This window comes from Dermacentor variabilis, chromosome 10, assembly GCF_050947875.1.
Source record: "Dermacentor variabilis isolate Ectoservices chromosome 10, ASM5094787v1, whole genome shotgun sequence".
NCBI lineage: Eukaryota > Metazoa > Arthropoda > Arachnida > Ixodida > Ixodidae > Dermacentor > Dermacentor variabilis.
The window spans coordinates 18,989,548-19,048,414 of record NC_134577.1 but is presented as its reverse complement, the minus strand read 5'-3'; the positions used below and the strand labels follow the sequence as shown (position 1 = coordinate 19,048,414).

Here is a 58,867-nt window from a genome sequence, read left to right as displayed (position 1 = left end):
TGAAATGTCCGAGTGGACCTGATACTAATATTTACAGGTGTCATGGCTGGTAAATTTAGGCTTTTGTTATGAAGGGTGCAATGTTTAAAGCTTTCCGACTACACCAATTTCTGATAGGTATTTGAACAATAAATCCAAAACCCTCCGCTGTTTTGAAAGGCCGGGCATTGGAAGATTAGATTGATCCACTAGACCGGTAAAGGATTTGATTATAGAATGGCGATTGCTATATCTCTTCTGCTACCACAGAATCGAATTTTCGCTTGAGATGTCTTTGTGACTGCCTCCGAAAAAACTTACGCCTTCAAAATGGCAATGAAAGGAGGTTTCCTTCCTTCCTTCCTTCCTTCATTCATTCATTCATTCATTCATTCATTCATTCATTCATTCATTCGTTCATTCATTCATTCATTCATTCACTCACTTACTAACTTGCCTTTCAGTTAAATTCAAGTAAACTACCGTCCCGTAAAATCAGAATAAAATTCTGAGAGCTTTGGCCCATTGTAGGTGCATCTTTCATGCAACTATCTTCAAGCGTCTTTCCCACAAGGCAAGACTCGCTCGGATTAACAATCCAACATTTTACTTGCAGCCCATTTGTGTTCTAATGTTCTTCACTTTTTTAAGAATGTGCTGTGGTACGCCCTGCAGGAAAATGTGCGCAGTGGATTGACAGGGGCTTGAAAAAAGTCGCACCAGTGATCTTTTTTTTTCTCTCTATACCTTATCAAGTGCTTGCCTTACTTTGGACACGTACCACGCTCGCCTGACGAGGTTTCGTCGAACATTGAACTAAGGTCAACAGCTTCAACAAATGACCCTTATAAAGTCAGAAGTATTAGTGTCGCACTTTCAAGGGATCCAAGACCCACTTGAGACGCGGGACGCACTTTATCAGTTTACCGTAACGAATGTCCACTTTTGAAGCCAAATCGCAACTTTTGGGACGCCGATTTCCGGCCACTTCGTGTGAACAAACGCATGTGGCAAACATGTTGGACATGAAAGTGTCGCTTTTGGGGCTCTTCCTCCGAGAAAGTATAACTGCGAATGCTTGTTTCCGCCACCGCAAACCATCACCCCAGATGTAGAACCATCAGACCTAAAAATAGGCTGATTATGATGATGATAATGATGACGACGACTACTAGAGAAGCATCGCAAGTATATCCATACTTTTGCGATGATGCCAAAATACAATCTTTCCAGCATTTGCTAGGTATGTTTTCATGTAGTGATAGAAAACCTATACATGACTCACAATACGTGCGCGCTCTTCCATAATGTTTCTACCTTCGCTTTAGGGAACGGGTGTCCTGTCTCGCGCTTTGGCACTAACTGCTGTCAAACATAAAGCACGATCAGCATTTGGCAGGTTGGAGTAGTACATGCGTAAACTTACTTGCTATATCGTTTCGCTCATTCGCGTTTCATTCCTCACCGAAATAGCCAAGGCGTGCGAAATAGCTAGCCTCAACAAGCACGATACCAAGTCCGGCTGAGGGGCCGGAAAAAGTACTTCCCCTTGATTTACAATCGCACGTGTGCCTTAAATGCGCGTCATTCAGCAGATCGGACATACGTGCGTGAAAGAGAGCACGAATAGCAACCCGTTGAGGATATGCATGCCTTTTACTGCCGCATTCAAATGTTTGGTTCCCGAGGAGTCGTGATTCTTGATTCTTCCTGCCGGTCGGCCGTCTTTGATGGCGGTACAGGTGCACATTAATATCGCGGCTGCAAGTTTCAGTAACATGATATACAAGCTTACAGGAATAGGCAGTTCGTTTTATCGTCTATCCTCCCAAAGCTACGCGCACCCCCAGTTATCTTTGACAATCTCATGGGTAACCCTTTCGATTTGCGCGCGTCAATGTTATTTACGTGCACTAAGGTAAATGGGGCTAATTATTAGGCAAACAGAACACGCTTGGAGGGTGCTATCATCGTATGCGGCGCCGTCACTTGTACCAATTATACCAACAAAATGGTCCCGTTTATATTGACAAGCACTGTGACACAAATTATTAACGTACTACCATCCTTCGAATTTCCCATTCGTGTTACTGCTGTATTTTTGTTGAAAGATGCAGGAGCAATATTTCAAAGTGGCCTTGCTGGATATTTACCAAATATCGTCCACCTGATTCACCTTGCATATCACTTTACAGCACGATGCTGTAAATAGCACTCACAGGAAAGGCTGCCAAATCCCTACCCTCATTGATAACCCTCAAATTCATGACGCTGAAATACATCTCTTTCACCATGCAACTTCTCGTGCAAAAAAAAAAAAAACAAGTGCGCCCTTTATTAAAGTGAGCAACGCACAACTCCTTTCCTGTTGCTCCTCACTGATTATTGTGCGCGGCTTGATTTATTCGGGCGAGAGCACAGCGAAATCTCGGCGACCGCGAAACGTTTTTTCATTAATATTTTTCTTTTTATGGTGAGAAGCTTTAAAGGCGACAGAAAGAAAAAAGTTTATTTCTTGTACAGCTTTGTCGAGATCATTATTATATATAGGTATGGGCAAATCAGTTAAGCGGAAGCCTTCAAGTTGGAACAAGTTACAATGAAGGGCGGATTTCTCAAAGGCAATAAAGGGAAAGTTTCTGAGAATCCATATTCTGTTTACTGTGTAGCTTCGTGATAGAGTCGGCTGGTTAACAGTTTCCGCTGTAATATTTACGTAGACATATACAGTTGATGACACTGACTTTGCGGTGGCGAGATGCGTTGCGTGGTCTCTTGAGTGCATAAGAACTGGGAGGCCCGGACCAGATCGTTGGTCGTGTGTCGCGTGAAGCCTTAGTTTAAAATTTAAAGAAAACCATTCCTTGCATGTCTCTGGTGTAGGAAGCTTTCCTCGAACAGCTACATAAAATGCGGACAGAGAGGTCGAAAGCTCTTCAACTTCCGGAAAAGTAACACGGGGTAAAAAGCCGATGCAGAGTAGGGTAACTAAACAAATTTTGCAAAATATTTGAAAAGAGTCTCAGAAGCATTAGAGCATATTGGCGCAAAGCTTCGTTGTGTTTTCAACAAAATTTGCACTGCAGTTTTAGAAATTGCAAAAAAGTGGAAACGTTGCAAGTAATAGGCCCAACATTTCACAGTATCGTGTATGCTTTGTATCTACGTGCTGAGGCAGTAAACGACTGCAAGGGCCGGAATCCAAAGAAGGCCGAGCTTCATAGGAAGAAGAAGAAGGTATGGAGTTATCAAGCTGGTATACATCAAAGGATGTATGGCCGCAACGTTAAGACAAGGCGACCTGGGGAAGACAACTCCCCTTCTCGAAACGTCGGGCTTCCGCGACATTCCCTTGCTACATATCGCTGTTCATAACTCCAAGAACCAGTGGCTATCACTGGAGTCGCCGAGTTTTCCCTCCATGTCGACGTAATGTAAGCACCGCGGTCCCTGCAGGAAGCACCGGGCCAGGAAAGGTTGAAAGGCGCGCTCTCGACAGCCGCCCCGCCCACCGACCGCGTTGTGCGCCGACTCTCGCAGCCTTTCTCTCGTTTCCTATCGTATTCGCATACGACCTCGACCAACTGGCCAGCCACGGCGTCCTCGCTGCGCGAGCTGACCGCCAGATCGCCGCCAAAGGAACGCAACATCCGCCGAGTCGCGTGCTATACACGCGCGATAATCCGCCGCCGTGGTCACGCCGCCAGCCCTCCAGCCGCAATGCGGCTTTGGCTTCGTGTCTTCAGAAAAGGGGGGGGGGGGGGGGGGGGGGATCGCGGTTTCCGATCCGAGTATAGAGCGCGGCACAATGGGGTAACGAACCGCGTTCGGCCACAAAAGGCCGCACGTGGGTCGTACACCGCCGGGGACAAATGCGGGCATTAGGGACAAACGTTGCGATTCCTGGAAAGACCAAGAAAAAGCGAAATCGTTTGTTTGTGTGCCGAGCGAGATTGGACTGCGATGCTCATTTTGCGAGGGGAAATGTCGGATGGAACCATACGCGATTTCTGAAAAGGAAAATTTGAGCCAACGACTGCGCGCTATCTTGGCTGAATGTTTTGAGCTTTCTAACGATTACATTTGGGCAGAGTGTGTGCGCGTGCATTGTGCAGCTGGAATCAGAACGAGTTTTTACTGATCACAATGGGCTGTGTGTGTGTGTGTGTGTGTGTGTGTGTGTGTGTGTGTGTGTGTGTGTGTGGTGTGTGTGAGAGAGAGAGAGAGAGAGAGAGAGAGAGAGAGAGAGAGAGAGAGAGAGAGAGAGAGAGAGAGAGAGAGAGAGAGGCAGGCCGGGGGGTTGGCCTTGTCAATTTGAGGGTGACGTGGACAATGACGAAGTTTTGACTGGTCTCCCCACTAACCAAATGCCCTTCGTTTGTGTCCTCGCTGCCTTTCGTAGCAAGCTGGTGTGATTTTGGGGATCCGATGCTGTCGTGATCTTACCTTGTCTTTAGCGAAAGGCTACGCTGTTCTACGCTCCGTCATGCTATTTGGTGACATGAATTAGTGCCACCTTCTTTCATACTTCGGCAGCCACTTCTTTTTTCATCGTTGCCATGGAAGTACTACGCGAACTGCACTTATACACCGACCAATCTTTTAACTCTGATTACTCAAGGCACACGCAAAGTACGCAAGAAACTCTTATTCGTATGGTGAAGTTAAAACAAACTCAAACAAATTCAAACAATCAATATTGTCTTAGTGTACAACGCACTGCTTCCATCGAATAATGATGGAAGCACTACGCCGGGTAATAGTTATTCCAGCGATAGAATAGCGGTTACCAAGTAATCAGAATAATAAAGAAGACTCACATATAATAACTTCCACATTGAGTCCATCGTTTGCGATACGTTCATACGTATACATACACGATGCCTTGTCGTTTCCGTAAAACACGGTCTTTTTTTTCTGATCTCGACTATCACGTTCAGCAAATTGCAGGTCGACTCAAAAAGGCCTGTAATGAGTTGCAACTCCTTGCACCTGTTGCCTGTCAAGCTGTTTACACTAATGGCTTGTATTTCGTGTTTCTTTGATCTGCTAGGCGACTTTGCATGAGATGACTGTGCATGAGAACATCTGTGGGTGAAAATCAGCGAAAAAAAAAAAGACAACCAAACACCCTGCCTTTCATTATTATTTGTCTTCTATCTTTATTGCTTCGGTACTTCCAGTCCGCATTCTAGGTTTTAGGCAGTATAGGGGGCGACACAGAACGCTAACAGCGAAATAGACTGAAAAAAAAAATGTTGTGCAGAAAGCATCGACGATGATTATCAGTATAAGCGAATATCCCGAACGAACGTTTTCCTTGCCGAGCGCTCGACTACCGCATCTAAACCTTCAGACACATCAAAGCTTACACGCAATGGCACGCTAGCTGGCGTTCAGCTATGCCAACGTGTCCCGCCACTCCGTCCTGCGAAAGCACGCGCCTTTCGCACCGGCGCCTTAACGCAAGACCGACCACCAACTGCCGACCCCCAACCATGAAAGTGGACGAAAGAGGCAAAGTAAGCTATTCGCTTTGTAATAAAAGATCGCGCGCATAAGCCAAGCCATGAGATGGAGATCAGTCGTACAATCTGTACAAGTAAGGAAACAAAGAAACGACATAGAACAACGTATACTAACAAATTTCATACGATATCATCATTGCCTTCTATTATTCCCTTCTTTCCCCTTCTCCTTTGCCTTCTACTTCATTCTTTTCTAGCATTCAGTTTTTCTTCCTTAGTCCCTCCCTTTCCTTCTTTCATTTTTCATTCATTCTTGGGCCCATTACCTGAAGCTGCTTTTCCGTGCTTCTCAATTATTATTTGCTTTCCAGTCGCTCATCTTTTGGTCATGCTCCACTGGCATCTTTTTCCATCACATCTTTAGTTCCCTCGTCGTCATATCCTTCGTTCTTCGCGTCCGGGATTATTAAATGTAGCGTTTGCCTGCTGCGCAAGTCCGCGTTGGACACGCGGTCGGAGACGGCACAGCTCGGGCTAGAGAACGCCCCCCGATATCACGTGACCACTCGGCAACACCTGGGGAGTGATCGGCGAATGGCGGCTGAACGCAGCGCCGGCACTCGGTGCTCCCCCCCCCCCCCCCCCCCACACACACTTTCGCGACTGGGAGCAGAACACCGTCCCGCAGAACGCGGCACGTCGCCGAAGACGTCACTCAGTCGCCAATGGGCCGCGGAGGCTCTGCGCGCGCGGTTTGTCGAACCTGCGTAGTCATGCAGTCACCGAACCGCCGACCTCGCCCACTCCTGGCGCGATTATCGTGGCTGTGACTTCGAAGACATCACTGCCACGTTACGTTTCTTCTCCTATTTCCCATCCAACGTGCTTCAACGTGCGTTTGTTTATACCGTGTGCGACAGCGTGCCGGGCTGGCCTAAGTGCCGATGGTCTGTGTTCCGCGGGGCTCCCGTTAATTCGACTTCTGCGGGGTTTGCTGTGCGCCAATAAGCGGCGTCGAGGTACGTGCGCCTCCTGAGAGCTTGCTTCGGGGAACTGCCGCATCTTCACTATTCACAGCTTCATTCCTCGCCGTGCCAGTAACTTCGACAGAAGTGCGCGCAGTTTTTACCTTCACTGCTGTCATCACGACCTTCAATCGCGGGCCTTGTCTTGAGGTCCCTCCAGGACTGTGTATTGTTTGTCGTTTAGATACCACAGGCGCTGCTACATTTGCTGTTGAAGTATTGTTTCGTCGATTACGTGGCTCGACTGGTTGTCAAACCTGGTTTCGAAGACATCGCAACCTGCTCTCAGCATCTTCACGGCAACACCAGTGAGACCGAGGTTAAGCCTACGTCACGTTCCCGAATTATGGCACAAATAGGTTGTGACGTGTGAAGCGTAGGCCGCATGACGCCTCGGACGTGAGTGTGACGTGAAATTCGTGACGATAAGTGATACCGTGCTCACGATCTGGGACGATCTCCGCGCTCGCGTCATTTCTCAAGCTTGTGACGTCGGCATAGGCGCGGAGCGCTTGTGCGCGCTTTCGTCGTGATGCCGTGGACTACGTGATTGTTTTGAGTGTGTCTCGCGAGAGGCAGCGAAGGCTTCCAAGCGTGGATAAAGACGACGCAGTGAAGGATCGTTGGATATGGAAGGAATCTGGATGGTGGCGGCGCTTTTTGCAGCGTCTTGCGTGCCAACAGCGTCAGCGGGATTTACTTTCCCAGCTTCGGTGAGTGTGTGCGCTTTCCGAGCAAGATGGCTATTCCTCGTTCTTGAGAAGCACTGAAAGAATGGTACGGCTCTCGTATAAATTTCTGGTACAACAGCGAACTTAAACGATTACCGACTAAGAACGCGTTGCCGTTAAGTTGGGGTCGATGAAAACACCTCACCAATGCTATAGCAGTTTAGATTACGAATGAGAGCCTCCTAGTTGATCTTTTATTCGTGAAATCGTCCATGAGACATCGTATTGGCTACTTCGTTCCAAGAAAGTGGAATAAATGTTCAAATTTTATGGAGGTGAATATTCAATATGCGCTTAACTTAAGAATGCATGACCCATTACTGTCATTCTACAGCACGTCGCAGAAAACGCACAACAAATTACACGCATGTGACGCAGGTCTTTATGAGTACTGTTGTGTTTTGCCTGCTTCGTGGAAAAAAGAACATAGTATTCTATTGATTGCACAGCTCGGCGTATTCGTAGACTTGACCTTCTTGGCCAAATAAAGTGTACAGACTGCTCGCAGACAGATAACTTTAAGATATAAAATTCCTAATATCTAATTGCATTCTGTCGACTTCTAATAGCCTACGTTACTTTATTTTTTAATCTGTTAATATCACTCGACGAAAGTGCAATGCTGTAAATCCAGAGGCTGTTTACAGACATACTGTAGCCATCCTAGCAAAACTTCCCACACATAGTAGATATTACCACATGTCCAAGATCAGTTGCGTCGTTTAAGCGCAATTTTGTAAGTGGACACCTAAGGATGCATTCAAAGTATAAAACTATTTTCACATTCTTAAGAAATTCTTGAATCAGTGCGCCGAAAACGTTCCAACTTTTCTTTGTACTTTCGCACTAGTATACTTGAAATTCAACAGTAAATAGTGCTGTATGAAATAACCATTATCGAACCTCTAAATTTTGGTTCTTGACTTTTTTTCTCTCTCGACAGGAAAATTCTTTTGAAGAGAGTAACTGTTGCGAACCGACGTTCATAATAAATACAAGGTCGACCCAAATACGTCGCGAAACTGCGGGCGAACAGCGCTACATAACAAATAGTCATAACAAGGATGGTTATGGGAACAGCGATTCAAGCTCGACTATGTGAGGAGGGAACAAACATTGGGAAAGAAAACGCGTTTTTTTTTTATTAACGCGAGATGAGTCATTCAACGAAAATGTAATTAATAAATATTATGCACGCGTGGCGAGTAAATAAAAGAAGTATATTTCATTTCATCATTATCAACGAATTACTTTTTTCAGCACCCACTCTAAGAGGATGCAGAAAGGCGCGCTCGTAAAGTTCACCTGTTACGAAACGCCCCCCCCCCCCCCCCCTCACACGTTGTGTTCTTTTGCTTGTCGACATGCATCTGAATTTGGTGGCACGGGTAGTCTCATCGTTTCTTTACCCGTGTAGTCAAAAGTAGCGAGTTACGACCGCCAGATAATTGTTTACTTCAGCTGTTTTCGTGCGGCTGCGATAGCCGACGAGCTTGACGTCCGATGACGGGACCAGCACACTACACCCAAAGCTTTCTTCGGCCTCCAACGAAACTATGTTCGGCGCAGGGGTGCAATTGCGACACCCGCACGGCTGACCTTTTGCTGCAGCGCTTTCCGCGCTGAAAGATCAAAACGCCCGTCAAGTCGAATGGCGGGGCATTTGAAAATACAGCTGGAATGGCAGACCACCGAAACATATTTCGCGCCTTTGAGAACAAAATGACGTCACTTCTGTTTTAATGGATACGGCGTCACTTTATTTTTTCTTCCACCGGAGTGTTCCCTCGTCACACGGATGGCGCTAAACCCCTCGAACCACCGTTGAACCGCGATGTCTTGAACGTATGGGCTTCTATTGATGCTTGGCTACCAGGTATACTTGCTTATACGCCAGTGCGTGCGTTCTCTTTCATCCGTAGAAGCCTGTTCGCGCTCCATATAAAAATTTGATATGACACGTGTACATGATGTTTCAGTTTCGTGACTATATGAAAACCTGGTTTTCTCCTTGGTAGTACAGCCTAACCAATATAATTATGTCGCTTCTATCTTCCGACCTTACAGCAACGCAAGGTGGCAGACGGACTATTCGATGACGAAAGCATCCCAGGTAGGCACAATGCCGGTTCTATGTACGCAAATACTTTGAAGAGAGCATTTAGAGCGAATACAGTTTGCTATGTAGCAATGCATGGGTAACTAAAGCGAGGTTGTAGTTTGGTACACACGCACAATGATTTTTAAACACCGGGAGCGTAGCTACACGATGGTGGTCTTTTCAAGTCAACCATACACTTGTTTTCTTTATGTAGTAGGCTTCAACGGCAAAACCATACACTTGTTTTTTTTTATGTAGTAGGCTTCAACGGAACTGTTCGCGTGGGCTGAAGAGATGATGCGCCTAAGCTACATTTCTAGGGATACTAATTTACTCATCATTACAGCATGGACACTCGCATTTTTCATTCTGCTTTATCAGACGTCGAGTACAGAGATCAACTTCTCCAGCATTCGAAGCAGGAAAACACGAAACCCAGTTCAAGTTGGTGATCGGTCACGCCAACATAACAGGACTGTGTAGTAATATTTATATCATGATTGTAGTGCTGTACCGCGCTCTGCGCATATGTTCACACTGGTTGCAAACACCTTCGATCTTTCCAGTAATGGCATAAGGGCTTCCTGAATACATGCTTGACTGCTGTCATTTGTCCACGCTATCTTCATTACTTGCGGTTTCGAATAGTATCCGACCCGGTCGTTTGACGCACAGCGATATTTTTTTTTCACTTTCGCAGACGAAGCTCTGTACTATGAAACCATCCAGCCGACGGTAAAGTCGGGAAGAGGGAACCAGCAAGTTGATCACAGTGAGTTAACACTGCCGCAACTTTTTTTTTCTTCTCGACAAAGGACTCAAGGGAAACGAAAGAGCTTGACTAGACAAGCCTCCGCTTTGCTGCCCTACTCGAGGTATGGGGTACAGGTTTCCACGTCAGCTTACGATCACATCAAGGCTTAGGCAATCTGGTAACCTATGGGAAATGTAACACATTAGTGGGATCAATCGGGAGTGTGCGAAATACTGGAAATAGGCTTCTCCGCACTATTATCTTGCCCAGCACAAGATGGCCGGCTTCCCGCTCACGGCATTATCAAGGGTTGCTTACAAACAGCCACCAAGGCGGAGATGGTGGCAGAGATGACGGCACTGGCTGTTGCGATACAGTTTCATTTCCACTTCTATAGCAACGTCCTCCATCTTGGAGCCTTACACAGTGCAAGAACAAGGAATGTCGCCGTCTTTCCTGTGAACCTATCTCTTGTTTTAAAATCCGCCATCTTGTGTGGATCACAGGAAATTAAGTGAAGTTTATTCAAAGCCTAGCAGTTGTGCAGTACACTTTAGGAGACCAGCAAAAGGCAAAATGCCTGACGAGGACAATCCCTCTGTTGATGAAAATGCACTTGCTGGTTTCGCATATCCCCTATTTACATCTACGATGAGCAAAACGAGAACAAGGTGAAAGCAGAAGCCAACATTTCGAGAAGTAGACTTGTCTTCTTCAAGGTCTTCAAGGCCGCCATGAAGAAAAGTCCACTTGTCGAAACGTTGGCTTTTGCTTTTACCTTGTTCTCGTTTTGATCATCCCCTTGAATTTCCATCTCCCGCCTTCCCAGTGTTTTCCTATTTGCAGCTAGAAATGTACTGATGACGATTTTGCATCAATCACAGCAAGTTTGCTGGCTTCCTGTTTCAAAAGTATAATTTTTATCGGTGCCACTTCGTGGCGCCCGTGGTTTGATGTAATTTTCACTCCTGTAGATTTACACCCTGCTATATTTGTTACTTTCGCAGGCAAGGATTCTTTCTATGAAACCATCAAGCCAGCGGGAAAATCCGGCAAAGACAGGCAGCACTTCATCCACAGTAAGTTCGTCCGAGCAATTTTGTCCACTGCATAACAATTACCTAGCGCCCTGCTTTCTTACCGCACCCTGGCGAAGGCAGGTAGAACCACAGAAAGCAGTAAGCGTTAGTGTAGATTCTTAAACCGAAGAAGAAGGCGCAAAGAAAACATGTACACGCGAGAAACGACTAGGACAACACAAACCATGACTGTCAACAAAGGTCGCTCTGTCACTGGAAAGAAGGGAAACACAGAAAGGTGCAATGCATGCTATGGCGAAGGCAGCGCCGACCTGGCAATTGCAGGAAGCACGTGTTGACTCTCTAAATGTGTCGGTTCAGGCCTGACAGTGCTTTGTGAAGCAAAGCCGAAGTCTGCGTACGCATGTGTTGCCGCAACTATTCATCTGGTCCCCCTCGATCATAAGGCGCGCTTCTTGATTGCCGTCTCTTAATTGAAGTTCATTGTATTTTGTTTGAATGTATTTGTTAGTTTTCTTTGTATTATGTCACCCCTGCTTGGTCTATAGACTGCTGTAAGTTCTAAATAAACAAAATAGATATATACTCAAATTTGGCAGTATAAGTGCATTTGAGATGGTACAATGAAAAGTTAGACAGCGTTCTGTCGGTCAACTGTCGTTTTTGCTCACTCAATCTCTGATTGGGGTAAAAACCTGTTTGCTCTACGTAAAAAGTGATTGCAACTAAAAAGGAATTTGATCAACTACTCCGATATGGCATCCTAAAAGCTTGCTACTGGGTATTACATATCATTGGGCAAGTATTCCTTTTCTTGCGTTCAGCCATGTTCTTTCTCTGCACGATTTGGAATGTCTTTTCTAACTTGTTCCCAGCTCTGGAAACATATGAGAAGGTCGACGTTATTCCGTTTATCTGTCTGTTAAACTCCATCCGCGTCGCCTATCCACGTCGCTTTCTAATGAGGCAACGTCGCTAGTCGAGTTTTACATGTTTGGTACTTAGATCGATTCACAGCGGTTAACGGTAATGACACGTGTCAAAGTAAAGGGCTCCGAAATTATTTTGCCAGCGCGAGGTTCTTTAACGTGCACAAGGAAAACTCCACCTATGCGGGCGTGTCGTTACAGGAAATTGATCAGCAAGCGGGGGGTGCGTTCACAATCTGACAAAGAGCTAGAAGGTTTCGGTACTGCCGTATGCGCGTAAATAACGGTAAATGCGCATTTTACATATGTATTCAAGATGTTATCTGTTAACCGCCACGATTGTACGGAAGCTTCATAAAGGACACACGACAGCACATTGCTTCAGGATCGAGTTAACGAAACGAAAGGCGTGATAACAAGAACCTAGCAATAAGCTCGCCATTACAAAGCCAACGCATTGATTGGCTAAACGATAACCTAGTTGTATACACGGGTCGTTCACCCAGTGATAACTGCGCGCGTTCTAACATTGGGAACGATTCGATCCCCTTCGTTTCGAGGCGGCTGGACGGTACGCAAGCCAAGCCGAACAGTTTTTGCTTCTGTCACAACGTCTCGCGACGGCGTTGCGTTATAAACAGTCCAGGCGACGACGCTCCGCAAACATCTGCGGACCGATGTAGCTAGCAGAACGCGGTTCGTGTATTTCGGACCACCTGCACAGGTAAGCATCCGAAAGCGCCTCGTGGGTCGTGTTTTACGAGTGTGAGCGTGTTCGATGCTTGCGACGTGAAACGATACCGCATTGGAGTCCGTTGTTAAATTATTGCAGGAAGTTATAGCACTCATTTTGATGTTCTATAGTGAGCCAGGACGTGAGTTACGCCAAAGCTTCCGTTGCCACGCAGACACACGCAAACACAACCACACACACACAAGGCAAACTCGCAAGGTGGAGAGAAGTGATTAATAAAGGTAAAATGAGACATCCACCCAGTCGTAGCAATCATACTTCGAGGAACCCGTACGGGTTTCCTTTGTAGCAATTGCTACGATTGGGTGGAGGCCTCATTTTCTTTTTATTAAGGTTGAAGTTGTGCCGTTCCAAAGTGCGATACAAATTGGCAACAAAAGCTGAACACTAGGGTTATTCCCGTAGGGCTTGTTTGAACAGAGCGAACGCATGTTCAAACGTTTTACTAGAGGGCTTAGGAGTAGCCCAGCGGACGCAGAACGCAAGAGCAACACAGGCCTGTGCCGTGTGTGCGTGTTTGTTTGTTTGTTTGTTTGTTTGTTTGTTTGTTTGTTTGTTTGTTTGTTTGTTTGTTTGTTTGTTTGTTTGTTTGAATGGGTGAACGAGTGCACGCGCGTGCGCTCTGGGCCATTCTTTGACGACGAATTGGCGGTCATGCGTTGGTTGGAAGTTACCGCACAAATACTGCAACCTGAGGGAGGGAAAGCGACGATATAATGTCCTAGTTTGTGCGAATAGCCCGATAATGTTTTTTTTTGTGACGTTGAATTTTACAGTGAGTTTTGTGCTATATTTGGCCTTGGGATACGACATAAAACAAAATTGTTTTCTTGTTTCAGGCAGCTCTGCTGCTGATAGGCTGAGCTATGCGACGGAGCAGACTTTTGAGCTTACACGTGATCTTTTAAGTGAACTTCTTCACGAACACGGACTGCACTGTGGCGCAGCATAAGACAATGAAGACAGAAGCGCTGTTTCTCTAGGGTCGCATCGCTTAAGAAATAAACATACATTTTACGGTCACCTCTTGTATATCTTACAAGCACCTATTCTTACTCTCATAGTTTATTTATTTATTTCTTCCTTTCCTTCTTTCCCGCTAAGTTTCTTTATTTATTTATTCATATTTAAGACGCCTTGCAGAACGCTCTCTGCCTTCCTAATCGACTGTGTCCATTTCCGCCTTCAATAAGAGACAAATTGCGATAGGCTAGACAATAGGATGACGTTTGAATGGGATGAATGGGATAAACTTAAGGACGAATGGTGTAGACTTAAGCCCACGAACGCTTCTGCATGACGATCCCAAAGAAATTAGGCTGCTATGTGCTGCAAGTCGAAATCACAATCTCGAGCTCGCCGTTTAAAGGCCGGAGTCCCTGCGGTTCGGTGGCGGTTAGTGATCGAGTCACTAGGAAAATTCTTAGATACTGTCACGGGGAGATTTATCCCTAGCTACAAACATACATTATTCAAGCGGATATTGCCGGTTCCTGAGACAGTGCTTTGAAGTAAATGTCTAAAAAAATTGTTAAGTATTAAGCTTGCTAAATTGTTCCTTGAGTGTAGCTTACGTGTTCCCTTTTATGTAGGTGCCAATTGTACATCTTCGCTTACTCATCCTTTTTTTTTTTTACCAAATGCAGCACTCTTCATGAGGCCCGCGCCGACACTTCCACCGCCTCTGTGGAGACCACCACATCACAGGGACGCGGTGATCCTGCCCTACATTCCTCTTATAGGAGGGTACAACCGCGCTCGCGCCCCCTGGAGGCAACCGGGACCTCTGAGCCGTGGCTTTCCGCCTCAGCAGGGCGTGGGCGCACTGAGTGGACTGCACGACGGCGATGCCCTGAATGATGAGCCTGACGCAACCAATTCCCACGTGCCTTCGTTGTGGCCAGGCACGTATGTTGTCCCGTTTGCGCTTCATTCGCTCAGTTATTATACACCACCTTGGTTTTCAAAATGTAACTCCCCGCAAACTTCTAGTTATTATTATTATTATTTGTTTTGAACACATATGCACATATACACATATACACAGTAACAGGAAAGGGAAAGCTAGGAGCAGGCTGGCAACTGCCACCGGAAGGGGCACAACGCCTACGTACTCTTCTGAAGGGAGGTGACAGCAACACAGAAATGGAAGATAGGAAGGAAGGGAGGAAAGACTTTTTCCCTCTGAGATCATTCGGTAATTTTAGATGTCGAATAAGACATTCGGCTGACAGAAGCAGTAGGCCTGGGTGTTTCGTTCAGACGAAGGCCCGACATTGCTACCTCTTCAATGAAAGAGCCTATGCGTGGTTGTGTTCACATGTAGCTGATTGCTTGCCTGAGCACTGAGGGCTCAAGCATGTGAATAAGCAAGGGTGGCGGGAGAATTTTACTTTGTATAATGGTATAACGTTGCTTAAGTCGTGAGAGAGGAGAGGCGCCTTCCTACCATACACTTATATAGCAAGACAAATGCGAACATAGCGGCTCCTAACGCACGGAATGAAGTTTGGATGTAGTTATCAGTCTTGCCATACACGCATTGATTTTCAGAGCCTTTATAGTTTCGAGGACGCAGTCTAGTGAACGACGGTTTCCAGTTTCCACGTAGGAAAGAGGTAGGCATAAGGTGGTATTACACGGACTATAAATGCAAGAAAAGTGCTAATTTTGACAATATGTAGGGTATCTCCTCATGCATTGGCTCGTCCCTGCTTTTCCTTTTCTTTTTTTTTGTCACGCAATTGTCTTTCCTGTCAATGTCGCTTAATTCTTGAACAATGGGGCGCTCCTCACAACGCATCACTTTCTTTCCAGAAGATTAGAGACGCGGCTACTACACCGTTCGCACGCGGAAGCTCTCGCACTATTAGACGCGATGCTATATTCAACCTTGCTACAGCTTAGAATCGAATAGCTGCAGTAATGCATCGAAACTACGCGATTCTTAAACCACGATAACCTGAAATTTACCTTACGCAGATCCGAACAGGGTTCACCCGATGTCCAGTAGCTTCGAATGGCCCTTGCCACACTTTAGCCGGCTGCACTGGACGCCAGTACTGACCAACCTGTGGAACTCTCACCCAAGTTCCGGCACGGGCCACGTCGACAGGCCGGTCGTCATACATAAAAGGAAGATTGTGAAGCTCAAACCCAAGCCTGTAACAAAGTCGACGCGTAGGCCCGAAGCCGAGCCTGAAGATAAGCCCGAACCCAAGCTTGCGGAAACAACCCCCGCGCATGCTACGGAAAACCCCATTGAAAACCCCACAGCATGGACTCTGGACGTTCCCTTCGAGTGGCCGCTAAACAAGCCCACTACGGAGACGACTATGGAGCTTGAAATCAACCCAGCGGCGGGGCCCGTCCCGGAGCCGCACGAGAACCCTGTAGGAATCGCTACGGACCAGGCGGGCGACGGTGAACCATCAGATGGCTCCGTTACGTCGGTCGGGTCAGGGCAACCCGAGAACGCCAACGTTCTTCCTGTCTCCTCGGGCTCGATTATCAGCACCTTCAAGTTTCCCGGACCACCCTCCGTAGAGGCGACGGGCTCGAAGCCTGAACGTAAAGGAACCACGCTACCTCATTCTGTGCCGGGAGAACACGCGCACGCTCCTGCTGAGAAAGAAAAAACATCTGCACCCGAGACGACAAAAAAGGATCATCATCATCATCCGCCTCCCGTCACCACTTCCGGCCAGCGCCCTGAGAAGGAAATGTCCGACACCGAAGTAATGAAAGGTGAGCTTCTCTGACCTTCCATAAACTTATATTGGACAAGGCAAAGAAGAAAAACTAAATAAACTGATTGAGTACACAGAAATATGGAGACGAAGTTATGAACAGTCGACGAACAAGGAAAGCTGTCAGGTCCCAAGATTTCGACATGGAAACTTTTGGTTGGCAAGGGTCTGTACTGACTTAGATAACTTTCTTTGTTGCAACATTGGCTCCTGGTGGAAACCTTCTATTGGTCACCCACTGAAAAATGCAAGACAGAAGCACAACTTTGTAGCAATACCAATCTAGCAGAAAGAAGCCAAATGGTAGATAGTTTTCAGGCCCCCTTGGTCATTAACGATTCAAATATGGCAAAATGAGCTGTGTAGAAACCCGCAAGGCGGAGGATGATTTACGCAATGAAAGGCAGGCATTCACAGGACAGTACCATTTACAAAAAAAAATTACACACTGGTGTTCCTGGACTATAGTGGGAATGAATTATGGCATGAAGCTTATAGATACAGGTCATATATAAAAGAAATAGTTCTCAGTCGTACAGTGAAGGACGAAGCGGTGACAATTGTAACCAACGTACAGCAGAAAACTCAGACCTGTCGTCCATGCAGGATGGGATCCGTGTTATTGATTCAGCTACAATCTTTAGCAAATGCATTTCATAGGAGACTACAGGAACTGCTGCATCGGCTTGAACGCCTCAATATACATACATAAACAGGGTTTTACATTCGTGCACAAAAAAATAGAATATATTTGGAGAAAATGCAGAGATGTTGGTCCGAGCTAGAATGTTCCGCCCTGCTACTCTGCACAGGCGATGAAGGAACGGGGACAAAAAAGAGCGATGAAAGGTGACGAGCCTGTAGACGCACCAATATGTGAGGTGATTATTCTATACATTATCCTACAAACGTCTTCTGGAGCGCCGCTCTTAGACGCCCATTCCTGCATTCAGCGTCGGCGTAACCAGCAGAACGAAGGCGCAACCGAAGGAGGAAAGAAGAGAGCGAACGTGGAGCCCAGGGTAAGGTAGCGAAGTGAGCGCGAGGAGAAAAAGTTGAGGAGGAGGGTACAGAGGAAGTATGAGGAGAAAAGCGGAAGAAAAAAATACGGGGAACGGACAAGGGGGAAAGCAGAGTGGCGCACGAGACAAGCACCACGGCGGCGACCCGCTACGAGATGGCGGCATAGTAGCGTGCGCCGTCACCCAGTCGCCAATGACACCATTACTATAAGGCACGCGTCAACCGCGTACTCCGATACCATACATGGAAAGCGCTAGCGTGAGCTTCGGTCCCACTGCGCATGCGCTACTTCGCTTCTGCCGCCGCTGCTAGAGAATGCGCTCTGCGCCAGCCACGCGTTCCCGTGTTCACGCATTCTTTCTGAACAGTTATCGACGCAACCGGTGGAAGTGCTTCGTTTGCCGTTGCTGCTAAACGAGCTGCCTGAGCAGAGGCTCAGAGTCACTGCTGCCTCAATATATCGCGAATTCGAAGCACCTAAAGAGCTGCGCTCAAATTTCGCATTATGGCTTATTGTAATTGTTGGGGTTATTTTTGGCTAGGTAAAACACAGCGCAGGAATTGAACGATGGCTATAGCTCCGGCACCAAATGAGCGCGTAGATGTCAATGCAAGCGTCGATACATCCTGTAATGCATGGCATGGTATCCCTCCCTGGAACGGCCACTATTTCATCGACGAAAGCGAGTTGCTTTGTCATTTCTCAGTGCACAAAGACGTCTCCTTAATTTTCATTTTCTTTTTCTAAAGGTCAATATTTCGTTCCCTCTCCAACCCCGTCGATCGCTAGCGTTTCGTTTCTTCTTTTTCATCGACGAAAACGAGTTCTTTTTGAGCTTCCCCAATGGTCCAAGGCACCTCCTTAATTTAAAGTTTTTTGTATGAGGTGCAATATTTTGTTGCCTTTAGGCCCCCATCGATCGATAGCGTTTTCTTTCTTCCACATTCCGTCAACCCTGCAGCATTCAACTTCAACCCTCCTGGATTGATCATGGAAATGGCAGTCTTCTACGACGCTGACAGCAAAAAGTCTTTTATAGAAGCACTCGGCTCCTCGAACGGCCTTGAGGATGCCATTAAGACCATCATTTCACAGGTGAGGACTTCTACGAGCATTCAATTGCTATAAATCGAAGTTTTAAGGATTTCGTTATGAGTCCAGCAGCAGCACCACAGCGTATTATAGAGATTCAAATTGCAAATATATTGCCTGTATTTTTCATAGTTAAAGGGGGGGGGGGGAAGACCACCGATGAAAATCCATACCAGTATATTGTAACGGAGTAGTGACAGTAAAGAACTACACTGCTGCAAGTGCGAGTTAATGGTTTCAATGTTTATTGGGCGAATGTGCTCAGAATGACAGCCAACACTCACACTCTCTACGGTATAGGTGAGCACAGTCGTCGCACGCCGAATTGAACCTCAGCATACGTACATTCGATTAAAAGCAACGCAAGGTCAACAGAAACACAACAATATGTCGTGCATTGTGTCCGTCTAGTATTTGTAAATGTATTGCTTTAATTGCTGGTGTTCACGTACATTCAGAAGGCTAATAACTATTCGCGTTGCGTGCGCAGGCTGATTAGTTGCACATTAATTATATCAGGCATAAGTACAAATTCAATTATATAACCGCACATCGAGTGTTATAGGTGCCGAATTATTACCGTTAAAGCGTTAAAGCGTGTGCTGTTATCAACACAAACATGATTGTCCTTATAATCGCTTACTTCGATGTTCTCTCTTTTAATTACCTTCTTTAGGTGCAGGTCTTCTACAAGTCACCTTGGCTGAAAACTCCGCTACACATCATCATCACTCAACTTAGGTTGCTCGATGAAGAAGCTGTAAGTTCACTGTACTTCGCAATGACGATTACAAGTACTGGATGCCTTCTGGCGCACAGGCACTGTTATGTTTCGTATTGAGATAGCGTGAAACGTTGTTAACGTGCCTTGAGGGACGACCACTCCGCCAATTTGCTTTTTGCTTGCTGTTCCGCACTTTAAAGCGAAGTTTTCTCTGCCAACTATCCCATCGGTTCGCCCGGGTTGGTTGGTCGGTCGGTCGGTCGGTCGCTGCTCGGATTGTTGCGGAGTAGATTCAACCTCACTTTAAAAAATAAAAAGAAAATAAAGAAGCACGTCCGGCGACGGGACTAGAACCTCGGCCCGACAGCACAGCAGCCCAATGCTTCAACCATTAGGCCACCAATGCTTTCTTTTTTCTTTATTGCATGGAATTATGAATAGTGTCAATTCAAAATTGTTACATTAAATTTGAACATACATGAGAAACAAATGCACACATGGTACGCAGTCCAATTAAAGTTGAAAATTCGGGCCAACAAACACAAGCGTCCAGAGGCGAAATCCATTCAGGTACGGGATCAAAGGTAGCAACCACACTACGCACTTGAGCGGCCTCTTCTCGAAAGACAGACCTTTTCGAGCGAGGTGGCTCGGCATGTCTGTCGATCACTCGGCTTCTATAATGAATGAAGTCCTAATAACATGAACAAATCATATGGTGTATTACTGGCTGTCTTTTTGAAAGGAAGGAACCGGATACCATAAGATGCATGAGGAAAGCCTTTTTTGGTGGTTCTTTGTAAAATGTCTCAAAAATGAAATGCGTCACGACAAAGTATAAAGCAATGTTCTGTTGTCTCGGGTTGATTACAAAGTCTTCAATTTGTATTCCAGAGTACATATAGTTCTTTTTCCGAAAGCCACGGTTTAACTGGCAGCTTGTGGAGGTGCGCAGCTTAAAGAAAAAATATTTCGCTCCTGACGTACTGCACATTCTGCGGACACGGCAAAGAACATCTTGACCAAATAGCGACAGATATCGCTTTCAGTACATAGGTTCAGGGAAAATGTTATGTATAAGTGCTACATTTAGCGACGTGCGATTAACGGTAAACAAACTTTCTAGAGTGAATCTGGTTTTTAGGAATGAAATGGTGTCGACAAGTTCCTTTAGGAAGCCCCATAACGGCAGTCCTTGCGCAAAGTTTGTCGTGACAAGAATGAACGCCACGAACGCTTTATTTTTACTTCCTTACTGCATGAAATTCTGAGTAATGACAATTACTTATTAGGCCACGAAAGCACGTATATCTTTGATCGTGCCAACAATGAGTAGCCTTTTCACAGGGTCAGCACGGGTTGATCAGGATGACGATTTCCATACTATGTTGGGGTCTTGTGATATGTTGCGCGACAACGACCGTATCCACGTCTGATGATGATGATGACTTTCATACTATGACACATAACCACAACAATTGGAATCGTCCAAGAAGCGTTTCCGCAAGTTGATTGGGATGATGATTTACATATACTGTGGTAAATGCCCACAACAGGCGATGGGCCATGTAGTGGTTCCGCGTTTCGATAATCATGATCGTGGTTTCCATATCATGGCCACACGGGCGACTGGCCGGGAAGTACGTGGTACACATCGCGCCATCGCGAACTAAGGCTTTGAAATGATCGCCGCGGATTAATGAGGATGATGATGGTAACTTCAGTACTATGGCACACACCCGCGCTGGGTGGGTTATCGGCCAGCCGGTAGTGTAAGATTTGTCGCATCGCATAGCACGGTGTGCGCCAGTTTGCTTTACGCCAAAAATGCAGGAACGAAACGGGTAAATTTACAGCATCTTTTTTTTGTTGTTAATCGCGTCGTGAAAGCTTCACTCCACATAGGTTACAACATATACGCTTATATCTGCATTTTTTTCTGAGCGTTTGCACGATGTAAGAACACATACGTACTCAGCGAGAAATGTTCCACATCGTCTTCTCTGTTTCCCTTGTGCTATTCCACTAGCACCGACGATGCCTTTGTACAGTGACAGGGATGTTTCGTATCCTTCCTCCGATGCTTGAGTTATTTTTCTGGTGGATGAATTCTATAAAAGCTGCGAAGTTTCATTTTCTAACTGTAATTGGTTCTTTATTGAAATAAGTATTTATGGCCTTGTCCAGCTGCCCTCGGCACCACCGACACAAAATTGCGATCGCTGCTTTGCCAGAACTGCCGTCTGGCTATCATGAAACTGCCTCCTCATTGTTAATTTCCGCAGAACTGATCGGCCCTAATTGTGTGTGCGTGCGTGTATCTTCCTCGGTGTCCTTTAATTTGTTTTTCCGGTCATGAGCATACTGAATTATTATTTCAAAGCAACGAACGACTTAAGAGGGCTATATAAAAGTACTGTAAACTTGCATAATTATAAGTTTGTGCGCTGAGAAGCGTACATAATTATGGTACAAGCAGAAGGCTATATGAGGCCGAACGTGGGAGGATCAGAAAAAAATTGGGGAAGAATGAATTTCGGGGTGTGACGTGCCAAAACCCCAATTTTATTATGGGGCATGGCGTAGTGAGGGGTCTCTGGATTAATTAAGACCACCAGGAGATCTTTATTGTGTCCCCAATACATGGGACACGGGCATTTACCATTTCACCCTCATCGGTACGCGGTCGCTGCGGCCGGGATATAATCGCGTGACCTGGTGCTTATCAGTGCAACACCATAGCCACTAAGCCAACGCGGTGGGTAAAATGGTAAACAATGCTAAGGAACACGTAACTAGCGATGGGACGAAGAACGATGGGCACAACTTAGGATTCAGAGATGGCCGGGCGGATTAAAGATCAAACTCCGTCGGATGATGGTCACGTGCGTCAATTTCAGACGCCGGTCTGTGTTTTAGTGTATTGGGGAAATGAGAAAAAAAAACGAAAGCGAAGAAAAGAGCACGAACCTCGTGCTATGCGGCGAAGCAGTGCCTGAGACGCCACGTGCGCGAGCATGGCTCAGAGGGAGACGGTAAGAGTGGCAGAGGCGTGTGGACGGAGAAGTTGGTGTCCAAGGCGTGGTAGCAGCGGCCAGCCGAGATTCCTGGTCCAAGGTCGCTTCCAGGCTCCAGCCTGGGTTCAGGCCTCACATCCAGCTCATCCCCGTAGACCATAGAGTTTCTCACTATAACACCTAGAGGGTAATCTGGTGCCACCGTCTATGGGAGTTTCTTAAGGGGGCACCGTTCCGTCATGGGAATGACGGCATATGTGTCTGCGAGGCTCGTGTAGGCTAGTGCTGTAAGAGGCTTCGTCCAAAACGTGGATATCGCTACGCAAATAACGCGCTCTCAAAGTAAAATCTTCATAAAATGTTTCCATTCACGCATATTACATCTTTACTCACCCACAATGCATGACCAAGCGAAGAAAAGCAAGAACAGACGACCAACTGTTTCAAAGCGAGCGCTAACCTTGTCGTCTGTCCTCTAACTTTAGCGGCCCGCTGATACTTCTTATGTAACATGTAGTCGTACACACAATAACAAGTTCTCATAGTTAAATAAAACATGTTTTTGCATAATAATAAAGCTAAAACAGCTTTTCACATGCTGTTTTAGTAGAAAGTGAATCATTGTGACAGACGGAACGGTACTTGCCAAGCGCGTCTTCAAGGTGTCCTGTCTCTACGAGAACGATGCCAATCCGAAGTCACAATATACCGTCATTCCCATGCATACCACAGCACAGCAGCGCCAGATTTCCATCTAGGTAGTGTAGTGAGAAACTCTATGCCGTAGAATGCAGTTGTCGAACAGCGTAACGGCGTCCAATCCGTGCTGACTTAGCGTCTACAACGCCGTGTCCAAGCGCCGAGGGTCAAGCAATTTCTTTCTCTATGGTCAAACGCCGAGGGAGGACTGCTAGGTGGCGTCGACTAGAGCGGTCAGCTCAGGATGGGCTTCCATCTCCTTTCGCCTTTTGAGAGTGATCTTTTGCTGTGACCTCAATTTCGAGGACTTCACGACGTTCAGCAAGCTGTGGAGACACTATGGATACCAAACTTTCCGGTGAGCACCTCGCCAAACCTTTGTGATGGGCCAAAACATGTGTGAAGTGTGAACGTTAACGGCGGCGGTGAGGCGGCGCCCGCTGGTGCGCGGAACGCGTCGGAGACGCGGCCGCGACAGATGGCGACGCTTACGCCGACTCCAGCCACGGAAGCGCCGAGAACGCCTACGACAACGTTTAACGAGGCAGCAGGCCCCGAGAAAACACCCAACGCGCAACTCACCTCCTCGGATGTGGACCGAGATGAGATGGAATACCAAGAAACCGCTAATGAGGATTGCATCGTCCTCCAGAGTAGCGAAGAAACTGGCGGACCCCATGGATGCCAAGACGACGACGGAGATTGGCAAACGGTTTTGACCGTGCGCCAAAAGAAGGCGCTCGCACGAGCGGGCAAAAAGGCCACTTTTTCCGAGGGTGGCTACGAATCATCGGGACCATCATCAAAGCCCTCAGTACAACCAGCGAATTAAAAAAAATCCAAGACAAGGCGGCTTCCACCACTGCCTAAGGACGACTTTAAAGTGATCGTGCGCCCTCACCAAGGTCTCCCTATCAGGGAACTCACGGCGCCCCAGATCGCAGAAGCAGTTATAAACGCCTGCCAAGGAAAAGTGAATGGAAACCAGTTCCTACTGAGATTGAAACCAGGATCAAACATTTTTATTATCTCAACCCCTACCGAAGAGGTGGCGGATATTGCAAGAAGAATTACAGGCCTCACCTTAAACGGTCGCCTGCACGCAGTGAGTGCGTACGCAACAGTAGGCGAATACACAAAGAAAGGAGTGATACATGGCATCGCTCCTCACACAAGCCCTGAAACCCTGCTAGCCAACCTACATCTTCGTACGCAAGGCGTCGATATACTACGAGCTAGGATGTTGGGTGAAACGAAAATAGCGGTAATTACCTTCTTTGGCCCCATCATAGCGCGATACGTCTATTATATGGGAGGGGAGCTTCCCTCCTTCCCATACAAGAATACCATACAATTCTGCAAGACTTGCAAGCAAACGGGTCACAGAACGAACGTCTGCCCGAACCCCCACCTGCCAGTATGTAACAAGTGCGGCACTCGGGAGCCACAACCAGACCACGACTGCAACCCTGTTTGCGCCACCTGCGGAGAAAAGCATCTCACGGGATCCAAGGAGTGTAAACGTCGTTTCAAGCTGCCACCACAGCGACCGCAGCCAAAATCATCAAACCGGATGGCCGGCAAAACGCCGGGCAAGACGATCAAGTCATCGTCACCAAAGCGGAGACGGTCTGACACAGACGATACGGACGATGACGACTGGCCTCCACTGCGGACTTAAGGGGACATTCCAACGGTGCAACCCCAAATTCGAAAATCAAGATCACAAGAACGACAGAAGAATCGAGACCAAGGGCTATCTGACCACTCCACCTCCAGACACCACCGATTGTCCTCCAGAATCCCCTACCCCATCCAGGACTTCAGTGGCAATGGGAGACTCGACCCAACATAAGGTGAGCTGGGCGGGAATGGCACGAGAAGGGGCTCCAATAACCGCCAACCCTGAGTACCAAAGAATCCTTTCTGAAAATCGTCAGCTTAAACAAACAGTAGAAGAACTTAAAATCGAGATGGCAACGCTGAAGGCACAGTTTCAGAATACCAAAATTGGGCAAGCTAAACCAGCACAAGGGGATAAACCTGCCGCCCAACAAACAACAATTAGCAACATTGAAAGAATGATAAATCAGGTAGTAGAACAAATTCAGGCTCTGCAAACGTTTCAACAGCAATTATTTGCTGAGGTGCAGAACCACAACGCCTATGTGGACGAACAAATGTCTAAACTGCAGCAAACATCACGCAAAAGAGCCAGCAGTAACCCCGGAACACCGACGGCGAGAAAGGTAAAAAACGGAGCTATTTCCGATTCGTCTGATACCGAAATCGTAGCTGACCATGGCCAGTAGAACAACCCGAACCACGGACACCGCTGAGATATGGCAATGGAACTGCAGCTCTTTTCAGAAAAGAGCGGCAGCGCTACAAGCTTATTTAAACGCCGCCATTATTCAACCGGACGTCATCTGTCTTCAGGAAGTTGGAAAGGGAGTAGTTAAGCTTAGAGACTACTACACTTTTCAAACTCCCATGTATCCTAGAGTGGCGACGCTGGCGCACAAGAATATTGCGGCCAGTGACCACTATTATCCCCAATGCTCAACGGAGCACCAATTGATCGAATTACACACTACCAAAAGGAGTAAAACCCAAACGTTTATTGGCAACGTGTACAGCCCATCGAAAGAACGGCAGACTTCGTTTCCCGAGATGCTTGAATGGGCACTTGGACATCTGGAAAAAAAAGACAGGTTTATTTTAGTCGGGACTGTTAATGCTCCCCACACCAATGGGGGTTATAGGACAAATACAAAAAATGGCAGAAACCTAGTAGAAGCAGTAGAGAAATATAACATGCAACTAGAGACCTTACCCCTCGCCCCCACGAGACTTGGAAATAGCGTCTGCGGAGGCACATACCCAGACCTCACCTTTACATTTAACGTAAAAAAGGGACAGTGGAGGAACCTGGGTGAAAATCTGGGAAGTGACCATTATATTATTAGTTACTCCACTACGACTCGCAAATTAACAAAGCCTTTCAGAAACGCGAGACTTACAGACTGGACTGCACATAGACATTACCCGACCCCTCAGCATCCAATAGATACAATAGAAGAATGGGTAGACGAAATGATGCAAGCATACCAAACTAACACAAAGGACGTCGCGCTAAGCGAAAAAACACCGGTAGTGGATCCCCACCTCGTCCATATGTGGGAAGGCAGGGGAAGTCTTACTAAACGGTGGAAGAGACAGCGCTTAAACAGAAAGCTCAGAGCTAGAATAGAACAACTGACAGAACAAGAAAATGAGTACGCTAGGGAACTACAAGCGAACAACTGGATACAATTTTGTGACTCGTTACGAGGAACGCTCTCAACAACCAAGACATGGGCAATTTTACGGAGCATGCTTGATCCATACAATACAAGAACAGTCACTACTAGAGCATTACGCATATTGGTAGGAGAATTTAAGGGGGATGACGCATCCTTGATTCAAACCCTGGCAGACAGATACATCGGGACAGGAGGAGATAGCATCGATAAGATAGATAACAAAGGCGTGGACAAACCCAAGCTTGATGCACCCATAACGAAACAAGAAGTATATGCCGCCGCTCTAGCATTAAAACGTAACTCAGCCCCAGGCGAGGACGGCATCACGAATGCTATGTTAAGAAATATGAGGGATCAGCAACTGGAACGCCTAACCCGGTGCTTTAATGAGAAAATCTGGGAAACTGGAGAGCTTCCTAACCAATGGAAAGAAGCGACCATCATCTTAATACCTAAACCGGGGAAAGCAAGAACATTGCAAAATCTCAGGCCAGTATCTCAAACCTCCTGCTTCGGCAAACTTTTCGAAAAGATCCTTCATATCAGGCTTACCAGCTATATCGAAGGGCATGAACTTCTCTCGCACAACATGTACGGCTTCAGACAACATCTTTCTACGCAAGACATATTCGTAAGGCTACGAGATGACGTGCTGCAAAATATCCCTACAGGGGGAGAGCGCATCATAGCAGCGCTTGACTTAAAAAGCGCTTTTGATACGGTCTCCCATACCCTCATACTTGAAGAGCTCGAAAGAATGGGCTGTGGAATTAAGATCCACAATTGCATCTGCTCTTTCCTTACTGAACGTAAAGCCACAGTAGGTACGGAAAATATTCGATCTTCCAAACTTCCAATGCCTAACAAGAGGCACACCACAGGGTGCCATCCTCTCACCACTTCTATGTAATGTCGCAATGAACCGCTTGGCACGACAACAAGAGAAAATTAACGACCTCAACTTCGCGTTTTACGCAGACGACATCACCTTATGGGGGGGGGCTTGCAGAGGCTCGTTAGGGCAAAAAGAACAAACTATCCAGGAGGCTATCGACTCGGTGAAGGACTTCGCAGAACAAAATGGTATGCAATGCGCTCCGGAAAAATCTGTGTTTATCCGGATCCACGGGCGTAATTACAGAAACAAACCGAGCATCCACCTAACTATGGGTGACCAGACGTTACCAGAAAGAAATATGATCAGAATACTAGGACTATGGTTAAAAAGCAACAAAAGAGCCACTCACACCATTGCGACTCTAAAGTCAAGCACGAGGAGCATCGCTAGACTAATAAACAGAATTACAAAGAGAAGTAAAGGGCTCCACGAAAACGAAACCATAACACTAGTCCAGGCTTTTATTCTTAGCAGAATAACATACGGACTACCATATGAAGAGCTAACCCCGTTGGAAATCAAAGAAATCGACCTACTAATACGTGGCGCGTATAAGGCAGCGCTTAGGCTTCCTAAGAATGCGGCAAACGAGAGGATGCAAGCTCTAGGCATATACAGCTCATTTGAATAGTTAAGAGCAGCCGTTCTTAGGACACAAAGAGAACGACTATGCCTCACAAGCACAGGTAGAAATGTTCTGTCGCGTTTAGGCTGCCCATTGCGACCGCAGTACTCCAAGGAACAAACGACCCCAATGCCGGATCCAATACGCGAGCGCATAGTGGTCTCCCCAATCCCACGCATCATGAACAAAACTTATCACACAGCGAGAAGACAAGCGAGAGCTAAACATCTTCAGAAAACCTTCGGCAGTAATCAAGACGTAATGTATACTGATGCAGCTAGATTTAGCAAAGGACATGTAATAGTGGCAGTTCAACCCACACGCCACGGAACACTTCACACATCAGCCTCGATACGCACTAGGTGCACTGCAACAGTGGAAGCAGCGTCGATTACTCTCGCTATCGCATACAAGGAAAAGCAAAACAGCTCAGATTTAATAATGTCCGACTCACAAGCGGCATGCAGAATGTATCTACAAGGCAACATACCACAAGTCGCCCTTAAGATCATAGGCGACACATTGAAAGAAGATCATGCAATTTTATGGTGTCCTGGCCACGAGGGTATCTCGGGAAACGAACAGGCACACACTCTAGCTCGAGGCTTTACTAACCGAGCTGGAGATACGAACAACGATGAAAAAGACGATCGCCTACTGGTCCGCGATATACTGGAGCACCAGCGAAGAACCCGGCAACAGTGCGCCCCATTACACAAACTACTCAATGTAGAGGAGGCGCAGAAATATAGAAGAATACAGACGCATACCTACCCACATTTCGGTAGATACCATAAAATAAACCCCACCTTGTACACTAACTCTTGCCCGTGGTGCGGGTCATGGCCTTCATTGCCTCACGTAACATGGGAGTGCGCCAAAAGACCTCATGCCATTAATTCACCTTTGGTATTCACCTTACTAAGGGAGCCCTGGGAGGCCATCGTCGCTCTTGCTGACCTCGAGGCCCAGAATGGCTTCTTGGACCAAGCTGGGCGGGTCGCGATGGTCACTGGAGTCTTGGAATAGGGACCCACCCTGCACCGCTCTCTTCCGCCATTTTTTTGCCTCATCAATAAATGTTTATTCCTCCTCCTCCTCCTCAAATGCCGATAGGGCATCCAACCGTTGCCTTTGTGCGCCAAGTTCGACGTTACACTGGCGTCGGCTATCTCCGCTTGCATCTGAGCCCATCTCACAAAGTATGTACATTGCCCTGCAAACCGCTGAAACATCTCTATATGCAAACGTGCTGCTGTTTTTGAACTTTCGCCTTGCATTCTGTTTATGCATGTTGTGTTTTTGTTTGTTCCATTTATCACTTTTATTATGTTCTGCTATTACACGTGTGCTTGCTCGTCTAAATCTACCCCGTTATTCATATGTTTTTCATTACCTTTGATCCTGGAAGGAGCATTGTAAAGATGAAGCACGCACGAGTTTGTGACAGTGACAGTCTGGTTAAGATTAAGAGAAAGAAGTGGAGTTTTGTAGTTCACTCAATGCGTAGAACATATGACGTATTAATGTAATCGTCTATGAGGGCAGAACAGTTTTTGCAGTAATAAAAGGAATACTAGGAGAAGGAAACGCAGTTCATGGCAGCAAAGTAATAGATGCAGTTAGGGAGACGGGATTATATCTGCCGGCAGTGAGGGGTTGAACAGACGCAAGATCTACGTCAACTTTGAGAGCTATACGAAATTTGTCTTGAAGAGAATTTAAGTCTGTAGATGATCACGTTAATTGTCGGTTTAGAACCACTGACTCGCAGGCAGACGTCCTAAGGTTCTTACTTTTAGATGACAGCAGCTTAGGAGACAGTGACAGCTCCTACGCTATGATTAACGCTTCTGATGTCGGCGTAAACAAAAAAAAATGCGTGCAGAACCAGCAACTGCAGTCGGAGGAGGCAGACAAGTTGCTTAAGGGTTTTAGCAACTTCACTGCAAGAACGAACGCCCAGGACGACCAGCCGGGACATTGGGACGTGGCACTGCTGCTCACGGGGTAAGTTTATTTCTTTTTCTTTACGTCAACCTTGTATTTATGTCATTTTCTTTTGTCACTTGCAAGTAATCGGTATATTTTGCGGCATTGTACCTTTTTCTACATCTTGCTTTGAGTTTGCTGCTCGCTGAAAGGGCGTCACAGTTTGCCCTGTAGCCGAATGTGCCTGCTAAACTAGTTTTGTAAGCTGAAACATGTGCGAAATTCTGAAAGGGCGCTTTTCATTCTATTTCGTTTCATTTTCACTTCGGCTCATTTTCTGTTACAGACAAGGTCTGACTGCGGAAGAAAGCGAAGCAAAAGCTAAAGGCTATGAAGCAGCATTTGGGTACGGGCTAGTTGGTATTCCATTGCAAACTTGACTTGCAACGCGTGCATAGACAAAAGGATCGAAAGAATGACAAAGACAAGCGCTGATTTCCAACTATTTTTTTTATTTCGCATAACAAGCATATGTAACCAAGACACCAAGATGAAAACGCCCCCTCCAATACACAAAGCCAGCATGAGTATGCATTCAAAATTGAAACGAACCATAACCGCCTCTGTAATACGAACGAGAGCGCAGGGGAGATCTCAAGAATGCAAGTTCTTTATCTGTTAATGCAATTGACATCTGACTAACCAAGTCACCCTCGGCGATCGCTGCTGCTTCAATGATAAGTCTAGTGTTTTCATTGGGATGCCTAGCTAAGACACCGGTCTTTTCAATGAACGGAATGCAGCCGCATTGTGCGCAATGAACACATAGAAACCCTTCCGACCCTTTGCGCACTTTATTGCTATGTTCTTGCAGTCTAACGTTTAGAAACATTCCTGGCAGCCCTAATGGAAATTAGGCGTCCTAATGAACAGACTAGAATTATCATTGAAGCAGCAGTTATCGCTGAGGGTGACTCGGTTAGCAAACCGTCAATTGCATTAACAGATAACGGATTTGCTTTCTTGAGATCGCACATGCGCTTTCGTTCGTCTTAAGGAGGCGGTTATGGTTCGTTTGAATTTTGAATGCGTACTTTTTCTGGCTTCGTGTATTTGAGGGGGCGTTCTTGTCTCGGTGTCTTGGTTATGTATGCTTTTTATGCGAAATAAACATTCAGTTGGAATTCAGCGCTTGTCTTCGTCGTTCTTTCGGTCCTTTTGTCGATGTGCTGACTGTAAGTCAAGTTTGCAAAGGATATGAGCCTGTCAGACGCCTTTGGTCATCCACTCATTGAATAGAACACAAAATGGCCAGAACCACAACACAAGCAAGCCACCCAGTTTGACATATATTGTGTTTGATAAACGCGGGAGGATGGACCTTGCGCTTGTATAAGAGCAAACAGAGCCTGTACGCACTGTCTGGGGTCATCACTTCTGCCGCAATTCATTCATAATTCTTCCCTCTCCAACCTTTGCACAGTGACGCTTGCGTGGCGTCGACCAACTTGTGCGGGGTAACTTCATTACGAGATGAATTCTGATTGATGAAATTCGCTTGTCCCCTGTTTCCCACCGAGGGTCAAAGAATTTAAATTAAAGCAATGTTTAGAACACCGAAGTTAACTCTACTATAGAATATTTCTTGATAGCCTCGCATCATTGCAAGTGCAGCTTTCGAAATATATTGTCATTTCTCCTACGAGACATTTCAAACAATGGCGACAGCAGTGACATTGCAAGGTCGTAGCAAGAAAGCCACATCAAGGCTTGACAAAGACTTGTATCTCGTTCGCGACTTTTGTGTCTCAATTTTTCAGCTCTGAAGGACAACAGCTTGGAGATGACTGGATGGTTTATGTGCAGTCACGCTAGTTCTCGCGTCTGTACAAACAGAAACCGCACTTGCCCATTCGCAATTTCTCTGCTAATGTTAGCAGCCGCAACATCTCCGAGGTTCATCTCCGAGAGACGCTACAAATGAAGCGACACATGAACAAGAGAAAGTTGATCGCTAAAACCCACCATGCCCCTTTCTTTCAGGAAGGACATGCACGCAGCGACAGATGGGAAGAAAGATACAAGCGTGTTAGGTGAGTCGTGTTGAAGACACCATCGCTTACATATTCCTTTTCAATGTTGTTGGCATTAGTGTTTCTTAAAATATTCATGTTGTGCACTCATCGGAGCAATGTCGGCATAAGGACGGCTAACTTGCACTCCTTTATCTCGCCACACAGCTGTGCATCTTTGGCCGCGTCTGCTCCACTTTTGCCAAAAAGTGCCTTTTTGCTAGAAAGAAACTGAGCGTAGTACAAAACTTACCTGTCACCCTGGCGTACTTGCGAAGTACTCAAGACTACCTTTAATAAAGCGCGTCCTTCATTGGTTGACCTTCCGAATAAGAAAAGAAAGTAAGAATACGCTGGCTGAGACTGACCATCACCCTGTTTGTTTTCACTCTGTTCATACTGTTCTTGTATGTTTCGAACTAGTGTTTAGTAAACAAGGTTCCGGCCACGAGATACGCTTCAAAAAAGAAGTATTTATTTGAAGTTGGGGATCCTCTCGGTCCTTTGTGCAGGAAAGGCCTACTTAGGTGGCGTCTGTACCCGGGATTATGGCAACGTCGTTGTGGAGTTTGGATCGACCAACCCGAAACGAAGGCCGATGACCACATTCGGCCTGCAGACGAGTGATGTGGCCGCTCACGAACTGGCACACAGGCAAGAGATCGCCGAAGCTTTTTGTGTAAAACAGAAAGAGAAAATAGGCATCTAATTGAAAGTAGAGCCACCTGGTTTGGAGCGCTTAGTAAAGTTGGGATCGAAGGAAACAAAAGAATGTAATCACGTAACCTTGCGTATATTTTGTGCTGACTGTCGTTTGCAAGAAGGCTTAAGGCTTGTGTGAGCTTTAACTTATCTATTTTGTGTTCCTCTGTCTCTTTCTCCTGGTTTCTTCGCGCTAGAGCATTTGTGTGTGCGTGTGCGTGTGAAATGTGAACCAACTCCTCTATAATATGAGTTTGCTCTGACTCCCAACAAGTTCAATACCAAAAGATTTCTTTCAAGGTTCGGTACGGCTGTTAGCTCTCTCTCTCTTCTCTCTCTCTCTCTCTCTGAAACACAACAAACGCCGAAAAGATCGACTATATGGGTACCTAACAAGGCTGTCTTTTCGTTTTCACCCGCAGTGAACGTAAATTGAAATTCCAACAGTAAAAAATTGTTAAGAACGCCTGTTACGCGCAATTACATGGACGTACAACGTGTAATTGCTCAGTAGCCGGTTTTTTAGGCGTGGCGAAGTTATGAGTGTGCGTTTTGGAGTCCGAAAAGCCACTGTCACAAATTCAGGTGAAGCTGGAAATATAACGACGCACTGGAGTAGTTTCGGAATTGTTCGCGTTTGAATTTGTACTGATGCTACCCTGAGCTTAGCTCCAGAGGCACACTGCTCTTCCTGTAAACGCTGCGGCGAACATCGCCAAGCGCTTCCGTCACGTGTTTCACCATATTTATGGACGCGTCGCAGCCTGGGCGTGCACCACGACGGTCCGCCGGAAAACGACGGCTGCTCGCTGGACCGCTACCTGATGGGTCCGTGGCGCACCTCCAACACGACCACCTGGTGGTCCCCGTGTAGTCTCCAGGTGCTCACCAAGCTGCACGAGAACGCCAAGATGGCCTGCCTCAAGAAGGCACCCTCTGTTAAAACGTAAGCTTTGCACTTACTCCTGCGCACAAACACACTTAATGTCATACTGTATAACGGCTCGAAGCTACAGTGCTGTATAACGGGACCCCTTCATAATGGGATTGCGTGTCTGCTGCCCGCTATTTACCCTGTCATTTCACTCGCCTTCTTGCATACGAGGATGGTCTTTCCCTGAGCTCGCTGGACGCCATGCAGATTGCAAAAACAAAAAAGCATGAGGTTTTCGGCAACAGACACTGACATTCGCAGCAGAGCATGCAGAAAATGCACGACACACCGCTGTCAAAGCATAACGGTTCGGCAAAGTCTCGCTTGGGGGAAACGGGGCTGTTAACAAATCCAGCGTTTCTGTCACAGAATGAGGGCAACGGGACGGGCTAGTTGGTTCGAGTTGAAAGGATATTTTCTGTTAGCGGAAACAAGGGAACACGTAGGCTGAGAAATAAACGACCGTACAACCGCGAGACTATCAATTAGCGGTTTACTCCTAGAAAAGGCAAAGTGCATGCAGGTGCTTGCGAGAGAACAAGAACTCATAATTGGAAGTCAGCCACTAGAATCTGTGCAAGAGCGCGTCTAACTAGGTCAGTCAGCGACAGGTAACCCTGTTCATGAGATAAATGACAGAACAACCGCGAGACTATGAATTAGCGGTTTACTTCCAGAAAGGGCAAAGTGTATGTACTTGCAAGACAACAAGAGCTCATGATTGGAAGTCAGTCTTTAGAACCTGCGCAATATCACGTTTATCTAGGTCGTTTACCGAGAGGTGGATCTGATCATGAGAAGAAAAATTACAGAAGAATAAAAAGGGATTGGAGCGGGGATGGCGGAGAATACGAAATCATTACCAGTAACCTACTGCTATCCTTGAAAAGCGTACAATCATTGCATTCTACCGCTACTAATATATGGGGCAGAAACGAGGAAGTTAACAAAGAAGCTTGAGATGAAGTTAACTGCCGCGCAACTAGTGAAGGAACGAAAGATGTTATGCGTAATGTTAAGAGACAGGAACACAGCTGTGTGGATTAGAGAGAAAACGTGGGTAGCCGGCATTTAATTAAGAAGAAAAAAATTGTCTCAGCAGGCCATGTGATGCGTAGGACAGATAACCGGTGCTCTATTCAAGTTGCAGAATGGATGTCATAGAAAGGGAAGTGAATTCGAGGACGACAGAGAAATAGGTGGTGCGATGAAATTATGAAACTTGCATGCATAACATGGAATCAGCTAGCGCAAGAAAGGGGTATGTGGAGATCACTGGTAGAGGCTTTCAATCTTCAGTGGACATGAAATTAAGATGATGATGAGGATAATGGTAATGATGGGGTGGTGGGGTGGTGGTGGTGATGATGATGATGAACATGATGACGGGCCTAAAGACGACTGATAAATACAATATAGGCTATTTACGCATGCGCATACGTGTCATCGTGTTTTTCTCAAGCCACCCCACCAAAAAATGTGCCTACGTTTGCAGGGTTCAGTGCACTGAAGTAAAACAAATAATTGGTATTCATTTCAATACAACTTCAACATTTACTTTACAGGAGAAATATTTACCATTATGCAAAAAAGAGGGGAGGCATGCACGCAGTACACAAGAGTAGAGAAGTGGACAACACGAACGCCGTGTTGTTCGTAACTGAGCATGCGTTGGTGGGCTGCTTGGTTAAGAATGATTACAAAGACGGCGCCGTCTTTGTAATAGTGTTATTCGTGTTGTTCACTTCTCTACTCTTGTGTCCTGTCTGCACGCCTCACCTCTTTTTTGCGTGATGAATCCTTACCAACTAGATCAGCTTCCTGTCGTTCTAAACATTTACCATTACGACATCAAACAACGATCTCGCAAAAGGAAATTTTGATGTCCAGTATTTCATGTCTAGTATACGCTCTATAGTCGCTCGAATACTCATGACATTTCGCCTAAGTGTGAGCGAAACCTTCCCGTATACTACTGCGTACCGCTTTCTGTATGTTACCGCACAACACAGTGCAATATGTCTAAAGGCCGCTAAGGCTTCACTGCCGCTGCTGTAGACCAGAATTATTTGCAGCTGTAGGTGTCAGCCACCTTTAGTCACAGATCAGGCAGAACGAACGACTTGGATTGCTCTTAGTTCGTTCTCATGGCAATCTTGCCGCCAACGTCCGCCCGCCATCAATGCAGGCTGTGCTAACAGATAGTGACTGGGGTCGAAATTATGTATGCTTGCTCTAAACGCGGGTGCCAGAGTATATATATATATATATATATATATATATATATATAGGCCGCCATTGGAATCTGAACCTGGCAAAGTTTAACGTTAGAACGCTATCTAGCGAGGCGAGTCTAGCAGTGTTATTGGAGGAATTAGAGGGTAGTAAATGGGATATAATAGGGCTCAGTGAGGTTAGGAGGACAAAAGAAGCATATACAGTGCTAAAAAGCGGGCATGTACTGTGTTACCGGGGCTTAGCAGAGAGACGAGAACTAGGATTCCGATTCCTGATTAATAAGGAAATAGCTGGTAACATACAGGAATTCTATAGCATTAACGAGAGGGTGGCAGGTCTTGTTGTGAAGCTTAATAAGAGGTACAAATTGAAGGTGGTACAAGTCTATGCCCCTACATGCAGTCATGATGACCAGGAAGTCGAAAGCTTTTATGAAGACGTGGAATCGGCGATGGGTAAAGTCAAAACAAAATACACTGTACTGATGGGCGACTTCAATGCCAGGGTAGGCAAGAAGCAGGCTGGAGACAAGTCAGTGGGGGAATATGGCATAGGCTCTAGGAATAGCAGAGGAGAATTATTAGTAGAGTTTGCAGAACAGAATAATATGCGGATAATGAACACCTTTTTCCGCAAGCGGGTCAGTCGAAACTGGACGTGGAGGAGCCCGAATGGTTAGACTAGAAATGAAATCGACTTCATACTCTGCGCGAACCCTGGCATCATACAAGATGTAGACGTGCTCGGCAAGGTACGCTGCAGTGACCATAGAATGGTAAGAACTCGAATTAGCCTAGACTTGAGGAGGGAACGGAAGAAACTGGTACACAAGAAGCCAATCAATGAGTTAGCGGTAAGAGGGAAACTAGAGGAATTCCGGATCAAGCTACAGAACAGGTACTCGGCTTTAACTCAGGAAGAGGACCTTAGTGTTGCAGCAATGCACGACAATCTCATGGGCATCATTAAGGAGTGCGCAATAGAAGTCGGTGGTAACGCCGTTAGACAGGAAACCAGTAAGCTATCGCAGGAGACGAAAGATCTGATCAAGAAACGCCAATGTATGAAAGCCTCTAACCCTACAGCTAGAATAGAACTGGCAGAACTTTCTAAGTTAATCAACAAGCGTAAGACAGCGGACATCAGAAACTATAATATGGATAGAATTGAACAGGCTCTCAGGAACGGAGGAAGCCTAAAAACAGTGAAGAAGAAACTAGGAATAGGCAAGAATCAGACGTGTGCGTTAAGAGACAAAGCCGGCAATATCGTTACCAATATGGATGAGATAGTTCAAGTGGCTGAGGAGTTCTATAGAGATTTATACAGTACCAGTGGTACCCACGACGATAGTGGAAGAGAGAATAGCCTAGAGGAATTCGAAATCCCACAGGTAACGCCAGAAGTAGTAAAGAAAGCCTTAGGAGCTATGCAAAGGGGGAAGGCATCTGGGGAGGATCAGGTAACAGCAAATTTGTTGAAGGATGGTGGTCAGATTGTTCTAGAGAAACTGGCCACCCTGTATACGCAATGCCTCATAACCTTGAGCGTACCAGAATCTTGGAAGAACGCTAACATAATCCTAATCCATAAGAAAGGGGACGCCAAAGGCTTGAAAAATTATAAGACCGATCAGCTTACTGTCCGTTGCCTACAAAGTATTTACTAAGGTAATCGCAAATAGAATCAGGAACACCTTAGACTTCTGTCAACCAAAGGACCAGGCAGGATTCCGTAAAGGCTACTCAACAATAGACCATATTCACACTGTCAATCAAGTGATAGAGAAATGTGCAGAATATAACCAACCCTTATATATAGCTTTCATTGATTACGAGAAAGCGTTTGATTCAGTCGAAACCTCAGCAGTCATGGAGGCATTACGGAATCAGGGTGTAGATGAGCCATATGTAAAAATACTGGAAGATATCTATAGCGGCTCCACAGCCACCGTAGTCCTCCACAAAGAAAGTAACAAAATCCCTATAAAGAAAGGCGTCAGACAGGGAGATACGATATCTCCAATGCTATTCACAGCATGTTTACAGGAGGTATTCAGAGGCCTGGAGTTGGAAGAATTGGGGATAAAAGTTGATGGAGAATACCTTAGCAACTTGCGATTCGCTGATGATATTGCCTTGCTTAGTAACTCAGGAGACCAATTGCAATGCATGCTCACTGACCTGGAGAGGCAAAGCAGAAGGGTGGGTCTGAAAATTAATTTGCAGAAAACTAAAGTATTGTTTAACAGTCTCGGAAGAGAACAGCAGTTTACGATAGGTAGCGAAGCACTGGAAGTGGTAAGGGAATACATCTACTTAGGGCAGGTAGTGACCACGGATCCGGATCATGAGACTGAAATAACCAGAAGAATAAGAATGGGCTGGGGTGAGTTGGGCAGGCATTCTCAAATCATGAACAGCAGGTTGCCACTATCACTCAAAAGGAAAGTGTATAACAGCTGTGTGTTACCAGTACTCACATATGGGGCAGAAACCTGGAGGCTTACGAAAAGGGTTCTGCTGAAATTGAGGACGACGCAACGAGCTATGGAAAGAAGAATGATGGGTGTAACGTTAAGGGATAAGAAAAGAGCAGATTGGGTGAGGCAACAAACGCGGGTAAACGACATCTTAGTTGAAATCAAGAAAAAGAAATGGGCATGGGCAGGACATGTAATGAGGAGGGAAGATAACCGATGGTCATTAAGGGTTACGGACTGGATTCCAAGGGAAGGGAAGCGTAGCAGGGGGCGGCAGAAAGTTAGGTGGGCGGATGAAATTAAGATGTTTGCAGGGACAACATGGCCACAATTAGTCCATGACCGGCGTAGTTGGAGAAGTATGGGAGAGGCCTTTGCCCTGCAGTGGGCGTAACTAGGCTGATGATGATATATATATATATATATATATATATATATATATATATATATATATATATATATATATATATATATATATTCTGGTATATACCCTCATCTTTTAGGACGTGACATCCACAAAACGCTAGCCGAAAATGTAAGCGCCCACCCCACCATATCTCTGCGTCACATGCGCTTCCGCTAGCTCTCACAACAAGCAAGCACTTAATGTTTTAATGCCGTTCGCCAACGATGCGGCGCCAATGCACTTTCTTGCCTAACTCACCGCTCGTCCATTTGATGAGGTGAGTTACGCAATTGTCTTTGTGTCTGTCCAGCACTTTGCGTTGGGTTGCTGTGGTTAGTATGAAATGCTAACTAGCCCAACAGCCAGTCCTTCCCATTCTAATGGCTTGGTGGCCAGTGTCTATTCAGCGGTGTTCGTGGGCAGCTGGTCTAGTGAAGTATACCTTGAAAATGTCTTAAATAGTCGCCACTACACGAAGATGCGTGATAATGTCGTGTCCTAGCGAGGGTCTCACTTTTAGATGAGTAGACGAATTATTCAGAAATTCATGTGCGGCGATTGATGCGAGCTTTGAAGCAAGTTCCATGAGGTTACGGCATGAAACAAATAATTTTTCATGGACAAGGGGCGAAGCAATGTGAGTATTCTATACCAGTGCCATTCCTTTTCGCGCTTCATCAGTAGTCCGAGAGGTGTTTCGCCTACGTTATCGTAGTAGTCGGCTGGTCGTGAACGATGGCTGATAATAAGGCAACAGAATCGGTCGAACATCCTTATATCAGTCATGCTTTCCTGAGGTACGCCTGGAACCTAATTGTTTTTGTTTCTTTTCCCTTTTTTGGGACTGCCGCTGCCGTGGTCTGTGTGCAGGCTGCGACAAGTCCTGCACTTGAACTCGTGGCGCAGCTCGCCTCCACCTGGTCAGCAGTGGGACGCTGACGCGCAGTGCCGTGTATTCCTCAAGAGCGACGCGGCAAGGTGCAGCATCAAGCCTGAGAATATGAGCGTAAGTCCGCGCTTGAAACAAGACAGATTGGGTGGTTGCTTACGAGGACTGCGATAGATAATTTACCGGCGCTAAAAGTGAGCACGTACCGAAGGTACTGCGGAAAATAAGACTCCTTACCAAACTGATTGATTGATTGATTGATTGATTGATTGATTGATTGATTGATTGATTGATTGATTGATTGATTGATTGATTGATTGATTGATTGATTGATTGATTGATTGATTCTACGCAGCAGCTGTGTCTGCTATCTTTCTTTATACACTTTCTTTCTCATCGTGTTCAGTCTATGCAGCAGTTGTGTATGCAGTTTTCTTTATATACTATATTTCTCATCATGTTTTATTGCGCTCTTGGTCTTGTCTTTCTAGGCTGTATGTCGTGCCTTACAGTGCAAAAGCCCGGAAAGAATTGGCCTCTTCGGAGCCGGACACGCATTGGAGGGAACCTACTGTGGAGATAACAACGTGAGACTTGTTTTCTTTCCTGGCAAATAAGAGAGGCTACTAAATGGCTAAGAGAATCGGTTTGCAGTACCGCTAGATTATATTCGCTTTAATAATCCGTTCGGAGGCCCGGATCACTGTCTTCTACGCGTTCTAAAAGCCGACGTTCTGTTTCGCCTCACGCCATTCGCCTAGATTGACCTGGGCCGCAAATCGGCGCGGCCGGGGCAAACACGTGAGGCGAAACCGAACGTTGGCTTTTCGAACGCGTACGAGACAGCGGCCCCGGCCTTATAACCTGCGCTATGAAATGATGAACACGGTAAATAAAATTAGTGCGCTAGATAAAGGGCGCGCATGCGCGTAATGGGCTTGCTTTGTCAAGTATAGCACTTGAAGTGGCCCTAAAACAGGTGTGAACCTAGGTCCCGCGGGTAATACCCTCGCTGTACCTAACCGTAACCTCCGTGATGACGTCTGCATTGGCGCACTCCTATAGACCAATAACGACGTGCGCATATTCTTTTTTTTAACCTGAGGGATTCCTCGCCAAGCAAAGTCCAAAAAGAAAATAAGCAAGACGGACTTAAAATAAATGCCTGCAGCCTCGTGATGCAGTCACTGCAGCAATGGACAGGCACATTTGCCACAACTCGCGTCGCGGCCCCGCTTTGTTTACGAAACGTGTGCCTCTTGACTGTGAACGCGTGACCTCCGCGATCACCGGCGGACCTTCTGGCTTTGTCACCGATCGCTTCCTTCGCGGCGGTGCAGTGGTGTCAGGGCACCAAGTGCGTGCCTTTCCCGAAGTCCGCGCCCGTGGTGCCCGGCGGCTGGAGCGACTGGGAGACGGTGAGCGAGTGCAGCAAGCCGTGCCTCCAGCACAGCGTGGCGCTGATGCGCATGAAGAGGACGTGCAGCGATCCGCGGTGAGTGTGACGAGAGGTTACACGCACACGGCGTGCACCTACCCCTCGACTGTCCCACGAACGTCACACGTGGGCAACGCCACGAACAAGTACTCAGGTTTACTTGATTCATATCGAAGTGTCTCGCTTGCCAAAGAGTAGGGCCCATTGCCATCAAAAGGCACCGTATCACAAAGCCGCGAATTCACTTCAACGCCTTTTTTTTTTAATACACTGGCATTTGCGACAAATGTCGAGTCTACTGCAACGTGTGTGTGCCTCATTCGTGCCTCCGAGAATGGTGTAACCCAGACATTCGCGGACTTTGTTAGTAACGAGAACTTATCGGGAGAGACTTTTACTCTTAATGCTGCGACGTCTTCAGTTTTATTTCAGTATCGCTTAGTGCAAGGGTTAATATTTTTTTTATTCTCAAGTTATTAACCAAGCGAAAGGGGCTACGCCGTTTCTCGGAAACAGCGACTATTCCTCTGTTTTTGTCTAAATACATTTTTTTTAAAGTGGCAGCGTTCAGTCCTCCACGTGCACTTCTGCCGGCAGGCATTCGGACGATCACAGAAGCAGTGCAGTTGCTTCGGAAACAAGTAGTTATCGGCTTACGACCATCTGAGGGATGGTAACGGGACGGACTTTTGTGACGTTCAACAGCGTCTGCTTGGAGCTCGAACCAGGTTTACCATCAGAGTGGGTTCGACAGGAAAAGCCAGGTGATGTAAAAACAAATAACATAAGTGTAATACATCATGACGGGTTAGCGGTGCACTCCAAGACAAAACAAAATACAGAAACGTACAGCGTGCGTGCACCTGCACGCAAGGGCAGAGGAGATGTGTCTACACGTGGAGGCTCGCTGGCTTTCTTATACCCTCCACCATCCGGGCAACCTCATTCTCTCTTGCTCCCTGGTAGAGGGCCTTGTCAGGACACGTCGGGTCAACCTACACAGAGGGTCATGGGATGGAAACCACTCCTTCGCATAGACGGGTTGAACGCAGGACAGAGGGGAGTAAGATTTGCACATTCCGTGCATAATCTGATCGCATACACCCGACGAACAAGTCTTTCTATTGTGGCGGGCGTGAGGATTAGGCACGCCGTGTCCCAGTCGTCTGACGTCTGTTGCAGTCATTGCCGCACTAAGTGAACCGTAACAGGGCGCCGAGTGCTTATAGCATCTTGCCTCTTGGCACAAGGTAGAGGGTTCGACTCCCTGACGCGGTGGCAGCATTCCGATGGAGGTGGCCAGAGTGCTAAAACGCTTGTGTAGAGCCCTCTGAATTCCCATTAAAAAAAATCCTATAGGTGGTCAAGGTTAACCCGGAGCCTTGCATTAGGCCTTCCATCATGGCGCACTTCGAGACTTCGGAACTTTAAGTCACGGTTTATCTTCTTTTATTTTATTTTTATTGATCGGTTTGTGAGCAGGCTTTGCCAAGCAGCATGTCAGTGGGAGACCTCAATTGCTGCGTGCCTGCCTCAGTTGCTATATCACGTTCGGCGGCTGAGCACAAGGTAACAGGTTCGATTGCCTGCTGCGCCGATCGCATTTCTTATGGAGAGGGGAGTGCAAGATCGCAACTGTATCGATAGTTTGGCGCATGTTAAAAAAAAAGAACCCGAAGTAGCTTTCTGTCAACGCAGGACCCGTGAAAGAGCAAGGGTACTCTGCTCTTTTGTGACCCTGGTCACTAGTCCAAATGCGCTTGGCTTGAGAGAACTCCCGGTCACTGTAGCCGAAGTGACCTTCTGCTGCATAATCGTCGAGTCATTTATGCGAGAAAATGTCAAGAGGTAATCCAAATGATTACGTTTCTCAGTGTGCGGCATTTGTTCTTTGTTCCTTTTTTATGCTATATGGGCGAAAGAATGTAGCGTAGAAGGAAAGCGCGCACGATAAAGCATGGACGAATGCGATTGCTTCAGCTTTATTTACGCTTTTTCGCAGGCGGCAGAACACACTGGAAGGCTGCGAAGGCGACAGCGTTAAGCTAAGGCCCTGCGACATCAATGCCAACAAGAAGGTGAGAGATAATTCTCCTTTTTATTGCAATATATTCCTCGTTTCACCTCTAGCCCAGCCTTAAATGCTAACTGAAACAAAATTTTGGACTGCGTAAAAAGTCTCTTTTAAGGTAATGTCAATAAATAAGAACTTCGGTGCAGAATATTGCCCTTTAGATACCACTGGAAGCGTAACGGAAATCTTGCAAAATAAGCTATTTTCTTTTTTATTTTTTGATACCGAAACTGCAAAGAATGCCACCATTACAGCTCGGCGGAAGGCAGCCAGGACGTATAACACGCGGCTCCTGAACACGACCTCCGAGATCAGGAGGCGCCCGCGGCTGCCCGCAGTGCGCTGAAAAAAAATCTCGGAAGCTACGCGCCTCGACTTGTGTCATAGGCGCTAACCAATACGTGCGCACGTCGTACGCTCAGGCGCTATTTAGAGCCTGTTTATGAGAAAATTATACAATTACTAGCCGGCGGCTTTGCCAAGACTGTTTCAGTAGTGTATACTACTTATAGCCAATTTAGCCAAGCAGAAATTTCGCTGCAACTGGCCTTTAAAGGAATTCAGTAAAACACATTTTCAAAGTTTGAAGCTCGGCCACTGGTTCGAAGCGCATGCGTCGTCCTCTTTCTTTTGTGTGCCAGTGTTTCCTTTCGCGTTACCAAACATGAACGCCTGTACCAACTTGCCCGGTATCCTATTCTGCCGTGAGGGTAAGTTCTAGAAGGAATAAATAGAGGACAAACTTGCAAAATAAACATCACCTAGAAGGACAGAGGCCTCACTAAGTAGGCAAAGGATTTGTAATTTCAAAAAAGTAGTCGCACAAAACACGTACGCGCTCAAAAGCAGCGTCAAGGACAACAGAAATGCCAGAAACACAAAGTGAGTTCGCGCCATCTTCGTCATATATCCTGTGTTCTTGTTTTGCACGCCTGCCTTTTTATACCGTGAAGCGCGCCAAAGTGTATAGAACATCAAGTCACTCATGCGAAGTCTGACGTCTCGTGTTGGCCGTACTGGAGTCTGCGCGCAGCCATTACGCACGAAGCACTTGCAAACATCTGCAAGTGCAGGCTCATGTCACTACTGAATAAACAGTAAATTAGCGAAAAAGTACGGGCAGCAAAGGGAAGAAGTAAACTGAACCATTCCTGTACTTACAACTACGCGTATTCTTGGAAAAACTTCCACGCAGACAAAAGAAGAAACATGCTGCTCATCCGCAACACATTTTTAAACATAACAAAACTGTATCAGACCGAACCGTTGTCGAAGTTAATTACATTGTTTTGCTGTTAAAAACGATGATGGCACGCTCACGCATCGTTGGTCCGGCTCTCGTCCTATCCCCTTCTTCCCTCCTCCTCGCGCCTTTTTCGATGCTTTCCTGTTCGCCCCCTCGCCTCCCCCCACCTCCCCAACCCTCCCAAGCAAATAGAACCTCTGCTGTCAAGTGACTACATTTGTGAGTTGGTGAAGTCCGGCAAGTCTCCTAATGCGAGCGTTTCGCGTTGCAGGCTCCGAAGTGCACGCAACCCAAAACCAACCAGCAGTACATAGACGAAAAATGCGCCCTCTTCGCCCGCTCCAAGCCTGAACTGAAGCCGAAGGGCACTCAGGTGCCGTACAGCGCAGGTAAGTTGCACCAACTGGACGGTTCTTCTCAAACGGTAGTGTGGCCGTGTTCGCAGTAGGGCATTCTTAACGTCGACACCGACACACTTATCGTGCAATAATGTCATCAACTTCAGGCACCACAGCCGAAGAATCGCAGAATTGCGCTATTTGCCACAAACGACTTCTTAATATAGCTTGTGCAGCTCTGATATGCGAGAACCTGGTCCCAGGGCAATGTCCATAAAAAAAAAAAGAGTTGTTCGCAGATCAAGCCTTTCATTTCCATAGGACGGGCAGTAACACAGAATGTCATCTGTAGTTTTTTTTTTTTTTTCGCCAGCCTCCACAGGCATTGCATTCGGCGGTATCGGTCATTCCAGTCAAGAATGAGTATGCATTGGGGAATGCAACGTCCAGGCGTAAGCGACACATTACTGTTTCTTTACTTCGGGAAAGACAAGGTAGCAGGCGCTGGTGCGATTTTAGAAGGCTGCCTGACTGAGCGACCGTCTCTGATACCGAGCAGAGAGCTTGCACTGCACATCGGCGACATCATACGCTGGACCTTCTCTCCTTCTCTTAATTTTCTCCCCCTTACCGCAGTACAGGGTAGCCAACCGGGCTCAGCGCTGGTTAACTTCCCTGCCTTCCAGTCATCCTTAATTTTCTCTCTTAAAAAAAAAACCTGTATAGCCAATGAAAAAAGGCGAATGCATTTTGCAACATATCCAGTATTTATATGCTAACGTGTTAATGTATTTCGATTTTCAAGATCTATCAGTCAATGGTTGAGCAAACGGCCGTGACAAATGTGGTCATCAGCCTATCACGCAACATGTGTAGAACAAAACATAGCGGAGTCATCCCTAGACTACTTTGTAAACGAGAAATTTGAAGCTAAAGTAAGGTTGTCTGCTCAATGTGCACAAGACACCAAATGCGGGCTTTAGAATCTCACTCAGACGTCTGAGAATCCGTGTTTAACCACGGTCACGAACACACGTGACCGCAAGGGTGCTAATAATAATTAATTGTTTTTTCAACACCCTTTGTCAATAATACGGGAACTGCTACACAAAACTGCTGTAAAGCATATGTCTATAAAGAGCTGAGCATGCTGGTAAGTATTCATAGTATGGAAAGGCAGGTGCAAACACCGGCGATGCGTGGCACCCGAGATCGGGCGATGAGCCCGCGTGCGCCACCTAACCTCTGAGGCGATGCACCACTGTCGTTGTTGTCCTCCTTGTTCTACTCCTTTGCACGTCTGACTTTCCCGCACCCCCGTATAGCTTGTACAGCGTGTTCATGAACTAGCGACCATTTCAAATTTGGCGAGTTGCATCGTAATATGTAACATTACGCAAGACATTCCAAACTGCAAGCAGTAACAAAACAACGAATTAAAAAACACATATATACAGCCTGGAGAAGAAAAAGTGCCAGAACGCACTACTCCAGCGCATTCCAATTCACGCTTGACGAAACATGGTTAAAACGGCGCGTTTTGAGGACAGGACACAAAAAATAATGCACACAGTACAGTCGCGGGGACTGCGCGACTGTCCTGTGAGCATTGTTTCCGTGTCCTGTCGTCAAAACGCGCCGTTATAACCATGTTCCGTTAAGCCAGCAACCAACTAGCCCATCTAAGTATGTTAATGGGAAGTCACGCTTCTGGTATCGGCGTCCCGGTCACACGCAGCCCAGTCGTGGCGCGCATGCGCAATCCACTGTGGCTACAAGGGTGACGCCTACATCGCGGCCAAGTTCTTCCTCAACGAGCAGACCAACGAGACGGGCGTACTACCGGACGGCACCCGCTGCCACTTCGACAAGTCCAAGGGGGCCGCCTACTACTGCCAGCAGGGGCAGTGCGTCACGCTCCTCAGGAGCCTCGCCGGCATTCAGGACAACGTAGCCGGACAGGTATCGTTACTCCTTCTTTGGCACAGTTCTTGGACCATCGCGCGCATACTGATTCCTGCGGGCGTGCCAAGCACCTCCAAAGCACGCATTACTAAGTATGCGATGAAACTCAAAGGCTATCAGAGAAACTAAAGGACACTAAGCAGCTAGCAGCATAAAAAAAATCGTAAGCATGACGTTAAACGCCAGAAAGACGGTAGTGCTGGTTAGAAATCAAACGTGGGTAGTGTTTTATGAGAGGGAAAGAAATGAATAGGAGGAAGGGCAGGAAAGTTGACCAGATAAGGATGTCCGGCTTGCTACCCTGCAATGGGGAGCGTAGCGAGATAGCAAAATTGCCGCGCGGCTAGGTTGCTCGAAGCACTTTTCGTGTATTCGCGGGCTTCTTTCACGCTCTGGAAAATACTTTAGTGTAGCACACGTATTGTGCAGCAGAAATATCTACCGGACGTCTTTCATGTCGCTTTACAATTCTTTCAATTGACACTTTTCATCTAATTATAATATTTGAGAAGTTGATTAATTAAGACTATGAAATTAGGCGGAATGCAAAACATAATCTGAGTATCTTCAAGTGACGGCAAACGTTACCTTGGTCCGGTCCACCCTACATGGCATTTGCACACATTTCAAATCTTGGTGCATGGCAGTTGGGACGACCTGTATATGCTATGAAGGCGTGAAGAATGAATTCCACAGAAACCAATAGACTGTACAAGCATCATCTTCTTCACCATACCCCCTCTTTTGTCTTGTTTACGCTGTGTCTGTCCTCTCCCTAAATCCCTTTCCCCAGCGTGGCGTAGTGGCCTAGAGTCTGGTGACTCAGACCGGCCCGCCAGTACGGTTCATCCTCCTTTGACTAGTACCATATTTCTCGCTGGTATTCACCATGTGGAACCTAACATGGCCTACACCGACCTCGGTCGAACGTGGTGTAAGCGCGTAATCGTATTCAAGTGCGGTCGTGGCGGAACGAGGCGAGTGTGTTTGAAGAACCTCTGCCTCGTTCTAGGTCCTTGACGTGGAAGTCTCGGACTGGGCGCCGGACACCGAGGGTCGACGGCTGGTCGAGAAGTACCTGGAATATGTGCCCGGCAAAGAATTTGCAGTGTTGGACCCGAAGAAAGTGCCCAGAGCGCGAGCGCGCATCGCTGTCGACGACCTTTAGTCTTTACTGGACCTGCGTGCCACCGTCTGTCTTGCTAGATCCTGCAAAGGACGAACTTGGCTCCGCTGTCGCATCGAAGTGTATCGCCTACCTTCTTTTTTTCTTCTTTCTTAATGCAGTGCTATCCAGTACCCGGTATCTTCCGTTCACCTCCTGTTGGTGCGATTCAGCGACACTGCATGCAACAGCACTAGACGGTAGCAGAAGGAAGTACTTGTTCAAATGTGCAGACGAACACAAGGTCTTGTACGAGTTCGCGCGATTCCCGATGCGAACCAATAAATATAATGTTCTTGTCTGTTACACACACTCGAATCCGCGGCTATATTCCCTATCTATTTCACAAATATTGATGCAATGGTCTTAAGAATGATTTGGGCAGGCTGATTGAAACCACAAGTTAAAAAGGAGGTGCGAGGAAACCACTAAGCGCAAGAGAGGAAATGTAGATGGGGATGCGAAATATTTACGCATTAAAGTCAGTGTTTGACCATGGCCTCACAATACGTGCTTCGCTAGGTACGTTCCTTGTTTAATAAAACATTTGGTATTCAGTGGATGTGCTAGTCTCTTTTGGTTTTTCCATTTTTCTTTCTTTATATTTAGTGATTTCACGCTGCTAATTAAAGCCACGAATTAGTGCTACGAGTGGCACTGCGTGTCGATGCTGAGAAAGTGAATCTCAGAAAAAAAAAATCTTGCATGTCTACGCAAGTTTTAGTGCACACATAGTCATGCGCGACAAATCGCCAGCCAAAATGTATTAAATTATTACAAATGAAATATATAAAATCGAACTGTCAGACCCACAACTTTTAATCGTAGTGTTATATCTTTGGTGTTGGTAATTAGACGGACTGGACTAAGTGGTTACGTTAAAGAAGCTTAGTCATTACTCTCCGCATGCGACGTAAATTGCGCGCATTGTCTCAAGGACACCATTCTATTGGCTCATGTATACACGCTAGTAACTCTAAGCTGGTGAGTACAAAGGGCATATAGAAAGGTGCACGGTCCACCAACAGTGGTTATACTTGTGCGAAAACTGAAGGACACACACACACACACACACACACATATATATATATATATATATATATATATATATATATATATATATAGAATAAGTTGATGCTCCGCTCCCGCCGGCAGTACAATGGCCCCATTATGAAGCCATGGGGGCCATGGCTGGTATACGGGTCTTCACCAATGCCAAACAAGATGCTCCGTCATGGACATACCGCCATTTTCTTCGAGGCTGGACGTAGGCGCGACGCGTAATATAAACGGCGCTCATGGAACCGATTTGCATTCGTAACGAGACACAAACTTCGCGTTTTGCTTAAGAAATTGTAATGTAGGCAGTGAACCTAACGTTGTTCATACAACAAAAGAGTTTTCCATCCCAGCCAAAATAAAGCAACTAGCTCAAAGCGCACGATTATTCCGTCGAAGACGTCTCTTGATCGATTCCGTCGTCTGCTTCATTCGCCAGTACGCGTGTCTCCGAGAAACAAAATAAGTCGTCGTACATCGGCGTCCTCGCGCGCATTTTCTATCCTGAGGCAGCGAGCGACCAGCGTTGAAGAGCGCAAATTTCAAGCCGCGTTATCGCCATCTCGTGAAACGCAAATGACTTTTAATCAAGTCGTTGGATATGCCACCAAAGCTGCCTCTCTTAAATATTTCTGGGGATCTAAACCTTCAAGTGTCTTTGCACTCTAAGCTTAACTGTTCCTTGTGTAAAGTTCACATTATTGAGTGTTATATCCCACCCTTAGCCACACAAGTTTTCCATCCCTCTTTTACTAGGTGGTGACCTCGATTATCGAGCGCAGTGGCAGCGTTCAGACAGCGGCAGAATGCAAAAAAACGTTGCCGCAACGCGCTTCGGCGACCCGTTTTACGAGAGCGCCCCGTAATCTAACTACTACTTGGCAGTAAGTAGTGATACTACACAGCCAAGCCCCATTTAGGTCCGCGTCCATCAAAGGACAGGGATCGTGGTTCTCGCGAGCGATGGCAGTGATTCCGAACCGCTGACATTCGTATAGATGCGGCAGTCGGCCCGAACAGCTCTCGAGTGCTACGCTATCGGGGTGTGTCCGTTCGCTAGCGCCAACAAATTTTGAACGAGGTAAAAAAGCAAGGTGTAAAAGCGCTGGCGATTCTAGCTGTCACGTGATGCGCGTCGTGCAGCTTTTAGCATCCATTGCTCGTTTATCCAATACACGGAGGCGACGTGCGAAGAGCAATCGTTGAAGGAATGTCGCGAAAGTTACGCGAGAAGATCCAGTTTCCGCTTCAAAGGAAGGCGTTGAAGATTTTCCCAATTTCTTGACAGGATCCCGAATCGATCAGTAACCCGAAGGTGAGTACCACTGTGCCTGATTTAGAAGGCGTGTTCTGTTTGCTCATAACAGTGGAAATAACTTTGTCGAGATTTATGTGCGTTCCAGTAATTATCGAGAGCTGTATTCGGTGCTATTCACAGTGGCGACTTGCAGAAGTCGCGCGACCAAGTCGGTCGCAAGTGGTAGCTTTCGTCCAAAGGCGAATCGCAAAGCTGCAGAACCGATCACCAACGCAGAAACAGATACAGGAATTCGGAATACGTTGATGGTTATTTTACGTGGCCATGGCTGTGCAAGCAAACATGAACGGCAGCAATCGCGAGACATTCCCGCGTGGTGATGGGCCGGTCGCACTCGCCGGTGTCAACATCGATCGCTGTTAGTCGGTCCTTCTTAGCCAGTCGCGGTCGATCGTGCGACGTCTGTTAGTCGCCGAGGTGAATTCCGCCTTAGTCCAGCGGCGACGCTAATTTGCCTGAGCCATTCGCGCTGAGCTCTGGTGACGGGGCTTCAGAAATGCCGCGCTCATTGACTTCCGTTGGCTCAGCGTCTCAACGTCAAAATTATACTGCATTCTAAAGCGTTATGCTTGAGCATAAGTTACTTTTATTGTACGACTTGAGCCAACTTTCACTTCCATGTTAATTTTAATCTGCGAGAGTTAGTCTAAATAAGTGTCCCCACATACTGGAAAGGAAATGAATGCTTTGTGGTGCCTATACATACATCTGTATATGTCTAGATCGAAGGAAATTCACGTTGCGTTTATTAAAACCCGAACTGTGCGCGTACAAAGATGCCGATTGATGTTTGCAGCACATTAAAACTTTTCGCCTGCTATTACGATGTGATAAAAACAATCTGGGGTTTTACGCCCTGAAACAAGTATTGATTTGCAAAAGCTAATTATTGAGTGGTTTCCAAGGTTCAAATGCATGTTGCATCTAATGATGCAGAATCGCTTGAATGATGGCAGTCGGATGGAAATAGCACGAGTGAAGTTGGACCTGCTGCACCAGATGCAATTATGTGTGCAGCCGCCGAAGCCTTCGCTAGCCCGAGCGAGCGTGCGGTTTTCTAGAGCCTGCATACACGTCAGCTCTAGCCAATGTTGCCTAAGGACAGCAAAAACGACCACCAAACATCATTGGCGCCCGCATGGTAGCGGCATCTCACGTCATGAATGTAAAATGCATTCAGCCTTGCTCGCGAACAAATAATGTGTTTACTAGTACACAGCAAGTATACTGTATACTTATACTGTATAATGCACACGGTAAACGCGTCGGAAGCAGAGCATATATGTGCTATGCTGGTGCTTCCTTTTTGTTTTTCTTTTTGTGGCTGCGGGCAAAGTTGATTGAAGAAATGCAAATTCTGGCACGTCGCTAATGGTCGCGGGTACGGTTGACCTCCCGCCATTTAGATTGTACGTTCTATACATTGTTGCGCTGTGCCCGCGTAGTGGAAACCAAAATGGCGTCGGCACCGTGGAATGGCAGCTGAGCGGCAGGAAGATGTGCCGTCAATGCACATTAGAATAACTTCTGAACTTTGTTTTATTGTTATTTTTCACTACTTACTTCTGGTTCCGATCCAGCACTGCCCGTCGATCTTCCGATTAAAAGGGATGTGACCACAGGCGTGATCATCATCAAGCGGCAAGGTCTTCGTAAAAGTGTGACACCGCCCTTAAAATATGGAGTCACGCGAGTACGTAGGGTCCGTCGACTTTTGTGTAAGTTAGCGTCTCACGACGAATTTGCGAGACGTTCGACGTGAAGCGCCTGTCGCGAAGCGCACGAAGAGGAGCGTAGTCTGCTTTGCTGTTCGTTTTTCCCGACGCAAGCCCCTATTAGCGCAGTAAAATCGCACAGCGTAGCATGATGCCTCTGATAACAGCCTTCTACAAAATAATAATGTGCACATGCGAGGAGGCAGAAAGCACCACTTGACAGTCACCAAGCATTCAAATCCACCTTAATCCACTTCACCTTAATTCACTCTACTCCCCCTAAAATTCACCTTACTCTAACTTCACAACTCTACTTGAATCCACCATGCTCCAATTTGTAACAACTTTAATCAACCTTCATACACTTTAATTTCTTTAGATCCTGTTGGGGCTCCGTGGAACCTCAGCACGGAGAGCCGGGATTCATTTCGCGGCCATGGCAGCCGCATGTATGTCGAGCTTCGGGTACACGTTAAAGAAGTCCTGGTTTAGTATAAGGCTGAAGGAGAAAACAAATTAATTAATGGGGTTTTACGCGCCAAAACCACTTTCTGATTATGAGGCACGCCGTAATGGAAGTCTCCGGAAATTTCGACCACCTGGGGTTCTTTAAAAGTGCACCTAAATCTAAGTACACGGGTGTTTTCGCATTTCGCCCCCATCGAAATACGGCCGCCATGGTCGGGATTCGATCCCGCGACCTCGTGTTCAGCAGCCCAACACCATAGCCACTGAGCAACCACGGCGGCTGTAAAACAATAAATGTTGCACACCATCTGTTATGTTGAAAGCAACTGACTATAGAAAGGTCGATATAGTCGCTCCTGCCAGCTCCCTCACAACAGACGTGGGAGGAGCTGCTCAGAACGCCGGATCAAAAACTACAAAAAGCCCTCGTTGCCTGGGCCGAAAGGGTCGCTCCTCGTGAGGGGCCATCCTAGGACTCGGGCCTGCCAGGTCATAACTGAGCCGAATCTCAATAAAGTTGTTACCACCACCTCAATATACCTCACACTATAGTGACAGGTAACAGCAGCCGATACCCAAAATATGTGATGTAATAGCGGACTTTTCGGTCTCATTCCACGGCACTGCGGGAAAGCGTTGGGCTCAAGATTGTGACGCTCCTAGGTTCGAATGGTATCGCCGCTATTCTTTAACAAATTTTTAAACGTTGCTGCATGATTACTATCTCGTTTGACGTCGTACTTGTTCTTTTGTCATATAATTCACCAGCAAGCCTGACACGGATGGCTCCTGCCAAGAATAGCGAAACGACCCGTTGCGTAGCCTAGGAGGTGTTGGGCTGCTAAGCACGAGGTCGCGGGATCGAATCCCGGCCACGGCGGCCGCATTTGGATGGCGGCGAAATGAGAAAACACCCGCGTACTTAGATTTAGGTGCGCGTTAAAGAACCCCAGGTGGTCGAAACTTCCGGAGTGCCCCACTACAGCGTGCGTCATAATCAGAAAGTGGTTTTGGCATGTAAATCCCCATAATTTAATTTTTTTAGCCCAGGAGGAGGAGGTTGGGGCCTTAGGTAGATGCCGCTTTAGCGGCCGCAAAACAATGAATAGTGAGGTGTTGTTACTGTGTTACTGTGCGTCCCAGTGAGACCGGCCCCCAACCACTGACTAGCGCAACTCTGTGCAACCGACATGCCACGGAATAAAATGCGGCCCTCTCACTATAGCAACCAGTGATGGTGGCCCGTCATAATAGTTCAGAGACTAACATGACGGGACCCCTCACCGTAATGAGTGCTTAAGTGAAAATCTAACCCTGTTCACGGGTCGGCGCGGTCTTCAAACGTCAAAACAAACAGCTCATATCAATAAATACAAAACGTCATTATTACTCTGCCCTCAGCGCGAGACGAGACTAAGCGATGGCTGAATTTATTTCATGCCGTCATGACGGAGAGCAATTAGACAATGTGAATTCATATCAGAGCGGCCAACTTGGGCAGCCTGCATGGGCCATATAGGTTAACAAATAATTTTCGGGGAGTGGAAAGCATGCCCTGATAATGAAGCCGGACCACTGCCATATTATAAAGGGTCGATAAAACATCCTTTTCTGATGGAAGGAAGAAACGAGCTTACCTAAAGAACGCGCAAAATGGTGCCTAATTTTGCCGTACAGGTACTGGCTGACGCGCATATTTGCGTTATAGATTTTTAGGAACAAGCCTGATCTTGCTTGGAAATTGTTTCACATGACGTCACCTAAACTCAGTTAATAGCTTCGTTGTGAACAACCAGCTGTTGTTTTATAATTAGCCAGCATTTACGCTCACAGGGCAAAAAGCACTTGCTCAGTGAGCGGGTTCCAGTAGAGGCAACGCTGGCTTCACCTGTGCTGGCAACAAGCTGCTAAACCTTCCACTCCAAAAAATTATCTGAAAGCTCCTTGGTCTGGGCGCTGCCTTGTTACACAGTCATGGTAGCCGACGGTAGAGTCCGCAGTATACTGCATGCGCATTTGCCAAGCATATCGCGTATCACGTCAAGGTAAACGATTCGTGATCGGTTTATGGTATCTGTTGGTACGCCGATGCATTAGCCGTAGAGATATGCAGTAGCGCGAGCATACGCTTACCGTAGAGGTGTCTTCGCTGCCGCCCACAAAGCACGAGCTTGCACATTTAGTTAGGCGCAGCACTTGCGTTGACCTTTGCCGTTGTCCAGTGCTCCGTTTCTCACGCGCAGCTGTGATACGCTGTTGGAGGCGACGTTGCTCGCAAGCAAAAATGTGCACCGTGCAATGACTGGGAGATGCTGAAAGAAAGATGTACTGCGCAAGTGAGCTCGAAGACGCTTCGATCTAGCGAGCTGAAAATTTCCGTGTGGCAATAGAGTGCGTTACTACCAGTAACTGCAGTAAGTACAGTACGGATCCCGGTGGAGGCAACAGAAAAACGTCCAGTGTGCTGGACTCGAGGACGCTACTCCCAAGCACCTAGCTATACTGTCCAGCTGCCTTGGTGGCGTCACTCTCAACAGCAGACTGTCTATGCGAAGCCTGAAGCCGTTACTCTCAAAGTTCCACGCATGCTGTCAGGCCAGGGCACGTTAGTTTTCTACACAGCAATGCGTATCGTTGCTCATGAATAGCAAAAACGGACTGTACAGTGCTCTCAGACGACGTTACTTTTGAATGCATCAAGGCGCACCACGGATTTTCAAAAACGCATTACCCTCGAAAACAGCTACGGTGCATAGTGCAGCGGTACAACAGACGTTACCTTCGGGAACTAAGCCGTACTGCGGTACAGCTAGAAGCGTTGCCCTCAAATAGCAAGGCGTGCTGTACTGGCAACAAAAGCGTTACAGATTTTCATTCTGCACGGCGCGAACGAGCGTTAGTCTCGAACAAGCAGCACCGCTGTGCTGTCCTCGAAGACGTCATGCTCGGCGGCCGAGAGAGCCACTGTTGAGGTTGCCGATTTACGCTAGAGCCGCACGACCACACGCGTGCGGCAGACGGACAGGGCGGCGTGTGACTCGAGTGTCTGCAGTCGAACAACGAGCAATACTGACTCCACTAAACGACGTTAGAGCAGAACTTCTTGTTCGCCTACGTGGGGCAGGTTCGTCTTGGTAGCAATGATAACGCCATGTCTACCAAGACGAAATGACGTCACCTTGGCGTATAGCCAGGCGTACTGTACAAGGCTGTGTGGCGTTACTATCGAACAGCAGTGTGTACTGCACCGGGCTACGAAGGAAAAAAAGTGGGCTGATTGTCGAGCTCACGCTTTCTCCGTCACACGACGTGTTCGAACGAGTAGAAAGGCGTGGACAAAGTACAGCAGGAATCAAGTGAAAGCAAAAGAGGCCCTTTCTTTTTATGTCAACACACACACACACAACACACACACTGTTCCTACACCGTGGCGGGGTTAGTGGTTCTGGGCCCCTACATCTGGCCGTAGTCGTGTGGCTGGTAGAGCGCCGCCGCCGCCGTCGGGTCTGCAACGGGCATCGGAGCCGCCGCCATGTTCGCCGGCATCCCGTAGTAGTCGCCGTAGTAGGGAGCGTACCCCGGCGCAGGCGCCGCGTAGTACGTGGCCCCGTACGGTGCCTCCCAGCCCGTGGGTGCCGGCAGGGCCGGCGCGTAGGCTGTGGCCGCGGCGTACGGATTGGAGACGGCTGCGGCACCAGCGTAGTCGTAGCCGTAGCCGGCGACACCCGGTGTCGCACCGAGAGCGAAACCAGTGGGCATCGGCGGCGCCGACTCCGGGGGACTGGACGCTGCACCGACGGTGGGCGTCGGAGCCCGGCGCATCATCTTGCGTTCGAGGCCGGCCTGCTGGTACGATCCCGCCGCGGCCCCTGCTCCGCCACCTCGGCGCGACCGCGGCCTGAAAGGTCCGACTCCGCTGGCTCCAGCGCCGCGCGTCGTCCTCGCTTTGTCTCGAGCCCTCTCGACCCGCAGCAGCGCACCGTTGACGATGGCACCGTTCATCTCGCGCACCGCATCATCGACGCAGGACATGTCCTCGAACTCGACAAACGCGAAGCCCGGCGGGTTCTGCGCCATCCAGACTTCCTTGAGGCGTCCGTACTTGCCGAACTCGCGCTCCAGGTCCTCGCGCGCCATGGCGCTGTCGAGGCCGCCCACGAAGATGCGTCCCGATAGGACGTAGCCGCCGGTCGTGGTCGAGCTGCTCATGGTTACGATGGACGCTCTTTTATGCTGATCGCCTGCGCCACGGTGCTCAAAGCAGTGCCGCTGCTGCTGCTTGGGTCAGGGTTCCTCCTGCGCGCACTCACCGCAGGCCTCGGCTGGTTGTTTCGAACGTTTCTCTTCGACAACCCCTGGCGGCAGCTGCACCCGTCTCCGCGCCTGCTTCGTCGTCGTCGTTGCGGCAGCAGCCGCTGCCACGTGCATGCCAGTGGGCAATGAACGCCGCTTGACGTTGTCTTTCTCGCTTTTGCCTGCCCCGACACACGTGCGTTATGTGATGCATCTCCTGGCCGGGGCAGGCTTTGTGCAGCGTTCATGTACTCCTTGGAGACGCCAGTTGATCTGACGGGGAGACAAGAGGCTAAATCTGTGCAATGCGTTACATGGCACAACGTTACTGTTAACGAACCAGACGGGCATGGCGTGTGGACGCTGTGCTTCATTCACTTTTTACCGCTGACCTCCGCGGTGTTGCCCCGGCGCATCCCTGCCCACGGCCGGAGTGCACTCCCTGCGCGTTGCCCCCATTGCGGGCTTCGCAAAAAGAGTGTTCGCCACTCTTGCGACCGCCGCTCTCCGGCAGCGCTGTACACCAACCCTTATCAAGGGCCCTAGATATATAAAGAAAAGCTTGTTCTATCTAGATACCTTAACACCTGCCCTTCCACTCGCTGTCATTGCGCAGAGGCGCATTCAACGGGTTGCACGTCAGTTATTATTGATAATTTTGCTGGCTGAGGTTTTAAATGCGAAGCATTTCTTGCCGAACATTTACCGCCTTTACAGTATCTATCTATCTAGCCGCCTACGTCTTGGTGCTCTCATGGTCGTTTCGTCAACTTCGTATCTACCAAAATTGGCATAGTATAACAGAAGTGTATGACGTACTTAAATCTTCGGTAATGACATGTGCGTCATGTAGGTCATGAAACGGCCGCCTATGTCTTGGTGCTCTCATTGTCATTTTGTTAACTTGGTATGTACCGAAATTGGCACAGTATTACAGGAGTGTATCACGAGCATATATGATAGGTCGTGACATGAATGTCTGAATTCTCATGAATGTCATGACATGCGTGTCATGTAGGTCATGAAACAGTCGCCTATGTCTTGGTGCTTTCATGGTCGTTTAGTTAACTTCGTAGGCTCCCTTCGCATACCACCGATTCCCGCAAGGCGTGGTATCTGCCGGCTTTTTTGTATTTTATCATTTTAAAACGGCAAGTATCGACGACGTCGCGCACTGATTCTGCAAATGAAAAAATGCCTTGCAGAGTTCGTGTGATAGATGTATCGCTAATGCAATTTGAACCTTTCATTTTTATATAGTAAGCTTCCATCAGCTCACGTGCCGTTTCATTTCTGCCTCTGCCAAGAACCCTAATCTCGGAAAAACGTGGTTTGCACATGCAGGCCTTGCAGTGCGCTGGCAAATGTGTCACGCCTTCTTTCATTAGATTTAGTTCGCGCTCCCTGACTCGTTCATTTACGCAGCGTCCAGTCTGTCCTATGTAGGACTTGCCGCACTCAAGGGGAATTTCATACACCACGCCCGTAGCGCGTCTCCCGTACGACGTGCCATGTTTCTTGCACAGCCTTGCGAACCGGTCTCCTCGCGAATGGTTCTCGAACAGAGTCGACCCAATTTGACGGGGGCAGAAAAGGCAATGGGTACGCCATACCGGCCTGCCACCTTCTTGAGGTTATGGGAGACCTTATGAACATAAGGTCTCCCATAACCTCAAGATTGCCGAGATTAAGATTCTTGGCAGAAGTAGAAATAAAACAGATCGTGAGCTAATGGAAGCTTCCTATATAAAAAAAGGTTCAAATTGTATTAGCGATACATCTATTGTGCTCTACAAATCGGAAATAAGATTGTTTGACCGCTGGGTAACGTAGATCTGTAAACAGCCTGCGCATGCGTGTATGTGTATATACATTCATGGGTCACAGCCCAAATTAAACCAGTTGGAAGTGCCGCGCGTGTTGTCTTTATGTGTCTTCCCTTTGTGTGTGTGTTTTAACTTGTGGCAAAAAACATGTCGTTTATGTAGACACAGTGTCAACAACTATTCAAATTCCGCGTTTTGCGGGCATGAAAGGTTGCTAAAAGAGCATAGGTGGGAAAATAGCTTTTCTTTATGAACTACGAAAATGCTGCTAGTTTATTTAAGTATTCAATGGAGAGATACCGGAATTATGCGCCTAAGTCTTTACACGCACATACGTGCTGTAGACCACCACAGGCATCAAGCAGGACAGGCAGGTCATCGTAAAAATATTAC

General features: G+C 47.2%; 2 protein-coding genes across 3 annotated transcripts; one reads left to right on the top strand and one right to left on the bottom strand.

Annotated features, from left to right (window-relative positions):
* Positions 1-6,150: 6,150 nt before the first annotated feature.
* Positions 6,151-48,352, top strand: LOC142560058 (uncharacterized). Of its 2 annotated transcripts, XM_075671834.1 has the most exons (19): positions 6,151-7,185; positions 9,271-9,316; positions 10,005-10,076; positions 11,066-11,137; positions 14,428-14,685; positions 15,764-16,528; positions 18,516-18,649; positions 19,323-19,406; positions 29,803-29,924; positions 31,890-31,939; positions 32,431-32,572; positions 33,384-33,566; positions 39,551-39,686; positions 40,061-40,156; positions 40,910-41,064; positions 43,010-43,085; positions 44,599-44,716; positions 46,404-46,627; positions 47,643-48,352. In XM_075671834.1, exons 1-19 carry the CDS (start codon positions 7,102-7,104, stop codon positions 47,796-47,798), a joined length of 2,973 nt encoding a protein of 990 aa, XP_075527949.1. In that variant the 5' UTR covers positions 6,151-7,101; the 3' UTR covers positions 47,799-48,352. The 2 variants fall into 2 exon arrangements, with proteins under 2 accessions (XP_075527949.1, XP_075527950.1); XM_075671835.1 differs by lacking the exon at positions 46,404-46,627 and having other exon boundaries at positions 47,643-47,726.
* A 7,355-nt stretch (positions 48,353-55,707) lies between these two features.
* LOC142560057 (uncharacterized) lies at positions 55,708-57,054 on the bottom strand. The gene has a single exon (XM_075671832.1). The coding sequence runs from the start codon at positions 56,562-56,564 to the stop codon at positions 55,809-55,811; it is 756 nt and encodes a 251-aa protein (XP_075527947.1). The 5' UTR covers positions 56,565-57,054; the 3' UTR covers positions 55,708-55,808.
* Between the last annotated feature and the right edge of the window lie 1,813 nt (positions 57,055-58,867).

Excerpts from the sequence above, each read along its gene's own strand:
- LOC142560058 (XM_075671834.1), top strand. The coding sequence starts at position 7,102 with ATGGAAGGAATCTGGATGGTGGCGGCGCTTTTTGCAGCGTCTTGCGTG. Across the intron at positions 14,686-15,763 it reads CGTGCCTTCGTTGTGGCCAG|ATCCGAACAGGGTTCACCCG; the intron begins GCACGTATGTTG and ends TACCTTACGCAG. Across the intron at positions 32,573-33,383 it reads GCTCACGAACTGGCACACAG|CCTGGGCGTGCACCACGACG; the intron begins GCAAGAGATCGC and ends GACGCGTCGCAG.
- LOC142560057 (XM_075671832.1), bottom strand. The coding sequence starts at position 56,564 with ATGAGCAGCTCGACCACGACCGGCGGCTACGTCCTATCGGGACGCATC.